The sequence below is a fragment of the Carassius auratus genome, unplaced genomic scaffold (genome assembly GCF_003368295.1).
Source record: "Carassius auratus strain Wakin unplaced genomic scaffold, ASM336829v1 scaf_tig00002576, whole genome shotgun sequence".
Taxonomy (NCBI): domain Eukaryota; kingdom Metazoa; phylum Chordata; class Actinopteri; order Cypriniformes; family Cyprinidae; genus Carassius; species Carassius auratus.
The window spans coordinates 2,232,207-2,304,295 of NW_020523459.1; the positions used below are offsets into that span (position 1 = coordinate 2,232,207).

The 72,089-nt window shown below is 36.4% G+C and overlaps 1 protein-coding gene across 1 annotated transcript; it reads left to right on the top strand.

Annotated features, from left to right (window-relative positions):
* The first annotated feature begins 372 nt into the window (after positions 1-372).
* On the top strand, positions 373-50,112 carry LOC113069949 (adherens junction-associated protein 1). The gene is made up of 6 exons (XM_026243104.1): positions 373-636; positions 24,230-24,957; positions 44,019-44,106; positions 45,677-45,919; positions 48,128-48,250; positions 48,825-50,112. The coding sequence occupies exons 1-5, from the start codon at positions 608-610 to the stop codon at positions 48,198-48,200; spliced, it is 1,161 nt and encodes a 386-aa protein (XP_026098889.1). The 5' UTR covers positions 373-607; the 3' UTR covers positions 48,201-48,250; positions 48,825-50,112.
* The last annotated feature ends 21,977 nt before the right edge of the window (positions 50,113-72,089 follow it).

Sequence of the window (72,089 nt, forward strand, 5' to 3'; positions counted from 1 at the left end):
AGCCCTGAGTTAACTGCGAGAACTATCGAAGAGCTTCTTCAGCCGATGTAGGACATGGTTTTCCGCCACGGAACTCTCAATGTTTTATCGTGCGTTTTTGCCTGCGCTCAGTCTACTAACAATGTAGAGAAAGTGCGCGGTGAGCGCGAGCGCAGCGCACGGGCGATGTTGACGCTGTCACCTTGCCGGCTGGCTCCCATAGCATTTTGACTTTTTTTTTCTTCCATTGGAGTATATTCTAAACGAACTTGTGAATGTAAAAGAAGGGGACTGTTGTGAAGCAACTGAACCGTCCAGCTGCCCACGCTGCCGCTGGGTCGCTCTGCACATCCGTGCGCGCTTCTGAGGAGAAAAACGGGGACAAGACGCGTCCTTGTTTTTTCCGTGAATATTTTGCCCAATCCTCGTTTGGTGCGCTCTGGAGAGACGTGGAGCTATTTCAAGCTGTCTGTTTCTCGGGATATATAACATTAGAATGCTAGCATCCGTCACATTTGGAGTAAAGTGTCTAACTTAAGGTGACCATTACGTTCGAGCGTCGACGTTTGCTGGAACGCGTAAATGGACGAATACCAGGACGACTGATTCGGAATTAGTATCTGGAAAAATGTGGCTGAAACGTTGTGTCACATGCAGGTAATAAATATCCCTTTCAATAGCTCTCAGCTAAGGGCTGAATGCATTAAACGCCCATTGCCAAAATCCTGTCATCTGTGAAGAGTTTTGTGGCAAGTTGACGCGCGTCATGCCGTTTTCACTTTACTTGTTTAGAATGTGATGTCTTACTTAAACATAACAGCTTTGCGTTGGTAATATTCCCGAGGAAACGCTTTAAGTGATGATGGTTTGTATGAATAACTAGACGGCTCGTAATTAACAAGATTTTGAATCGAGTTGAAGTTATTCGAGCATCGCTCGCTAGGGGTCGCCAAATAACCGCGATGCGATACCAAAGACTTGGACGCGCGCAAATTAGGTCGAGTATCAGCTAAACACACCCTCGCATATCACAGTAGTACATCATGCCAGAACAGCATTTTCTGTGCGGTCAAGACATTCATGTCATTTTATGAATCACATCTCTCACTGTTAGAGGGACATTTTGATCATAAGGTTCAAATGGTGTGATGTTTGCTAGTGGAAAGTCAGGTCGAGTCAGAATCAGAATCAGAAGAGCTGTAATGGCCAGGGATTTATTAATGGTTAAAACAGGAGCCCTTAGCACTTACTGTACATATATAGGCAAAATGGGCATGCATGCAACTAATCTTCGTTACACATGCTAAGTAATATGCTACGCTCAAGAATAACACCAGCTCACGAGTAAGAGCCATAAAAAGGAAGCAGTTTTCATTGAGATGTTCATTGCTATAGTTTCTAGTTAGGACCCCAATTCCAAAGAAGATGAAAACTGAGCAACTTCTAAATTTGCCATGTTTAAGATGGGAATGAAGATGGAGCCAGGCAAGCATTATTGTTTATTCTTTACCTGATGTAGGATGCTGCAACATCTTGCATTCACAGGTTCTTTAGAAGGTGCTATCTTACCAGAGTCACACACGTTAAAGTGCACATTTTACATATTATATTCTTGATATTCTATTTAGATGTGTTCTTTCTTTATAGAGCAATGTCATACTGTCCAGTGGCTGGTTAAGATTAATCTTAGTCAGTTTAGTCTTACAAATTAGTAATCTTTTTTTTCCCTTTACGATTGGACATATTTTATATGTCAGCTACTTAAAACATAGATTGGTCTTATTTCAATCAGAAAAGAAAGACTTATTACCACTTGACTAACTGCTAGCTGATCAGACTAGTAAGACATAGTCTTAATGTAATGACAATGCAACTGGCCTCAGACTGGTCATCCAACGAAATACAGCTTGGTTAGTTTGGATTACTCAAAAGTGTCTGGAAAATTCTTCTTTGTTTTATGTTTATGAGACAGAAATCAGAATCTTGTTTTTTTTGTGGCTTTTCTCTTTGCTGCTTTGATTTAAAGCATCAGTAAAATGGATGATGTAGAATTCACTATGGAAAGAGAATAGCAAAGAAGACAATCTTGATGATCTGTTTGTACCTAAGTTTGACCAATGCCTACTGGAGTTTAGCAATGTGTTAGATAAGGAGAAAATTAAGTATGAAACTGCTGGTAAACCAGAGGGATTTTTTTCTCATCTAGGTGATCTGCTGCTAAAAAACACAACTAAGTATTGTGAATTTTGCCTTCCTTATGCAATATAATTTTTTCGTTTTATAGTGCATGGTGGCAATAAGGCACATGCTTTATTGCACTCCAGCAAGGTTTAAGGTGGATCAGCTGCCAAGTTATAAGACAGCGGGCAATCTCCCTTTCGCAGTTTGGAAAATTCCTCACTATTCCGAGTAGGCTGAATAGCCTTGATGAAGATCGTTAGCTGCATCTCTTAATTGCTCCATCAACTACTTTAATATCTTCACATCAAGGTTATGCATCCTCTCACAGCTCCGACGTTCTCTCGAGAGCCTTGATTCTCCAGTGTACCTTACTGGGTTATGCTGATGCTCTCATATTAAGGCAAATGGGTCCTCATGTGCCACAGACTGGGCATGTATCTCAGTGTCCAGCTCACTGACCCGAAAGCCGTTAGAAGAGTAAACAGAAATATAGGAATGTGGGGAATATCAGCCTGTGTGCTGACCTGAACAGCAGCTGGTTCATTACGGGCTCTGTCACTGGAAAGAATTACCTCGTCTCTACTCGTTGGGTAATTTTTTTTTTTAAATGTTTAAATGACTTAATTTGATCATATTTTTACTTTTATTTCTTCTCCCTGTCAGATATGGTTCTCTAAGTGCACACTGTATAGCCGTCGATGTCTTAAATGGCAGCACACAACTATCTCATTACCATGTACACTGTAGCGTGTAATAGCATGACACTTCTGTCATTTTTATACCACTTTTTTTTCTTCTCGGATGTAAGCTTACTCGCTCTCTCTCTCAGTAATGCATGGCTGGTTAATGCAAAGAGTGCTTCTGCTATCCATTTGACACTCTTGACGGTCTGATATAATGGCAGGACGATTTGATTGCACCCACCCCCACTTAAACTGTTATGTAACAACGTCTTCAAGGGTTCAATAAGCCAGAAACAACTCCATACCATGGTTAATGCTGCAAATGTCAGTAAAGCTGAAGTACCTTAATTAGGAGAGTTTTTAAAGGCCAGAATTTTTTTTTTTTTATCTGAATAAAACAATTCTATGATTTCACTCAGGAATAGTAAGTCTAAGGTTTTGACTACTTCAAAGGCATAAATAAAATTGAGGTTCCATGTTTAAAATGTGGAGCTCGACAAATTCTGGTTATGTAACTTTTGCCTTTTCACAGGGGGAGTTGTCGGTATTAGCATATGTACATTCAGAGAGTTTCTTCAAAGCCTTGATCGGAGTCAAGTAAAATATTACAGTATATAGCATCCTGACAGACTGACTGATATTTAACCTACATACTCTTGAGATGCACACACTCTTAAAAAATACAAGTTCTTTATTGGCATCTATAACACAACCCTGCATTACATTTGTTGAGTGAAATCCAGTATTTTTACATATAAATTTTGGGTGGCTGATTCAATAAATGTCACAATTTCCCCCAAAACAATTTGCTTTTCATAGCATTTTTTGCTGTGCTTTTGTCAACGATTTGGAAGGTAAATAAGGCTTGTATTATTCCTTAATATTAAGAAAAACTACCAAGACATGATTCCATATGTTCCTATGCTCAATTCTCAGCTGATTTTCACACGTATGAATCATTCTGAAAACATTATTTTATGCCTAATCCCTAAGGTTAGAATTAAAGTCATTGAAAGAACAATATGCAAACATGCTTATTTATTTATAAACTTGTGTTTATGTAAAGTTCTTTGATATTAAATGGAGTAGTTAATAAAAAAATCCTTTGAAGATTGTAAGTTAAATTATACATTTTGTTTTATTGTTATTAATGTAATAATTGTTTTAATCAGTCACACATTACGTTTTAATTACTTTATTCTCACTATACTAACTATTAACTACAACTTTAGCCTCAATAAACTCATAATGTGCTGCTTATTAATAGTTATATTGATAATATTGAATTACCATTTTGTATGAAATATGCTATATAAATAAACTTGCCTTGCTCTTTTAAGGTAGATTTAAAATGTATGTATGGGGTAGGATTAAAGGCATAAAACATGGCATTGAAGAATAAGGCATTAATATGTGCTTTGTAAGTACTAAAATAAGCTAGTTAAAAGTGCGAATTGGCCCTTAAAATAAAGTGAATACCAGATAATGATTTTTATCTGTCAAAAAACAGTATCTGATGAAAGTTTTTTGAAAACGTAATCCAGTTACATAACATTAGGCATTTTTTAGCAAATCAGCAGCATTGTATTTTTCAAGATGCATGACTGTGCAATTCTCTGAAGAACCTTTCATATCCATGGAACCTTTCCATTTCACAAAATGTTCTTAGAAAAGGCTTTTCAGATTCTTAAAATGTTCTTTACACTAAGCAAAAATGCTGCTTCCTGTTCACCAAAAGGTTCGTTGTGGAAGCCAAAATGTTTGTTCTATGGAATCTCTGTGTAAACGCTTTTTTTTAACATTTATTTTTAAGAGTACAAAGTAAGTGTTAATTGTTCAAGATAAGTCACTATGGCAGCCAAGTGCCCTGTACCCTCAGCACGGTATAACTGGGCAGGAGGGGCATACCTGAACTACACACACACACACACACACGCACACACTCATGTAATGCCTTTGTTCAATCAATACCACTTCTATAAAGCCTCAAATTTATCCGTCATGGCACAAGACCAACAGTGCCTGCTAGCCCTCCAGGGCCGTGTCTTTCTCCCTCTCCCCTTTTTCTACACACATCTTGAAAATGAACAGTAAAAACTTTTATATAAGTTTAAAAGGACTCTGAGGATTTCTCCAGACACCAGGACATCTAGGTTTGGCCTGAGAGGAAGTCAATGCCTCTAACTAATGAAACTACACATTTACAGTAGTAATGAAAAAGAATATGGTTTACATTGTTTACACTTGCATGTACTGGATGCGATCAGGTTTTATTGAGCCTGTGGGTCAAGTACACAGTTGTGCTGAGGGATTTTAGTAATGGGTCTTTAAATGCCTGTGGCTGTTGAGGCTCTTTTATCTGCAAACTTTTCGTTTGGAAGATCCCTGCAGTACAGATGCAATGCAGATCTTTTCATCCACAATAACAGCTGATCTTCTCCTCCAAGCAATGTACTGAATTAGACACAGATAGAGAGTCAGTTGGTGTGTGTTTGCGCATTTTTGTTGTTGTTCACTGTGTTAAAGAGCCACTTGTCTGTACTTACTTGACCAACTATAACACATAAAGTCATCCAGTGTTGGACACAGTTTGTTATGGTCCATTACAAAAAGTAGGCAGTTTAAACCAGTTAATGTTGGCTCAGCTTAACCCTGATGAGGTATTAGATGTTTTTACTGGATTATCATGCATAAATGACTAAATGGGGGAATTAACATTCATTTTTTAACCACAACATTTGTTTGACAAACCGTAAAATTGCATCTGAAAATATTCTAGTCTGTTTACAATTTAATAAAAATGTGTTTAGATTCTGAACAAATCCACATATCTTTCACAAATCAATTTCTAAGCCTTAAATTTTTTTTTTTTTTGCACAGCTCCACATATCCTTCACTTTTATTTGAGAGGCGATCTCCATTTCAACCAATTGAATCCACTCAATGGCTTCATTCTGCCAATCAGCGTAATTATTGGATTAAAATTTGGATCATTCCTCAGGTTGCGCTTTGGTGTTCACTTTAGTATTTGTTGGATCTGATCTGAGCATTGTCTTGGTATTTTGGATTTGATGGGAGTAAACAGAATGTAGAAATATGACATTTCACAATTCAGCCAAACAGCTGTCCTGGGGGTGATGTTAGTGGCATCAGTCCATTATTCGTCCACTCGAGAGGAAAGACAACCATAAAATTTATCACAATCAAATTATGTCATCATTTTTCCACTTATCTGCTCTTGTGAATCTGCTAGCAGCAGAGGCGGCAGCTAACTGTAAAGGCTCAGAAATATATTACTTCATTACCCATCTCTGGCCCTTCCTCAAATTGTAATAAAGTTTCATCTATTCGTGTAGTACTTCAGCTTAATTTATGATTGATTGTAAATTTGAATTAAGGCGGTTAAAATAGAACAAATTATGTCCCATTATTTTTAAAGCTGTTTTACAATATTTAATGTATGTATGTACGTCATTATTTATTTATTAGGTTTAATTTGCAGGGGGATTTAATTTCTTTTTTCCTCCAAACAGCTACTGTTGCCAAATAAGTTAGAAACAACAAAATATGATATTTTTCAATCACTATTTTACACAAAATTAACACTAGAAATAATTACATTTAGTCAGTATTTTATCAGTATTTACTACATCAATATTTAACTACATTCTTTTATTTTACTAAAACATTTGAATATATGAAAATATATACCATAGTCTTCAGAGATCATTCTTTTGATTGATAATACAAATGATTGGTTTATGATTTATTGAAATAAAAAAATTAACTGTAAGTTAAAAACTGTAAAAAAGAATTTGTTGTGATTTGTTTTTCTTTTTTTGATCCAAGCGACAACAGTCTATTCAATTCAATTCAATTCAAGTTTATTTGTATAGCGCTTTTTACAATACAAATCGTTACAAAGCAACTTTACAGAAAATTATGTTTCTACAATATTTAGTAGTAGCTAGTAGTTTGTGCACATTTGACAGGATTTTAGAAAAAAAAAAAAAATAATAATAATACAAGACGTAGTCAGCTAGACGATGAACTATCAATATTATTAATTAAGTTATTATGATGCAGTCACACATTTAGCAATAATTGTTAGTTCTGTTTGTTGATTCAGGGTTAGCATAATCTGGGGTCCTCTGAGGGGTCAGCATCATCTCTTCTCAGGTGTTCTGGATCCAGACTGGAGCTTGTGTAAATCCTAGTTACCACGGGATGTAAATCCCGTAGCAAAACATAAAAACAAAATAGAGACATCATTAGCATAGCTGCTGATCCAACAAAGTAAAATTAGTTTAACCCAAGCTAATGAATAAAAATGCACCTTTGATCAGATGCAACTACACTCACAATTTAAAAGATACATTATTCGTATGCTTGGCGAAAGAGATGTGTTTTTAATCTAGATTTAAACAGAGAGAGTGTGTCTGAACCCCAACATTATCAGGAAGGCTATTCCAGAGTTTGGGAGCCAAATGTGAGAAAGCTCTACCTCCTTTAGTGGACTTTGCTATCCTAGAAACTACCAAAAGTCCAGCGTTTTGTGACCTTAGGGTGCGTCATGGGTTGTAACGTGGTAGAAGGCTAGTTACGTATGCAGGAGCTAAACCATTTAGGGCCTTTAGGTAAGTAATGATAATTTGTAACTGATACAGAACTTAATTGGTAGCCAGTGCAGAGACTGTATAATTGGGGTAATATGATCATATTTTCTTGACCTCGTAAGGACTCTAGCTGCTGCATTTTGGACTACCTGTAGCTTGTTTATTGACGAAGCAGGACAACCACCTAGAAGTGCATTACAATATACCAGTCTAGAGGTCATGAATGCATGAACTAGCTTTTCTGCATCAGAAACAGATAACATGTTTCGTAGCTTGGCAATGTTTCTAAGATGGAAGAATGCAGTTTTTGTAACATTGGAAATATGATTTTCAAAAGACAAATTGCTGTCTAATATAACACCCAGATTTCTGACTGTAGAGGAAGTAACAGTACATCCGTCTAGTTGCAGATTGTAATCTACAAGATTCTGTGTAGTGTTTTTTGGTCCAATAATTAATATCTCTGTCTTATCCGAATTTAATTGGAGAAAATTATTTGTCATCCAATCTTTTACATTTTTAACACACTCTGTTAGCTTAGATAATTGGGAAGTTTCATCTGGTCTCGTTGAGATATATAGCTGAGTATCATCAGCATAACAGTGGAAGCTTATTCCGTATTTTCTAATAATATTACCAAGGGGCAACATGTATATTGAAAATAGAAGGGGACCTAGGGCGGATCCTTGTGGCACTCCATATTCTATACTATTTAGCTTTTTTTAATTATTATTATTATTTTTCATTTTCAACTTTTGTTATCAGCCAGCCCTAGCTTGAGTAAGTGAAAACTTTGTCCCCAGACCCTCAGTCTTTGAGTTTGAGTTTCTGGTCCGTGTTTTTGCCTGTGATAATGACTTGCGCTCGAGTTCCCATAACGTCACATCAGAGCAAGCAGACAGGGGAACTTTAGTTTACATGCTAATTACAAGTCTCAGATAGTTTATAAATGTAATTGGACAGTGTAATTGCTAACTATGTGTGACAGCAATATGGACACTAGGGACACATAAACTGCCACAGAGAGTTCTGGAAGCTAACTGAATGTTTTACATACACTGTGACTTATTGAGGTCAAGCAGGGATCGTTTATTTAATGTGATGAGGCATTCATTTGTTTACATATATCATGTTAGTCCAAACATGAGCCTCTGTTTGTATAGGAACTAATAAAAGAGATAGAAATTCCAGCACTCTGTGCACCAGTGAATTCTGTAAGTCCATATCAGGTGGTGCGCAAAGAGTTATTTGCATAGTCATTCCCTCTAAGAGACTTTGCACATTAGAGGATCCGGAAACAATAAAGCCATCCTTTCACATTCAGCAAATAGCAAAGAGAGGGAAATCTGCCCTCTGTATCATGGCTTGGGTGAAATTTAACATATTGAAAGAGATCCATGATTTGTTTTTATTTTTTTAAATGATGCATAAATGAAATGTTGATGTTGGGGAAAATATATATAGTAATATAAACCGGTCATAAGAAGCTTGGAATCATTATGATTTTTTATTTGTTTTTTGTTTTTTTTTTTATATAAAAGATTGTGATGCTTACCAAGGCTGCATTTACTGATAAAAATACAGTAAAGATATTAATACTGTAAAATATTATTACAATATAACATATTTTTTTCTGTTTTAATAAATTCTTAAGTATAATTAATTTCTGTGATGCTATATTCAGTGTCACATGAACATTAAAAACAGAATTTGGTAACACGTTACATTAAGGTTCCATTAGTTAATGAATTTACTAACATGAACAAACAATGAAAAATAATTTATTACAGTATTTGTTAGTCTTTGTTAATGTTAGTCAATGAAGATATTTACTCTCATTTTTAGTCAATGCATCCTTGTTAATATTTAAAATGTTTTTATTTATTAATAGAACTTACAAACTGTTGAATTACAGTGTATCATGGTATTTTTACTACACTGTTAACCCTTGCTGTATTTTCTAGGGTAAATAACTGTAAAATAGCCAGTATTTTACTGTAAAAAAACCTGGTAAGGGCTAACAGTGTATATATATATATATATATATATATATATATATATATATATATATATATATATATATATATATATATATATATATATTAGTAAAAATAGTTTTCAGCATTGTTATTTAATTATTTTGGATTTCCCCCCCAACACCAGCATATTCAACATTTTATTCTTGCAACATCAAGCAATAAAAAAAAATTCAAGGATTAATAAGATATTGTTACAAATATTTTGAACATTATTAACGTTATGAACAGTAGTACTTTTCCAGTACAGTGAAACTAAACACTATGCCGAAACTCAATCAGAATTGGCAAGTCAAAGTGAACTGAGAGAACTTCTATTGAAGCTTCTATGGAGATTTGATTGACATCACATTTGATTGGACATGAACAGTAATGATAAAGTGGTAGGCTGATAGCATTTGGCAGAATGCAGTAGTAGAGAAATATGATGGAGAGAAAATAGACGAGTCTAACCCAGAGGCTGTCCAAGGAGCATGCCGAGTCGTCTGATGGACGCTTTTGAGGTAAAAATAGCCAGCTCAGGGGGGTCAGTAGGAGTTTGACTTTCTTTGATCCAGCGGTTACTGATTTTAACTACTCAGAACCTTCAGAAGGTCCTAAATGTTGTAAAGGATCTCACACCTTTGAAAACTGATTCCCAGTTTGAGATTTGAGTCGTGACCTTGAAACCAGACAGCATTTCAGACAAGATTCAGCTTCAGTGAAGGTTTCAACCCCCCACGGCCCTCTCAACACTGTTCCATAATTGTCTTCAATGGGGAGCTTTCTGCAGAAATATGATTCCATCAAACTGGCTTCATGGTTGGTTAACCAATTAATTTTCTACTTAAGACTTCAATATGAGGGAGATTTGTATACATCCTCACGAGGGCAAAACTGATTCTTTTCTCTCTAAGAAAAGAAGATGGTGGTATTGCTTCACAGACCTCACATTTTATTCCAAATCGGCCGTGAGTGGGTAACATTAACCACATTCCTGAGAGCTTGCTGCTAGACACAGGGGCAGAGAACATTCCAGATAGCAATCCCTCTGACTTAAATGCTTTGATATTTGAGGCAGTGTGCATGCATACAGTATGACGTTGCGTTGTGCATCAGGGTTCCTGCTGCTTTTGGATTGGAAGTCTATTGGAATTTTCTTGTATTTATGTAATACAGCATACTCAACATTAATCATTTATCTGTTGGATGACAGATTTTGGTGTGCTGCATTAAAAATGCTTTAGATCCACTAGCATGAATTCATACAATTTTAATAATATTATATATATCCTTATTTAAAAAAGATTTGTTATTACCAAAGTAATGTACCATAAGGAAGAACTATCAAGCAAATGAAAACCTTTAATTAGCGGAACTAGTTCAAATTGTTCATTATTCAGTTATTAAATTATTCATTGAAAAATAATTGTGCATAAAAGTCTTCTACATTCTTCTTCTGACCTCAATATATCATCAAATAGAATTTCCCTGCATTTTTCCATCGAAATAAAATCTCTTTGCTTTAATATTTGAAAGAAAAGCAAATATATACATTTTACTGTTGTTCAAATAATAAATATAATATAAAATAAAATATTTCATATAATATAAAGTAATAAATAATAACTGAAACTTGACAGTTCAGTAGTATTCAAGTTATATTCCTTTACTGATTAGTTTTTTAATAGATTCAATAATAATACAAATACAGTTTCATGGCCAGTAAAAAAAAATAAAAAATTAATGGACTGGATATTAATATTCACTGGCTATTGAACGGTTAATTTTGTGTGGCAAAATGTTTGTCTTAGTCTCTCAAATGATATAATAAAAAAAAAAAAAAATCTAAATTGAAAAGAATAGTGTCCACATCACAACTATAAAAATTACAGCACAGAGAAACAATACGGTTGGAAATACTTTCACAACAATTTTTAGTTGATGAGCAATAAAAACATTGATAGCCAATCAGAATCTACACTGCTTTAAATAATGCTTCTGAATGATTCTATTCAGGCGAAAAAAAAAGCTCAGGAAATGACTTGTTTTAAGATTCTATCACATTATGATATAGTGCAAGAAAGCCCACCTCTGCAGAATCAGATTAACACCTACTTCTGCATCATAGCGTCTTTGGCCCCGCCCACAGGATTGTTAGTGAGACGAGGAGAAGAGAATAGAGCATTATTTGTTTGTTCGGTACATTTCACCGAGGATTCTTTGCACTGAGGATTCAGTCGCGCATGACAGTTGTATATCTAAATATAAAGCTATAATCAACACTCTCCATGGTTAGTTAATCTCAACAGTTGTAATAGTAAAAACGTAGTAAAATATTTTGAGAGAGCTCTACATGTAATACTTATTTTCAAATAATTAAAATATGCAGTTCTTGAGCCCTTTAAAGAGGGATGCTAATATTGTTCTTTATATAGTTATCTTTCTTGGTGTGAACAGGCCTTGGTGTGGAGGTCAGAGCCGAAGAAGATTCTGAGTAACATGAGGATATGAGGGTGAATATTGTTCAGGATTTCCATTCTGAGTTGCTTGCTCTCTCATTTGTGTGTAATTGATTTATTAATGAATTTTCTAGTAGGCCGAGTTGTAAATTGCTTTGACCATCAAATCACACTGTGGCATAAGGGCACATTATACACACTTACACACACACATTCATCATCTCAACAGCGCTCTGGCTCTACACTGATCTTCCTTTGTGTTTATTGGTTTTTCTGTCACTGTTTGTTTGTTGATCTGAGGTCAGTAATGTCATTTACAGATCTGCTTAGAGAAACCCTCTCTTTCTCCTTCTCTCGCACTGTCGCTTAATTTGTGCCTTGTCTTTACTGCTCCATATGTGTGTGGTGTGAGACTCATGAAGAATAATGGCAGGATTAATCTTGGCACAGGCAGCCCTGCTGGACAGGCGTTTTTCTCAGACGATTGAGCCAGAACTGACCTTAAGGCTTTAAAGTGCAGCGGTGTTGACCTCTCTCCTCCAACCATTATTATTCTGGGCCATTCTGCCTGAAAGGTACAAACACTTATTAAAGGCAGCTAAAAGAACAAGTCAGTGTTTCTTATCTATTACGAATCCTCCTTTTTGACTGTGTCTCTTATTCTGTTTCTCAAGGCTGGCATTTGGGAGTCCTGACCAGTATTTGATTCAGAGAAACAAAAGTAGTTTTTTTTAGTGTATAAATGAAATCTTATGTACTCCAAGACTGCATTTATTCAATTAAAAATAAAGTAAAACTTAAAAAAGCTGTTATCTGTTTCAATATATTTTAAAATGTATTTTATTTGTGCAATGGCAAAGCTTTGTGGACTTTAAAGTCTAAACCCTTCCTAATCAAAATAGTGACACCCCTACTCTTAGTATTGAATGGACTTGAGTATATCTGATCAGTACACCCCCTTTTGAATTTCTCAGATTCCTCAACAGTTTCTTGTGGCATAGCTATATCTGATTTATGTTGCTTGAGATAGGAGAGGACACTATTACATTTAATTACATTGTTACATCTCAAAGAGTTTTGTGACTCCCATAAATTATCTCTTAGTTATCAATTATTAGTCATAAAGAAAGTTTCTGATTTTGAACATTGTGTTGCCACTATCAACACAGTTATACTTGTGTATAGTCTAAAAAAATAAATAATAATAATGATATATATACAGTCTCCATAAAGGATTATTAGGAACACCATACTACTACTGTGTTTGACCCCCTTTCGCATTCAGAACTGCTTTAATTCTATGTGGCATTGATTCAACAAGTTGCTGAAAGCATTCTTTTTTAAACGATGGCCCATATTGATAGGATAGCATCTTGCAGTTGATGGAGATTTGTGGGATACAGGGCACGAAGCTCACGTTCCACCACATCCCAAAGATGCTCTATTGGGTTGAGATCTGGTGACTGGGGCTATTTTAGTACAGTGAACTCATTGTCATGTTCAAGAAACTAATTTGAAATGATTCGAGCTTTCTGACATAGTGCATTATCCTGCAGGAAGTAGCCATCAGAGGATGGGTACATGGTGGTCATAAAGAGATGGACATGGTCAGAAACAATGCTCAGGTAGGCTGTGGCATTTAAATGATGCCCAATTGGCACTAAGGGGCCTAAAGTGTTCGAAGAAAACATCTCCCACACCACTACACCACCACCAGCAGCCTGCACAGTGGTAACAAGGCATGATGGATCCATGTTCTCATTCTGTTTATGCCAAATTATGACTCTACCATCTGAATGTCTCAACAGAAATTGAGATTCATCAGACCAGGCAAAATTTTTCCAGTCTTCAACTGTCCAATTTTTATGAGCTTGTTTAAATTGTAGCCTCTTTTTCCTATTTGTAGTGGAGATGAGTGGTACCCGGTGGGGTCTTTTGGTTGTGCGTGAAAATCCCAGTAACTGAGCAGATTGTGAAATACTCAGACCGGCCCGTCTGGCACCAACAACCATGCCACGCTCAAAATTGCTTAAATCACCTTTCTTTCCCATTTTGACATTCAGTTTGGAGTTCAGGAGATTGTCTTGTCCAGGACCACATCCCTAAATGCACTGAAGCAACTGCCATGTGATTGGTTGAATAGATAATTGCATTAATGAGAAATAGAACAGGTGTTTCTAATAATCCTTTAGGTGAGTGTATATGGCTGTTTATTTTTTGAAGGATGATTAATATTAATGTTTAAAAAAGTTTTGATGCTCAAAATATTTTTGGAAAATTATACATTTTTTGATGAATAAAAAAATATTTATTGATGATTGAAATCCTTTGTAATGCTTTGAAAATAATACCCCGAAACTTTTGACCGGTACAATAGGCTCTTTCTTTCTTATTTATAAACTGTCATGGATATTTTTCCCCTCTTTTGATTGTAGTTGGTGCTCTCTCACTGCTTGCTGTTGGCCACTCTCAGAAAAGCCTATGGGCATCTCAGAGAGGTTACAGGTGAGGTCCTGTGCAGGTGAGATGCGCGTTTCCTGTCTTGCTGTCATGCCCCCTTTCCTGCATACATGAGATGACCTCAAAGCAGAGCTGAGAGCATAGATCATTAATAGAGCAGATAAATCCTGTGGTTTCAGGACCAGAATCAAACAATAGTTGATGCTTGCCATATAGAATTACACTCAGCCACTGAGCATTAAAGAGGCCAGTTTTATAGACAGGTACGCAGTTATCCGGGCTAAGTGAAGACGTGTGGGCTGTTTATTCCATTTTCTGATAAATCCACAATAATTGTTTTTTTAATTATTTTTATAGGTCTTTTCACATCAACTATGTTTGGAGATGCCATTGTCAGTATTATGCCTGTAAGGCACTAAAAATCCATTCTTTTCTCTGTTTGAGTCCAGGGGAGATGCTAAAAGAAAACTTAAAAGTTTCATTCTGTAATGAAAGAAGAGAGGGATGAGGTGAATGCATTACTGGAGGTCATCAGTTTTCCATCAGACTGCTTTTGGAAAAGGTAAATATCTCAGATAAAGAGAAGAACGTCCGATAAAGAGAAGAATGGTTGATGCTCTTGCCTTTCTGTTTCTGTCTTTGTATCTATTTTTCTGCTTTGCATTTAGGCGGTTCCATCCAGTCAGATGAATAGGCATGTTTGATCACATAGAGTTTCCCCTGGAGCAAGAAATGCATGACGGAGGGAAAGAGAGAGAGAGAGAGAGAGAATGAAAGGACCCTCACGGAGCTATTCATGAGCTTCTTCTAACGTGATGCAAATGAAAGGTTTCTTGTATCTGCTGAGTTCTATTTTAGGTGTGTGAAAAGCGGTATGGAGACTTGCTCAGGGAGATACTCACTATACAACCCAGGATAAGCAGGCTGAATGGACAGGAAGTGTGTGTGTTTTGGCACACGTATGCATGTGTGTACAGTGTTGAACGTTTGGAGGATCTGATTGTTTCAGGGCTGCTCGAGCCACTCTGCTCACTAACAGTTACACTCTCTTGAGCCACAAGGCATGGTGCTTTTTAGAATTCTCTCACACTGTATAAAATACCACATGATGGCTTATGATGCTGTTTTAGAGTTTTGTTCTCTTTTACAGGTTTTGTATGACATTGCTATCAAGTAAACTCAAAAATGAACTCCTGAAAGGTTTGGGGTCTAGAAAGTAATACTTTTATACAGCGAGGACACATTAAATTGATAATTAATTGCTGCTGAAAATTCAGCCTTGTCCTCAAAGGAATAAATTACATTTTAAATATCAATCAATCAAACAAACACATAAATGGTTATTATACATTGTATGGTTTCACAATCTTACTGTACTTACTGTATCTTGTGAATAAATAAGTGCATTCTTGCTGAGCATTAGAAAATACTTTCAAAACATTAAAAACTCTTTGTGACCCCAAACATCTGAATGGTAGTGTATATTATACTATACAGTATATTGCATTACTTTATTCATTTAGCAGATGCGTTTATCTAAATAACTTAAATATAAGGAGCACCATAAGCAAGTTTATCAAAAGAGCCAACAATATTTGTAGTATCAAGTTTCAAGTGGAAGATTAGATTAGATTAGATTGATATTACAGGAAGTTCCTTTGTTTATGATTGCACTTGCATATGTAGTGTCTTCAGTTGTTTTCTAAAGGGTATGATGATCTCAACAGATCAGGTCCAAGTTTGCCACTCGTTCAGAGCTACAGAGAGACTGAAGGTTCTAGAAAGTTTTATTGTGAAGCAGCCACCGGGAACCACTCATTAACTAACAATAAAAGTCGATTTCTAGGGTGAAATCAATTTATATTTGAAGGTTTTGACTACTTTGTAGTTTAACCATAAGACCTAAACCTAACCCTGAAAATATAGGCTGATGAATGTTGTTAAAGGCCAAACCTTAGAACCCTGAACCTAAATTCTGATTGGTTGATAGGAATTGTGTTGATTAAGGAACATGTACTACTTGAGCAGAGTGTGTTAGGTAGTTTGGGTAATTTAGTAAATGTTGTCTTGTTGACGTTGAACTTTCAGGAATAGCTTGTTTCTCTTTCTGTATGCATGCTGTTGTCACTGTAAGCCAGAAGTCGTGGCACTGTCCATGGTGCTGAAGAGAGACCTTCATGCTGCTCTTTTGATTTAAGTCTCAAATTTCTAGAATGACTTTGAAACAACTAAAATATATGTTCATTGTTATCTCTTTTGGGACCTTTATGTCTTACTTCTGCAGGAACAGCACCTTTTTCGCTGATTCATAAATCTGTGTTTGGAGAAATAACATTGTTAGACTGAATAGCTCAGGCATGTCTTTGAAAAACTGTGAAGATAATCTCACTGATTTGATGTACTAACTAAGACATGTCAGCAGATTAATGTGTGAAATCTTTCCTATAGTGAGTTAATGGCAGGGCTCTGGAATGACGTCACATCTCTCCCAACGAGAGAGCAGGGATTTGTCCTTTTCCTTGGCTAAGCCTCATTACACACTCTCACATACGCAGACACCCCTGTCATGTCTCTCCAGCCTGCTTCTGATGCTTCTATATCTGGATAATTACTAGGAGATCCTTCCTCAATAGCTTCCTACTGGCCAATTTTAAGCAAGACTAGCATTGCAGTCCAGATAAATACAGTATTTTATGTTATTTTATTTCATTTATTCACATCTTTCCATTTTTTCATGGTATATTTAATGTGGCTTTTAATATTGTGTTATATTATTTTATTTTACACGTTTTTAAATTTATTTATTTATTTATTTACAACATGGCTCTATTGTCCTGCCATATTTAAAGTGTTTATTTTATTATTTTATTTTAGTCACAACTTCATTTCATTTTACTTTGTGTTGATCATAGCAACAGTAATTCATCAAATATAGGTATGGAAACATTGTTTCATTGTTTACTTAAATACTTAGTCTATATGCCATTGTTTAATGTATTATTATTATTATTATTATTATTATTATTATTTAAAGTGAACTTTTATTTATAAAGGAAGCTCTTCAATAGCTTTTAGTTTGCTGTGGTACTGAGAACTTGTATCAATAATTATGAAATTGTTCTGCAAATTTCATGAGCATCAATTGGCATACTGAAATTTTGTTATCATTACAAGCTTTCAGTCTTTTAATCGTACCTCTCTCTCTTTCTCTGAGGCATTGTATGTGTCTATGTGTGTGTGTGTGTGTATTTGTGTTGAGAGGGCGTATGTGTGAAGAGGGAGTCATGTTCTGCCATCATTGTGGCAGGGATATGAAATGTCAGTGCAAGGCTGTTGGAGATAACTCCCCCACAGTCACAACAAACACACACACACACGAACACACACACACACACACAGATCTCTCCAGTGGTTCACACTCACACACACAGGTTCTGCAGCACACAGATCAGAGTATGTGAAACAGCCATTTACATCCCAGTGATCCAGCAGGAAGCATATTCTGATGCAGTGCTCTTGTACACTCATGTGCTAATGGGCCAATGCGAGGATGACAGCTGCCTGTTCATTACTGCCAGTCTCTAAATATGAAAAGTGAAATCCTTTCAATTAATTTATGAACCACATATGAAAGACAAGTTCAATTTTGTCCAATGATGCCATGATTTTATATTGGGGTCTTATTAGTAGGTATTGACTTTTTGTCAGAGTAACATATGTAATAAGAAACTTTCTATGCCTCTATTTTATGCTTTCATGCAAAGTTAAATTATAATTACATTTAGTCAAGGAAAGAGTGCATATGAAGTTACTTCCATCCACTTTTGTCCCATTAGGATTTCATTTATATTTTGCCTGTTTAATTAAGCATTTTGTTCAATCGGATTGTTTTTGAGTAATTCAGTACTGTGATACAAAATCCATATTTTACAAACAGATATATGTGATTACTAATGTTATTACCCTTTAAGTAAGACAATATGCTGATACAGTATATTAATACGCCTATATGCATGTATTTCCTACTTTTATATAAACACAGACTATATATCTTATGGCATCTTGTATTAAATGTTAGCCCTTTTGATTTCACAATTACAAGACTCCACTAGACTAAACAGACTCCACTAGTTATCTTATAAAATAGAATATTATGAATTATTTGTAAATATAGATAATTCTACCTGTTCTATTACATTTTGATTATTTTAACTCAGCTAAGGATAAACCAGCTGACTGATCCAAGGATTCAATCGGCTGTACAAGGATAAGACTGACTCGGATATAAGTTGCCCGCTTATCCAACATGCAGGCACGGAATCCATATTTATTTGCAACACTTCTCTTTAAGTGTAATTCAGCTGAAAAATCAGTCCATGAGTCATATGTCAGTGAGCATTCGGCTTGCTGTCAGAAACCATTCCTGTCGGGTTTCTCAAGTTTCGTCTTGTGTCTAGAGAGTATGTGTGATGATTCGTAATGTGAAGACAGCTGAGTAACTAGTACTGGATGTCCCTGTATTTTCCACAGGCCATATGTTCATCTACCAAACGTATGATCTCATTAATAGTTACCTGGGACAGTGTTGACCATATTCCCTCTGGATATACTGTATACTGTGCTTGCATGTGTATTCAGACCACTATTATTTGATATTCTTTTGTAACCTACACTCCTAAGTCTAAGTCTTTTGTGAAAATATGAAATAGAAATTTTAATTTAAACCTTTAAAAAAAGTTTTAGGTTAAAAAAAAAATCAATGTTATGATGTTTTTTGGTTAACTGTTCCTTTAAGCCTCTTGGTGTTGATGCACTTGCCTGGGGAACAAGCTACTAATGTTTAATATTGGATCTGCCTACCCAGTAGAATTATGTATAATTTACACCGATCAGACATGATATTATGACCACCTTCATATAGTGTTGGTCCCCCTTTTGCTTCCAAAACAGCCCTGACCCATTGAGACATGGCCTCCTCTAGACTCACGTAGGTGTACTGTGGTCTCTGACACCAAGATTTTAGCAGCAGATACTTTCAGTCCTGTTTGTTGCGAGGTGGGGCATCCATGGATTGGACTTCATTGTTCAGCACTTCCCACAGATGCTCGATTGGATTGAGATTTTGGGAATTTGGAAGCAAAGTCAACACCTCAAACCACTCCTGAACCATTTTTGCTTTGTGGCAGACCGCATTATCCTGCTAAAAGAGACCACAGCCACCAGGGAATAACTTTCCATGAAAGGGCGCACATGGTCTGCAATAATGGTTAGGTAGTTGGTATGCATCAAAGTAACATTCACATGGATGGCAGGACCCAAGGTTTCCCAGAAGAACATTAGCCAAAGCATCACACTGCCTCCGCTGCTTGCCTTCTTCCCATAGTGCATCCTGGTGCCATGTGTTCCCCAGGTAAGCGACGGTCATGTGCCCACTGTTGGCGCTTTTGGTGTTGGAAAGGGGTCAGCATGGGCAGCCTGACTGGTCTATGGCTATGCAGATCGCAGACCCATACGTAACAAACTGTGATGCACTGTGTATTGTGACACCTTTCCATCAGAACCAGCATTAACTTGAGCTACCGCAGCTCGTCTGTTGGATTGGAACACACGGGCCAGCGTTCGCTCCCCATGTGTATCAGTGGGCCTTGGCTGCCCATGACCATGTTGCTGGTTCTCCACTGTTTCTTCCTTGCACCACTTTTAATAGATACACATACTGCAGGCAAGGAACGCCCCACAAGAGCTGCAGTTTTGGAGATGCTTTGACCCAGTCAAGTTGTCTAGCCATCACAATTTGGCCCTTGTCAGATTTGCTCAAATCCTTACACTTATCCATTTTTCCTGCTTCCAGCTCATCAACTTTGAGGACCAAATGTATTATTTGTTGCACAGTGTGGTGTGTTAGTCGTGACATCTAGTCCTGAGAGGGTCAGTAAATGACTATCTATAAAGGGGATTCATACTGTATAAGACCTGTACCACCCTGCAGCACTCATCAGAACAGACTGAGCTACATATTGAATTCAAATGTTAAAATAGAGAAGAAGAGAGAAAGAAAAAACTGAGAGGGAAAGTTCAAGTGATCAAAAGACTATGCTCTCTCTCTCTGTGTAATGGTTAATAAATCCTTTTTATTGTGTTATTTCCCATAATTTGTTGCGTCATCAAATAAAAAGTGTAACCTTTAGCTTCAGAGCTCTGTGGAAAAGTTATGGAGCCTGGCCATTTACTCAAATTGGAGAAATTGCAATTATTAACAAAATGTTAGGAACGAAAAGCAATAAGGTTTCTCAAACTAATCAGGCAGATTTCATTGGTGATTTGAAATATGTTTTTGAAATGTAAGCTTGGGACACAGTTCTGGATTTCTAAGTCTTTCCACAGAGCTCAGCTAGAAGTAGCATTTGACTCAAAGTAGTTGCCTGGGGGTGTTATGAAAATGGCTTAAAAGAACTTTGGTGAAACACGTTATCAATCCATTCAGTGTTTATAATGTTATTGCCTTTACTTTTAACAGAGCGGATAAGAGTGAGATGGAAAAAGGAGATGGTGTTATCATTTTCTTTCTGGCTTTTTCAGATAGCATATTTTCCATTTAACTTTTTAGGAACTCCAGGGGTGCTTCTTTTAACTTCATTGTGTCAGGAAATGTGTTCTTTAAGTGTTTTCATTTAAACAAAATATATATTTTCTCCATTATTATGAATATGGATGAGAAAAAAAATTACATTTTCCCACTTAGTCTATATTTGTTCTGCTGTTAAATCTAAGCAACTAAGAACAAATCTTATGCAAGTTTGCAAACATAAACATTTAAAGAGGTTTGCCTGTCATCTTAATTGGCTTGTGTGGCAAACAGCTAATTTTGAACTGTGTGCCTGTTGGTAGTCTGTGAATTCAAACTGGTAACTAAAACCATCTAAATAGAAACAAGACTTTTGCTTTGTGGGCGATGTGTGGAATTACAATGCAGAATCTAAATGAGTTGCACCATGCTGAAAGGACCCGAATCGTAGCTGATGCGTTATAAGTACAGAGCAGGGAGGGGTTGTTCATGCAAAGCTGTCCTCTATGTTTTTCTCTCTCATTCACACCCTGTCTTATGCGACCCTTAATTTAGTCCTCATTAATATCACAGCAGCCTCCTTGAATTCACAATGTAGCCACCTATTTTCATCAAAAACCAGCAGACGGGTGATCATTAATAGCACAACATCGGTTCCAATACATCTTCTTAAGTAAATACAATGATTTTGCTGACAGGAATTACATTCTAATGGAACACATTTGCACAGGGAGTGTGAGTCAGGCCCCCCAGGGCCCAGGCCAATGGGACTGAAGGACCTTATTAGTGAGGTAAAATCTCTCAGATGAGTGGCCAACCCAAGGTCCTGACCCAGTTCAGTCAGACCAGATCTCTATATAATATATATATATATTTTTTTTTTCTGAATGGAAAATAAGAGAGAAATGTAAAGAGAGACTAGAAGAGGCAAACATGGAGAGCAAAAGACCCTATCTTTGTGTGCCTGGGGAATCCATCTTATTGATGAACAGATGAAGCAGCTTCCCGAACTGGCTCTTGAGTATGGAAGCACATGGGTAGCAAAATTAATTTTGAAATGTAATATGCAAAATGACTATGCAATATGTAAAATGGCAATGTATTTCTGTATTTACACATTTAGATTTTCCCATACATATGTACAACATTTAGTGCAGAATGAAATTAAAAGTTCAGTTATCCTATACATATGTGCAACATTTAGTGCAAAATGAAAATTCAGTTATATAATTTACATGGGCCATTTTCTACACCCATTATAATATGTAAATTAAAAACATATTTTAATGCTTTATAAGTTGCTTTATAAAAATTAAAATGAAATTGTATTACCCAAATTGATTTGATATGTTTAACATGTCCAAGCAAAAACTGTAGAAAAATTATCATTTAAATGCCATTATCCTTAATGCATTTAGACTTATGGATAGGACACTTGAGATTGCAACTTGCAATTGCAAATTGGAGCAAAATGCACTGTGAATTTCAAAAAGCATTTAATGATTCCTTTGTCAAAGGTCTCCTCTGTGTCACTCCATGTCTTGTGCTGAGTGTGCTCTTCTGTGTCTTCCAAGCCACAAGAATGCACTGTTTTATTACAAACCAAAGCTAAATACACGTAAAAACAGCACATCCTTGTGGCGCCAATACAATTTCACTTTAATTTTGCAACTTATAAAGTTTAATAAACATATTAAATATTACATTTCAAAATGAATTTTGCTACCCATATGCTTCAATACTTGAGTATAGGTAAATTAAAGTGCAATTTAGATGAAAAAATAATTTATATTGCTTTCAATTTGTGGTTTTATAAACTGTTGTAGTATATTTCAAATATATGATTTTTAAGTATGACTCATATTTTACTTTGTGTTGGACTTGCTGGTTCAGACATGGCAGTTCACCAATGGGTCAGATAATGGAATAAAATCCATCTCAGAACTCAAAGCAACGCAAGGGCCATTAATAGTATGTGTGGCCATGTGTGGGCTCTTTAACCCTTTAAAATTAGCCTTTGACCATGACCAACGTTATTGAAGGACAGAAAAGTTTACAGATATGTCTCGATGAACTCTCTTTCTGTCTGGATAAATAGAGATTCTTAGATTAGATATGGGTATGATAGCCCATTTCAATGTGTTTGTGATTCTGGAATTGAAGAAAAAAAAAAACAGCACCCCTTAAAGAGCTAAAACAAGTTCAGCTGAAACAGACCAGAGAGGTACTGTAGACTCACAGTGGAAGAAAATTGGACATTTTGTGGTTTGAGGAGTTTATTTCATTAGAGGTCTTCAAAGTGGTTTCAGGGACCCTCAAGGGACCACAAGGGGGTGCTAGGGTGTCTGTGAAACAATGAGGAAAACAAAAGAGAGAAATTGTACAAAATGCTTTTTTAGGGATTTCATAAAATGTGTTATTATTATTATTATTATTTATACCACCAAATTTGACCATACATTACTATTTAATTATGCTTTCAAAAGACAATATGTAGGGTAAAATTAAGGAACTATCCGAAGGAAATATCTGGATATAGTTTGTAGGTAGTATTAAATATTAAACATATAATTATATATTACATTTTATATATTACATATTACATTTTTTTTAATGTTTTAGTTGTGCTTGTATTTTATCTGTAACCCAACATTATTAGTTTACTGGCAGAATTTTCAGACTCTAATTTTATGAGATTCCAATAAAAATCAGACATTTGGCACACTTTTATCCAAAGCAATATTTGATGGATTCAAGCAATGCATTTTATTAGTATGTGTAAACCTAATCTTTATGTTATTATATATTTAGATAATCTTAATAATCTTTATGTTGCCACCATGAGACCAATTCGGCTAAAGGAACGTTTGTTTACAAAGCAAAGTAATTGAAGCGTGTCTTTGAAAGTAAATGTCTTTGAAAACAACACTGAAGTGTGCTTTTAGCATCTAGCTGTTAAAGGGGAATCACACGTCTAATTAATATTGGGGTTCAATTTATGAGAACTTAGTGAGTCACAGAGCAGAACAAAGCCTAGAGCGAAAATCGCTAGACTGGAAAATGGTGCTGGAAATAAGGACATTACAAAGAGTGCAGTAAAACCCAATCTACTGTAGTCTTTCAAATATCTAATAAGACAGTGTTTAAGGTAAAGAAGTTGTGTACATTTTGCAGAGTCTTCATACTCTCTCTGTGATGTATAAAACATGCACTGATTAAGATTCTCCAATGCGTCTGATTTCCCTCTCTCTCTTTCTCTGCTCTTCAGTTCCATGGTTGCTTTGAGACCTGGAGGAATTCTGGGATGTAGAATGTGGATCCTCTTCATCCTTGTCCATCTCATAATGGATCTGTCTCTATGTGCACCAGCAGGCCAAGGGCTCACACTGAAACTACTGCCCAGATCAGTGTCCCGCCGGCAACCACACCCTCTGCCTAGTCGGGACACGCTCACCGGCCAGCACTCGAGGACTCGTGTCTTGCATCGTGGTGTTCCACCTCCCTTGCCATCACTAGGCAATCATGGGGAGCTGGGGGGCACCAAACTGTGGTGGCGGAGAAACCGCAGGTCACTCCAAAAACGACAACTTTGTGCAGATTGCCAATTGACCCCCTCTGACAAAGGGAAGTCGGCTGCATTACCAGAGGGGAGTAAATCTGATTCAAATCTGCATTTATCTCGCTCACGGAGGCAGCTGAAAGGGGACGGCTATGACTCCCTGGAGGGGAGGACCACTACAGTGGCAGGATTTATTGACTGGGGCCCTACAGGGGCCGATGAGGTGCTTGAGGAGGAGGCGAAGACGACCCTGAATGCCACCGTCACCTCTTTAGCCCCATCCACCACCACAGTTACCATAACTAGCACTACCACACGCAGCCCCCAAAGGACGTATGCAGAGATTACAACTGCACATCCTAAGAGGCACAGCACCACACAGCCAAGCAACTCCAGAGTGACTGCCAAACCACCGAAACCTTTTGAGGGGACACCAGGTAGGGCGTAAATCTGAATGGCGACTGTTTCTTCATGTGGCTTTTGTTTTCTAATCTGTGTAAGGTACTTAAACAGTTTATGTTTGATCATGTATTTAAAATTCAGAGAAGCTGAAACATGCAAAGATATTTTTAGGGGCCGTCAGGTGGTTTAAGGTCATTCATGAGGCCTTTGGGTCTCAAACCACAATGCAGTGCATCAAGAACTGTGCGGGTTCTTTGAAAAACTGAGGGTGGAAAATACTCACGAAGCTGTGATTGGCACACAACTGCTCGGCAATCTACAGCAGACAAAGTGGTTGGATTGTCGAAGAGCCAGCAGCGTGCATAATTATGGAAAATAAGCAAATATGGAGAAAATAAAAAAATGTACTAGTGTTGAAAGTTTTTCATATTAGTTAATAGGCTATTTTGAAAGTTTTGTGCAAAAGTGGAAATGTGTCACTTTTGCTTTTTGTGGCTTAAAGCCTGAAAATTTGTTTTTATATGCAAAATGTTGCTTGTTTAGTCATTGACTGGGCACAGAGGCAGCGAGATGGTTTTGATGCTCTTCTGCTGTTACATTTCTCATCTTTGGCTCCTTTGGATAATCTAGGCCTTGATACTGCATGGCAAAGTAGCCTAAATATGGCAACCTCAGCCAGTCTGTAGTTTTTATGAATCCTGGGGAGATTATTCTCTGTCCTAGAAGGATGATGATGATTGGCATAAGCTCTCATGTTTGCCATTAGGCTGCAATCTGTCCTCTGTGTTTGGTATTGCACAGCATTAGGCTAGTCATCCATTCAGTGTGAAGTCCTCTGGGTAGATCAACTATTGTGCTCCATAAATCTGTGCAAAAGGGGAAGTGTCTTGACACTTTCTACAAATTAGCTTGACACTATCTGTGTACGCCATGCACAGAGATCTGTTTAAGTTTACACAAAATCATGGTTCAGCACGAGACACAATAAAAGACACATAGCATGACCCCCTAAAACTGACACGCTGCCAATTTGCCGAAAAATATGTTTTAATCCCCTAATTCTACACTACAGATCCGCAGTACTGCAAAGTTATTAATCTTCACTAGTTTTGCATATTAGCATGCCATATATTACATTAGCTGCGAAAGATATTAACAATGAAGACTCCCATAAAATTTAATTTGTGGTGAGTAATATACAAGCGAGAACAATTTTACGACTCCCCTGAATGGAGACTTACATACATCCATGCATGTCGAATTGTATTTCAGCACAAAGGTCAACCTCCAATCAAATGTCACGGCCTCATTAACCACAGGATTGATTAGCCAAATGAAGTCAATCTGTAGTGTGGACAGCAGTGTCATCACATCTAAAGGCCAGCATCAGGAATGCCTTAATCTCTAAAGTGCTGTTCCAATAATCCTCTTCGCCTTTCTTCCACTTCTTCATTTCTTCTGATCTTTATAAAGGCTTACCCAGGTGAAGGCAAAACATCAATCGCACCAAACTGACAGTTCACAACCACATAGTCTAACACTATATATATATATATATGTATATATATATATATATATATATATATATATATATATATATATATATATATATATATATATATATATATATATATATACTGAAAAAAATAATGACTTGTGGTGAAAACATTTGCATGGCAAGTTAAAATCTCAACTACAACACAGAGAAAAAAATATATAGTTTTAAAAACAGTTTTCTCTCAGAAATTAAAAAAAATATTAGAAAGAAATGGCAAGTAACACACTGAATTAAACTAGAAATTTTGAAGTCGAAAAACTGAAATAGAATTTTCTTGTAAAATATACTCCAATAATCTTTAATCTCAAATATTGAGCTCTGATCCAATTGAATTTCGGTTGTTCTAAAAGATGTTCACATTAAGCAGCGTTACTTTAAGTTAATAGTTTGCTTAAAACAAAAAATGTTTGTAAAAAGAGAATGTCAAATAGTTATTTGCGTATTGTGGGAACTCTGAGGTAGTGGCTCACATTCGTAGAGTGATGTCACGGTATGTGGAATAAGCAGTTTAATCTAATATTTGCAGCTAAATTAATTTGACTGGTTTGTGTTTTTTGCTCCTGTTTATGAAAGCAAGTGTAATGGGCTAATACAGACAATGCTGCAGTGTTTTTGCATGTTTTAATTATCTGGTGAATAGAAAGAATACCGGTGTTAATTGCAGTTTTAATAGAACTGAGGCGTGAAAATTGAATAATTTGTTTGCTGCACACAGTCCGTAGCTATCTTTTAAGTGCTATTTTGTCATAAGGGGGGTAAAAAATTGGCTAGTCACTCGTCAGTGACTCTAACAAATAACAAGCGACCTGAGAATATTAAAACTTGATGGAACTGCAGCGGGAAAAAACAGCAAGTTGATATGTAAATCCCTGAAGAATATAATCCTTCACTCTGTTCTACGCTGTCCACATGGAAAGAGTAGTAAACCACAAATGTTGCATGTTGTCTCTTGATTGGGCTAGATCTACAGTATCTGAAATATTAATGCATTATGTAGTATGTTGCCTTGCCATATTTTTCATATACAGTATGAAAATGAGTCCTATGTAGTGCCCTTATGGCATGCCATAATTATCCATCTCTGTCAAGCTAAAGCTGAACCGGTCTGATGAAACGAAATACCTATCAAGGTGAAATCCTCTGCTTCCTCGTTCAGTGAGCAGCATGGGTAAATTTAGCCCCTCGCAAACCTGCACCAGTACTAAACTGCTTCTGACATGCAAAGTTATGGGGGAAAATAAGCAATGGGCTGTGAATACAAAACTGGAGCATTAGACATGCATATGAATGGGTGTTCAGCCAGGGAGTTCATTTCAAAGCATAGAAAGTGCATGGAGGTCAATGTAACTGTTCACATGCCTGATTAAAATCCAGGACACCAACAGCATGAACTCCTTTCATTATGGTATTGGAGATGCTGTATTATCGCAGAATTTTTTGTATAGGGATATTTACCCCAAAGTTAAAATTATGTCAACATTTTCTCCTTTCATATTGTTTCAAACCAGTAGGACTTTCTTTCTTCTGTGGAACACAAAATAATTAATGTAAAATAATGTTTTAAGCATTCAGTTGAGAAACTGAAAACTGCTTCATATTTTTTTTTTTTTTGGAAACTATGATACATTTTTCGGGATTCTCTGATGAACAGAAAGCACAATTTATTTAAAATAGAAATATTTTGTCAAATTGTAAATGTCTGTAATGTTTGATCAATTTTAATGCATCCTTGTTGAATAAAAGTATTAATTTCTTTCCTTGTTTCTTTCTTTTTAAATCTGCTTATACCAAACTTTTCAATGGAAGTCTATCTTGGTTTCCACAAAAATATGAAGCAGCACAACATTCATATTGATATTCAAAGAAAATAGTTATTTAAAATTTTACAAATATTTAACAAAATGCAGTTTTATGCTGTATTCTGGTCCATTAAATGCAGACGTGGTGAATATAACTGTTTGACTTTTATACTATGTGCACTTTATGAGAACCATGTGACAACAGCTTTAATCTCTACCCACTTTCATTATATAGAAAAAAAGCAGCTTGGACATTCTGTGTCCAATTACGCTCTTTCTTTTTCACCCATGAAAAAAAGTCATCAAGTATATGATGAGAGAAATTATTTTTTGGATGAAATATCTCTTTATTTTCCTTTAATAGCGAACATTCAAGACCTTTCACTCATTTTAATGAAGAACTATATCAGGCTTTTCCCCAAGGACCATTGCATTGCAACTGAGTGCAATGCATCAACTTCCCTCCATCAGCTCAGTGCTGACTAGACTATATTTTAGAGTTACGTATTATTCCTGGTGACAGCCTTGACTTTGCGGGTCTGTTGGCACAGCAAAAGGAAGATTTTATTGCAGCAGATCAAACATGATTCAGCTGTTTACCCATCCATTTGTTTGTGTATGTGTTATGTCTTTGTGTCTGTGTGCATTCAGAGGGGTCAAGGTTTGGTCCAGTTTGCCCCTACTGGTAGGAACTGTAATTGCACAGTATGGTTCTACAAATGGCTCTTTTTTTTTTTTTTTTTTTTGCATGAATGGCCAACCGCAGGAAGTCTTGTATTTTATAATATATATATATATATATATATATATATATATATATATATATATATATATATATATATATATATATATATATATATATATATATAATATGTAAGCAACATATGCACAAATATTAAATTATTTTATACTTTGTATTTATTACTACAATTTTTTTTTTAAGGTTAGTACTTGTTTCAGAAGGTACAGATAAGTAACATTCCCAAAAAGGTTGGCAAATTTATAAAAATGGAATCGTCCTCAGTCCATACCTGTGTAATCATGTGTGTCGTTTGTGTCCATTTAAGATGCTAGCATTACCATGAAGATCACAGATGGAGCCATCAGGTTAAAGCTGTGCGCGAGTTGATTAAAATGCAATACAGTCCTGCTGCTCAGCACTCCAAGCTTGTTATCACCTCCCCAGGCTCAAAGGTTAATTGAACATTTAATAAGGAAAAGACAAAATTATGCATCTTTCCAAGCCGGACTGTGCTTAAAAGTTAATGGTTGGAAAATATTTTTTTAGTTTACTTATTTTGTGAAATTATGTTGTGGCATCCTGATTACTCATAATAACGCTCTGCTCAATGAAGGGTGATCAGTAGTAAAATAAGAATTATAGGAATCACTGGAGGGCTGAAAATATTGCTTCCACATTCCACTCAAATGCAAATTGTTATATATTCCATATCTAATCCTTCTCCTACTTCACTGAGGGACAACTTATTGGAATTATTTCCAATTCCAATTATTTGGAAATGTTGGGTAATGTGAATAATAATTAGTTATTAATATTTTTATGAAAAGTTATTAATTCACATTACCTTTTTTTTAACTAAACATATGATATGTCATATGATCAAACATGATTATTTAATGTAAATATAATTGTTTACAAATGTCAGTAAACTTTCAGCACATTATCTCACGTTTCTAACTCTTTGAATATATATTAATTAATGATAAATTAAGCATTATATAATGTCTGTTAATGATTAATTAATTAAATTTATTATAAACATTTACTTTTTAATTTTATTTCTACAAACTTTTACTTTTGTACAATGTAGTTTGATGATATGATATTCTGTATAGGCTATGCTTAAAAGGTATGCTTTAGTTTTGACATGACATTTAAAAAATACATATTAATATACATATTATTATTATTATTATTATTATTATTATTACAAGGTATTATTTTGTAGTCTGACTAAAATCAAACCTTTAAACTGATAAGCGTGACACACACTCACCAGAATTACAATACCCATAATTCTCACATACTACAACATACAATAAAACATTTTTTGCACATCAGATATATACCTCAGTTTTTCCCACCATGGTGCATGGAGATGTTTTCAATTGTATTTGTCAAATACAATAAAAAATAAGATAAATAAATAAATAAAAAAGAAAAATAGACTGAAGTATTGAAAAAGACACATTATTAAAATACAGTTTACCTTTATTATGTCAGTCCACCGTGTATGATTGTTTTGCGGTAACTGAAAGACATTATGTTAGGTCCCAAAGCATGACCCACTGGATGACCTTGTGTTGTAGCAGCAGTACAGCGTTTGTGAGATGTCTTCAGGTGCACTTACTTTTTTAAGTTATTGCCTCCAATTTTGATGTGCTCCAGTTTTATTAAAAGGCGACATTTTTCCTGTCAAAGGTGTGCTAAATTCCCTCACAGGCCCCTTAGGGATGTGTCTTGCCAGAATTTTAATACATGAACTATATTATGTTACAAGTGCTATCTTTCTTAAAACTGTTCAACCAGTAGGTCCGTGTGGTTTCACCGAGGTAAACCTTTTAAAGACGTGATGATAAGCTCACAGGGCTGCTCTGACAGACATCCGTGAAGTAGTTCCATCCAGGACAACTTCATTATCTGTTAAGTAATACAATCATAGAGTCTACTTTGACCACCTCTCCCTCCCACACTGTACAGAGCGATCGAATTATGCAGGGAAGCCTTTGACACTGGGAAAAGGCATTTAGAATAATTGCCTTTGATCCTCCTTGTCTTTCTCTTTCTCCTCTCCATTTCACCCTGCTCCTGCAGTAAGGGTTTGGGAATGCTGTAGCTCAGTGAAAAGTCAAGTGAGATTGACATTTTGACATCTTCGTTAATTGGCAATCGTGAACCATCAGCAGGAGCCATGAGAGTTTGCCCGCAATCAGGTGGGGCGTGTGGGAGGACAACAAATGGAGCAAAGGGGGGGAGAAGGTTGACACCCGGAGGAGGAGGAAAGACTTCAAACCCTTCACTACAGATCCAATGCATTCAAAATTAGAGCTGGATATCTGAAGTATGTGGTTGTCGCTTGGTTGGCAAGATTTTCATCAAGCCCGTTTCCACAAATGAATGGGAGAGGGGCACTCAGCAGGAGTCAACAGCTCTGTGCACAGAAAGCTGATGCAATCAAACGTAAATTTAGCTAGATTCACAAAGAGCACAAGGATGTAACTGATGGAGATATAGTCATTCTCACTGGTCTGCGAGAGGAGAACTGGTGCAGAAAGAACAGTTTTTTAACTAATGTACTGAGCAAATAGGGTTTACACATGAGAAAGCCTGCGTTTGAATTGCTGTTCCTATTTTCGCCCATGAATAAGTTAAGATTCCATTCATAAGTGGAACCCTCTCATTCACATACATTTTTCGGTGTACATGCTTTTAAACTTTTAAAATTCAGTGGCCATGAAGCACAAATTGTGAAACTCAACACGTTCTTGTGCTGAATTATAAAGCATCATAAAGTGTAGTGCTGTGGGCTTTCTGTTCTATCTCACTTGTTTTGGAACATATGGGTACAACACAAAAGAAGAGATTTTGAAGAAAGTTTCAACTGTTTTTGACTATACAGTGAAAGTCAGTGGGGTTCAAAACAACAGACCAAAAACAGAAAAAACACACTGGGACATTTTTCAAAATATACTAAAATACTAAATGGAATGTAGAAACTTTAATTTTCTGTAAAGCAGCTTTGCAACGATTTGCATTCTGGAAAGCGATATAAAAAAATTCTTGAATTGAAAATTTATTTTTATGTTCCACAGAAGAAAGAAAGACCAATGATAAAAGAAAAGTTTTTTTATACAAAAATATTAAGCAGGTCAACTATTTTCAACATTGATCTTATAAATAAGTGTTTATTGAGCACCAAATTAGCATATTAGAATGATTTTTCAATGAAAATGAAATAACATTAAAATTTAAAATATATTAAAATACAAAAGTAATTTTAAATTGCAATAATGTGTCACAATATTAAAATGATACAGTTTTATAATAAATGCAGCATAGTGAGCATAAGAGACTTCTTTAACATTAAAATGCTATGTGTGTAGAAATTCTTATAGAGCAATACAAAATGTGCAAAAGGAAATGTTTAGATGAAGAAGATGTTCTGATTTGAAATCATGATAATATAATCATGATCATAATATAAAAGCAGCTAAAGGTACTAAAAAGCCCCTTTTAAAAGATTCTGAATTTGGCTTTACATGACAAATCTCCATGTTACAGAAAATGGATAATTGCTTTTGGAAAATGATTTAAAAAATAGATTCATAAACCCCAGAGAATCTCCATGCTCAGATAATATATGCATATACTAATCATTTTTAACTCACAGGGAAAAAGAAAATGTTTAATAGTGCTCAGACATCATGGGAAAAAAGATTTTCTTTCTCCTAATACTCTTGCTTTCTTTCTCTCTTTCTCTATGAGATTTCACTCATAATGAAATTACAGCATTCCCAATAAAACTAAATTGACTTATTAGATTACTGTGAAAAATATCTGGTATTAGTGCTGGGAATTGCAGCAAAAAATTGTACCAAGGTATGATTTTGGCGGGATTGGTGCTCCTGTAAAGTCAATTTAAACTTGCCAGACGCACAGCAGTTCATTTGAAGTTTGAAGTATCTGGATACTCCTGCATACACATTCTGAAAGTCCTTTTTTTTCACTTTCATTATCTTAACCACAGCATGATTGAAAACACTCAGTGAAGGCATCTCCTTTCCACTCCATCTCACTAGCCCTTTACAGCCATCTGTAGCTGCAGATGCCAGGCTTGGGCTGCATTAATAGAGCATTTAGCTGACAGATCCACACAATGTCCAGCTCTAAACCACTAAATGTCCTTTAGGTGCATAGAGGAGTGTCTGTGTCTGTGGTCTCTGCTCTATGGGGTCCCAGCAGCACAAACTCATAACCATCAGTTAAAATACTTCCCCCATGTGTCTCCTTTGCATATTTTTCTTCAAGGTCCTATACGTATAAATGGTGCTATTTGGGTTTTATATTTGTCCTAGTTTTTCAACTCTAAAAAAAAAAATATTTCCACTACTGTCCTATTTTAAAGGCAGTCTCATGACATTTCACTTTGTTAAGCCTAACTTTTATCTGGACCAGTTTACTCTGCTATATATCACTGACCACTAGTGGATCTTTGTTCATGTGTTTTGTACATCCTGGTTCTACATATTGTAACGGAAAAAGGTCAATTTAGCTCAAAGGGAATCATTTAAGATTTTAAAGGGAATTTGAACAGAATCACTGTTTCACGGCTGGTCACTGAGACGCCCTGCGATTCAGTGAACGAGCCGTTTAACATCAAATCTGCGCTGGATACTAATATCCAAACTATAGTGAAACACTATCAATTAGCACAGTAACAAGATCGGCAGTTTAAGACATTAACTTGTAAGCACAAAACACAAGATACTTCTCTTTTCAATATGAATAAGGCTTTATTTGATAAATCTAAGACATGTAAACTAATCTAACACATAAACGCACGCACTCACACATTCACACAAGTTGCAGGAAGATATAAAGTTAGGGAAAGATGAGTTTAAGAGAATGGAAATATGGAATCCCAAGTTTACAGCAATACGTTAAATTGCATAGACATGAGCAACCATCAATCACTTAATTAAGGCTCGCATTGAGTTCCTCAATGGGGTTAAAATTATATTAGATACACCAGCACAACAAATATCTGGGGATACATTGCCTTCGTTTCCTGTGAAAGGGACTCCCGTTGAAAGGGGTATCCCGGTGTCGCTGATTGGCTGGAAGTTCAGTAGTGATTGAAGTGATGTCTTGGGAAGCCCGTGGTTGTTGGGCGTTGTTGAGTCGTGTGCGCTGGTTGAAGTTGAACGGGCACCCGAGGTCAGGCATCGGAGACTTAACGTTACAAAACTTAACTCAGAACACGAAACTCTCAAATGGAAAAGAAAAGAAATAAAGTTTGACGAGACTAGGTTGTGTTCCTTCTCATCGTGGCTAAGTAGCAGCAGGCGTGCAGGCTGAAGCACGCTGCAACCGCGCTCAAACAGTGATGACTAAACAGCATGGCTAGAAGCTACAAGCTAGCAGAAGCATAGCTAGAGACTGGAAACTGGTATGACTGATAGCAGCAGCATAGCTAGAGACTAAAAGCCGCAGCATAGCTAGAGACTAAAAGCTAAAGCTAGGTAGCAAAGCTACAAGCTAAAAGCTAAGAGCAGGCATGACTAATGGCAGAGACTAAAGGCAAAGATTTTATGGTGTCCCAAGGTATTTAAACTGGCCTGTTGGCCACACCTCAAATGTTGTCTTGACCAATCAGATATTGTCTTGGCTCGGGGGTATCATAAATCATTTGTTTATCTTACCAAGCATGTGGTCCGAATTTTCCTGCCTTGCAGGGTTTAATTTTGGACATGATTCCAATTACACAAATATGATACATGGGACAAATAAATTATTGTCTGGACAATATCAAGCAAGCAGATTCGATTATATCAATACTAGACATGACTATGTATCTTATAGTTATCAAAAGACATACACAATAAGTGATTATACATGATAGTCTAATGTCCGGGTTACACATAAATTAATATGGAGTGAAGCGATGGAATGATTCATTTATAAGTCTTTTTGAGTTCATTCTGGTCCATATATATGTACAAAAAGCAGTTTCTTTGCCATTCTCATGACATAGGGATGTTCTGTAGAGACAGAGGTTTAAAGCCCTTCCCCCTTAGGAATTTCAGTCTGGTTCTGCTGGGTGGGGGAAGTCAATGGGACTTGTGCAGTACTCTCATGGCTTTTTATGTGATGTCCAGCGTTGCATTTCAATTACGCTTTGATAGACTCTTTAATTTGTCTGGTTCTACTCATTTCTGTTACAATATTTTTTTTTTTACTGTAAAGGCAACACTACACAGCATATACAAATATATTATTCAATGTATTTCCATGAAAAACTATATTCAGAACAGGACAAGGACAAGAAAAATGTCTTATAGTATTATTGATCGCAAGGATATAGTGGAGGATAAACAAAGCTCTACATTCCTTTTGTAGTATACAAAAGTATTACTTTTTTTTTTGCTAAATTATTTTTACACATATATTCATATTATCACTTTTTTAAACAATTTTAAAGTATTCAGACATTATTGACTGACTAGTGTGATATTTTGTGAGTAGCTCAACAATATATTTTATTAAACTATAAACCTCTCCCATTTAGAATCACATATTTTTTTCATATACATAAAGTCAGCTATCACTGTGATATTTTAATAATTAAAAAAAAAAAACTTTAACATACAGTAAAATTATTTTTATAAACCTATACCTTGATTACAAATGAACGCAAATTTACATTTAAACTTCCTTTTGCTATTTCTTTTGCTTGAGGGATGCAATTCTTACACTTTAATATAAATTCCGATTGAGGTTTTTTTCATCCCTGACTGATTAATATTTTTTATCATCTGTCCATGCAACCTTGAAAATGTCATAATAAAAGGAATGTTATGACCAAAAAAGTTACTGCATTTTGATTAAAGATAATGAAAACAAAAACATTTTCACTTTGAGGTTTTTTCACATTAATTTGAGTTCCCCTAGCCTGTATATGGTTCCCCCACTGGCTAGAAATTGCAATAGGTGTAAACCAAGCCCTGGGTGTCCTGTTCTGCCTTTTAGAAAATGAGAGCTCAGACGGGCTGATCTGGAAAGATTACATCACATTTCTCTGCTTTGCCCGTCCAAAGAATTTGGATAAAATGTATTCAATTTATTATTATTATTTTTTTTTACATTAAATTCAGTCGCAATGTCAACACAAGCTTTACCAACAGAATTTTAAGAAATGGATTCGACGGCACCGCCACAAACAGTGAGTAACAGTGTTCATTAATGCCTAATCTGTGATCAGTGATTTCTGATGTGTAGCTAATTATTCAAGTTCACACAGACTTTCTTTCTCAATCGTTTAATACTGTTTATACATCAGTAATCAAGCAGTGACTAAACGATCAACTTTACATTGTTTCTCTTAGTAACATGAAACAAATATGTTATTTAAATTGTGATTTAACTACATAGAGCGATTAAAGAAGACCTCTTTATATTGTTCACAGCTGTCAGTCACACATCGCGAGTATATCTGCACATTTGCCCAAACTGCCGTTATAATGAATGACGCTGTTATGCTGCACAACCAAGCTCTTACTGTATTCATGTCGATATTGTGTTTGCAGTTAGTTGTGGTAAAAATCATTTTGTGAGAGAAAATGCATTGCAATGATGAGATCACTGCATTCACATGATAAACATACTTTACTCAGTGCTGCCAGATTGTACGGACGATTTCCAGCCCAATAGCTCACAAAAACCCGCCCACTCCAACAAAAAAAAACGCCCAAAAATTTAAGTGTCAAAATAGTGTGATAGAATATGTCAGTCTAGGCTGTTAAGAGCCATTTCAACTCATTAAAACGAAATTATGACGACAAAATAATATATAATAACTAGGGGTGTAACGGTTCACAAAATTCACGGTTCGGTTCGATACGATACACTGATGTCACGGTTCGGTTCGGTTCGGTTCGATACGTTTTAGATACAGCAAAATGTAAAAACATCTCAACTTTTCAGAATGCCGCAAGCGCACCGCGGGTCATGTGACAAGAACCAACCAATCAGCTTCATCCTTTCCCGTAACAACGTTGAGAGCTCAGCCAAGATGAAGGATCAGCTGATCATAGTTGTATATGGATTGCAATTTTGAAATAAATTTAGTAGCAGCGCTACTGCAAGCGATTTTTAGAGCTGCAAATCCATTTATCCTTCGCTGAAATTTCCGCGTCTCATGGAGAGAGCACGTCATTGTTGCTTAGCAAAGACAGACGCCTCATGAGCGCTTCTGACCGAGTGTTTTTTTTTTTTTTTTTTGTATTCCCGCTGGTGTACCCTGTCATGTTGCAGATGCGACATACCGTTGTTTTTTTATCCACCACTCTCTTGCCATCACCATTATAGCTTAAAGGGAATCCAAAGTGCACCCAAACACCAGACCTGTTGGTTATTGGAGGATCTTCTCATTTCTAGTCTGTTAAACGCATTGGCTATTTTGCAACGAGCCTTCAGCGTGTACTGAGTGAGCGAGCGCCTGCTGAGTAGCCTAACATAAACATATAAGATGGTGTTTTTTTCTTCTTCGGGAGTGTCAGGGGCGTTGCCTGTTACGTTGTTTGGGTTATTGGGCTACCTTGTTGAACGCATATCATTATATTTCTCTCTCTCTCTCTCTTTTTTTTTTTTTTTTCAAATATAATTAAATACTCCAACGAACCGTTCGGTATACATAATGCGTACCGCGTACCGAACCGAAAGCGTCGTACCGAACGGTTCAATACGAATACGCGTATCGTTACACCCCTAATAATAACGTTAGATACATTTCCCATGGATAAAATCGGGGGAAATATATTAAAGACAATTACCAAATATGCTTTGCCTAAAATATGCACAGTCAAAACGTCAATCAAGTAATTTACCGATACCCTCGAAAAAACACATCCATCATTTTCCGTGTCAACATTCAGAATTTAAATGCAAAAAAGTGCCCAATATAAGTTGCAGTGATATTAGAGCCTTTGTGTCATCTCTCCCTCAACAGATGTAATTCAAGTTTTGAGAGTGAAAACACTTATATTTAGGCATTACGATTACTCATATGGTTCATACATTTAAATAAGATCCGTGATAGTGCTACAAAACCCATCACTCATGAATCATCAGGTCTGTCTGCAGATCCCTAGTGATTGGCTGAAAGTAGCCTACGGCTGCGTGTTTATAATATCGTGATGACTGTTTGGGTGCAGTATATGCACACTTGGGTTTGTTTGTTAGCCATTTAGCCTATACAATTTATATGTTTGAAAACTGACCCCAAACCAGCCCAAATTTTGTCCACCCGCCAAAGCCAATTTTTCATCCGCACAATCAATTTCAAAACCGCCTAATCTGGCAACACTGAGTCTACTCTCTACTCAATGCTCATCACTGCAGCCTTTCTTGTGATCGGAAAAGATTTTTAAAAAAATAACGCTATAATCTGAATTTACACGATTCGTTAATTTCGACAGCTGTATTAGTAAAAAAAAAAAAATTGTAAAAGTAAAATTTCCACATATAATATGAATTTCAAATGCAAAGATGTCAGCCAATCACAACAGTTGGACTCTCACAGCAGACACGCCCCTTCAAACAGAGCATTCAAGCCAGAGGCTAAAATCAGGATATAAAAATGCCTTTTATTTCTAAATTGTATTATGTGAAAATCATACTAACAATAAAGTACATCTCCGGAAACATAAAAAAAAAAAAAAATAAAACAAACAAAAAAAAAAAAATAATCCACATCATGGGACCTTTAATAAAATACCAATTTTGAATGGCTGTTAATTGAGGCTACAGGGGGGTCATGTAAATCAGCCAGCCTTGAACTCTTTGAAACAATTAAATCAAACAACACCCCAAAATAGTTAAAAAGTTCAGCGTGTTCTAACAGGAACACTTAGCAATATCTCTGGGCGTGAGGATTCTGCATCTTTGTGGTTTGGAGAGTTTGGGATGTAGAGTATAGTGCCTATGAGGGTTGGGCTCTTTTGTCCTGATTATTGGCAAGGCGCCCAGGGAAACAAAGGCTCACCCTGAGCACCTGAAGCAAGGTGACTCCATGTCTGTCCCATACCACAGGGATGTTTCCTCTTTTGACACTTTCCCTGACTGGAATTGGTGTGCCTATCTCTCTCATTATAGGTCCAGGTGCGACAAGATGATGTACGCCCTGTTCTCTTTGCCTGGGTGGCAGTAATAAGAATATAATGGGGGTACATTTGCATTCGTCTACTCTGGTATTATAATGCTCTACATTGCACAAATGTGGTGGGTTCGGTGTGACAGAACGGGGAGAATAAAAAATTCGAGCCAAAATCAATACATAAAACAAAAGCCCAAGAAGCCAACAAGAGTTCTGACTCAGAGAAAGGCTGAGGACGAAGAGCTCGTCTCATAAAGTTTCAGAGATGCATAAACACCTGAATATATCATCTGACACACTCTCTCAATTCAATCTGCTGCCTTCCATCTCAGAGTTAGAGGGACGGAGCAAGAGAGAGAGGGAAATTTAAATGCTGTCTGATATGTTTATGTGTTTGTGTTGCTGGGGGACTACATGCCAAGGAGCAGTGTTCAGGCCAGGGACTGAGATAAAATTAACCCAGCTCTGACCCAGACACAGAACACAGGCAGGGAAAGTGAAGGAGAGCTTTCCCAGATGCATCTGCATGCTTCCATCAGTTACAGTGCCAGGTAAGCAATCAGGAAGAGTCAGAATGCCAGTATGATGTAAACGAGTGTCTGAACTCCTCCGAACCTTAACCAGTTCTCCTCCAGGTCAAACAAACAACCTGTAAGGCATGCACTGCCTACAGTGAATCAAAACTGCATTCGAACAAACTGATTTCTTTTCTGGATCAATACTTCACACCCCCTTGTTAAGACTGATTGATTAGAAATAATCAAGAACAAATTTCATTATCAATTAGTTGGTCTGCACACCATGCAGCATCTCCTAGTGACATCGTTTTACAGTACTGAAAAATGCATTTCTATGGACAACACACAACTAAATAATAGAGTGCATAACACTAGATGTTCAAAAACATGAGAATGCTTTAAATTAAGTGGTTCAAAAAAATTTTCCATAAGGAGTACTACTCAGCAGAGCTTGTTGGCCCTCAAGGCTAATGTAATCTGTCAGAACTGGCCCAGATGTTTACGCCACATACACACAGCATGTACAGGTTTGGAAACATGCACACATGTGCACAAAACTGAAGTGTTTAACTCTCTCTCTCTCTCTCGCTCTCTCTATCCTCTGTTTATATCCCATTTCTTTTCGCTCTCTCTCTAGTATTGATTATTCAGCCAGAACCTGAGGGGCACAGCACCCCAGAGGTCGGTAGGGTTAAGTAAACCATTCCAGGGTTTTCTGTACAGCAACACAGTATGACATACCTTGGCCGTTTCTGCCAGCACTGAGACATTCCTTTAATTGACTCTAAAATGAAAAACGCCTAACACAAGGGGCACTAAAGGAAAATGATGTGTATAAACTGACTGAAGCACACACATATACAGTATTACATCAAGCAGTTATATTTGCTGCCGTGTTAGCTGAACAAAACAAATGCAATAGGAAGACGATGCTGGTTTTGAAATGGTTAAATCTTATATATATTTTTTTTTTTTTACTACATACTGAATAATGCAAACAGTCTGACGGTGTGATGGTTGCAAACTGGGTACTGCGGTGAAGTGGATTATTTTGTTATATTTTCTCCAAAGAAAAAGAAAAAAGAAAAACAAAAAGACTTTGTTTTTGATTACTGCCAAACAGTGTCAACATTGAAAATCTTTAATCTTTATATTGTAAATCAATTAATGTAAATCTTTCAGCCTCAAATGTTAATGAGTTGCGGAAGCAACACATATGGGTAGTTGATGCATAAAATGTTCCTTTAACCTAAAATAAGGATGTACTGCATAAGTGGCCACATTTCTGTTTTGTTTTTCACATCTTAATTCATTTAAAGGGTCTTGTCATGTAATCAATAAATTATAGAAATATATGCATATAAGTACATATTGTTGACTCATTGACATTGCTTTTGTTTGGTATGCTGCTTCTGTTAATGTGTCTGCTAAGTTCATATATGTAAATATTGCACTTAGTCTCCCAATTAATATATCATAGCACCTGAATAAATAATAATTGTAAAAGAATCAGCAAAATATTTGCACAAATTATTTTACATTTTCGCTGTCCTAAAAGTATTTTATGCCAACCACCCATATCTTACAAGAAACACTTTCACAGACTTAATGTGGTACTTGTAATTTGTAATGTACAAAGGCGGCATAAATGTATTTATAGATAAATCACTTTTGTGGGACACAGTTTAATAAACTCTGATGTCTTTTAATAATATATATATATATTAGGGGTGTAACGGTTCACAAAATTCACGGTTCGGTTCGATACGATACACTGATGTCACGGTTCGGTTCGGTGCGTTTTTAGGCACGATATGTGAACGGCCCCTAAGGCGCTCGCTCACTCAGCACGCGCTGAAGGCTCGTTGCAAAATGTCTAATGCATTTAACAGACCAGAAATATAAGATCCTAAAATAACCAACAGGTCTGGTGTTTGGGTTGGATTCCCTGTAAGCTATAGTGTCTAAATGCTGCAGGGATAGTTTGCTGCGTGCATGTTTCTCCTTTTTTTCGTCTTTTCCCAGATAGTACTGACGCATATATCCCAGATATTCCCGCTGTTTTTTTTTGTTTTTTTTTTTGTAATCCCGCTGGTGTACCCTGTCATGTTGCAGATGCGACATACCGTTGTTTTTTTATCCACCACTCTCTTGCCATCACCATTATAGCTTAAAGGGAATCCAAAGTGCACCCAAACACCAGACCTGTTGGTTATTGGAGGATCTTCTCATTTCTAGTCTGTTAAACGCATTGGCTATTTTGCAACGAGCCTTCAGCATGTACTGAGTGAGCGAGCGCCTGCTGAGTAGCCTAACATAAACATTAGGGGTGTAACGATACGCGTATTCGTATTGAACCGTTCGGTACGACGCTTTCGGTTCGGTACGCGGTACGCATTATGAATACCGAACGGTTCGTTGGAGTATTTAATTATATTTGAAAAAAAAAAAAAAAAGAGAGAGAGAGAGAGAAATATAATGATATGCGTTCAACAAGGTAGCCCAATAACCCAAACAACGTAACAGGCAACGCCCCTGACACTCCCGAAGAAGAAAAAAACACCATCTTATATGTTTATGTTAGGCTACTCAGCAGGCGCTCGCTCACTCAGTACACGCTGAAGGCTCGTTGCAAAATAGCCAATGCGTTTAACAGACTAGAAATGAGAAGATCCTCCAATAACCAACAGGTCTGGTGTTTGGGTGCACTTTGGATTCCCTTTAAGCTATAATGGTGATGGCAAGAGAGTGGTGGATAAAAAAACAACGGTATGTCGCATCTGCAACATGACAGGGTACACCAGCGGGAATACAAAAAAAAAAAAAAAAAACACTCGGTCAGAAGCGCTCATGAGGCGTCTGTCTTTGCTAAGCAACAATGACGTGCTCTCTCCATGAGACGCGGAAATTTCAGCGAAGGATAAATGGATTTGCAGCTCTAAAAATCGCTTGCAGTAGCGCTGCTACTAAATTTATTTCAAAATTGCAATCCATATACAACTATGATCAGCTGATCCTTCATCTTGGCTGAGCTCTCAACGTTGTCACGGGAAAGGATGAAGCTGATTGGTTGGTTCTTGTCACATGACCCGCGGTGCGCTTGCGGCATTCTGAAAAGTTGAGATGTTTTTACATTTTGCTGTATCTAAAACGTATCGAACCGAACCGAACCGAACCGTGACATCAGTGTATCGTATCGAACCGAACCGTGAATTTTGTGAACCGTTACACCCCTAATAAACATATAAGATGGTGTTTTTTTCTTCTTCGGGAGTGTCAGGGGCGTTGCCTGTTACGTTGTTTGGGTTATTGGGCTACCTTGTTGAACGCATATCATTATATTTCTTTCTCTCTCTTTTTTTTTTTTTTCAAAATATAATTAATTACTCCAACGAACCGTTCGGTATACATAATGCGTACCGCGTACCGCGTAAATTTCCGTTAACCCTAAAAAACTAATCCAATAAATGCAATATTCAAAATAGAGGCAAAACACATGGAAAAAAAAATTCCTTCATTATTAATAGATTATATTGTTTATATATATTTTTTTTATCCCCATTCAAGATTACATTATAACTTACACACAGCCCACATTCAAATGCTGTGTCTCATACTGAGCTTGACACTTAACCCCATGTGAAGCTAATGCGCGAGGTGAGGTAAGGTTAACTCTGAAATGGTTATGTGAATAAATTAATGCTAAACTTTGAAACTCCATTAAATCCTGCACACTAAACACTCGCATAAATGTGCTAAGCTGTACCACATTCTCATATTCCACATACTTTAATATGGATGCTGCTCTTCCTTCCAGACCCGCACACAAACACTTTAATATTGATGGGCAAATCCATAAAATTGCTTTCTTCACTCTTATCAGCTCCAGCAAGAAATGGAAGTCGTGGTACTCTTTATATCTAAACGTCTGTAACTGTGGCTCCCCGCGGGGTTTCATTCCTATCCATTCGGGAGTGACGGAGTGAGAAAGACTGCATAGCTCATACTGTAGTTCTTGCGACACTCTTTATTCTGGAACAAAGTGTTCTTGTTCTGCTTTAATTGTTGTTTGCTGAACTTTAGCCAGCTGGTATGCTTGCCATCTTCTCCCAGTCAAGCTGTTTCATGCTCCAGACTTTGTGAAATGGTGTAACGGTGGCAGACGGGGCTTAGAAGACGCTATTCTGGCATAGATAGAGCAGTACATGTTAAGATGCAGTATCAGTGTTATTGCAATCAAATACCTTGCAAGAGGCACTGGAGCTCACATTAGTTGCCATAGAGACATTGATAACTATGCTTTGTCTTTGGTTTTTCTCTTCTTAGGTCTGGCTGTTCACCAGATCATCACCATCACTGTGTCCCTCATCATGATCGTTGCAGCCTTGATCACGACTCTAGTACTTAAAAACTGGTAGGAAACATTCTTTTCTTTCAGTACTGTGTCAGTGACCTCTGTCTGTGTTCCTCCTGTTTGTCTCTCCCTATTCCTGTCCCTCTGTCTGTTTATTATTTGTCCTTTTCTATCACTCTGTCTGTCAATGTGGACAGTGACCCCTTATTGCACCAAGCAATCTGGATACTCGTACACAATAGCTCTTTCCCAAACCTTTTGAGCTTCTTTTGTAGGCAGCATTTTAAGGCACCCAAGATAACTTCTTTTGATCTCTATGAATCTTCTATGAGACAGCATTATCAGAGTGCATTGCAACATGAATGTGGGAGATATATGTGTGTGTGTGTGTGTGTGTGTCACAAAGTGTTCATTAAATTATACAATTATTTAAAAAAATGGTTAATAATGTAAATAATGCTAATAAAAATGGAAATAACAAACAATTGTAAAAATAATATTTAGAAACTAAAATGTTCATTAAACAAGAATAAACAAATACTGAAAATTACTTATGAAAAATCGTAGTAATAATAATAAAAATATATTTGTAAATGATTAGAAACATACCTTTTTTTACATTATTAAAATACTTGAAAAAATATTTTTAAAAATTGTCAAAATTATATGAATAAAAGTTAATTAAAATAATGAAAATAATTATGTTTACTATTCAAGGCAAAAAAAAAGGTAGTTATAATAGTTCAATTCAAGTTTATTTGAATAGCACTTTTTATGATACAAATTAATGATTTGTATCATAAAGAAATTTTAATTTGTAAAATATTTAGTAGTCGCTTATCAGTGGTGACTGTCAGTTTATGTGCATATGGCAGATATTTTTGGATTACATTAATATAAGAAGTAGTCAACCAGATGATGAACAATATTAACAGCAATTATTATATGATATTATCACACTAATCACACAGCAATATTTGGTAGTTCTGTATGTTGTTTCAGGGTTAGCATCATCTGAGGTCCTCTGAGGGTCAGCTTCATCTCTTCTCAGGTGTTCTGGATCCAAACTGGAGCTTGTGTGAATCCTAGTTACCACATGATGTAAATCTCGTGGCAAAACAGAGAAACAAATAGAGACATCATTAGCATTGCTGCTGTTCCAACCAAATAAAATTAATTAGTATAACCCAAGCCAAAGAATAATAATGCACATCTGATCAGATACAACTGCAGTCACAAATTATGAGATGCATGCTTGGTGAAAGAGATGTGTTTTTAATCTAGATTTAAACAGAGAGAGTGTGTCTAAACCCCGAACATTATCAGGAAAGCTATTCCAGAGTTCGGGAGCCAAATTCGAAAAAGCTCTAACTCCTTTAGTGGACTTTGCTTGAAATCTTTTGTTGAGTCATTTTGCTGCACTTTGCTGGCTATGTAGAGCATTTCAGATCAGTCATTTTCAATCAGAATGCCTATTTAGGAAATACACAGCGAGGAGGCTCACTAGGTTTCGAACAGAGCTAAATTTGTCTGTGTCTGCCTCCCCAGTCCATGTTAAGTGTAGGACAGACACAGCGGTTCAAGGTATGATTTTATGTTGGCTTTGTGAATTTGGTGCGTGTTTTTGTAGTTGTGCGCAGTCCGGGAATGGCCGACACAGCAGCCATCAGAGAAAGATCAACCAGCAAGAGGAGAGCTGTCAAAACCTGACCGACTTCACGCCCGCCCGCGTGCCCAGTAAGATGGACATCTTCACCGCCTACAATGACAGTTTACAGTGCTCACACGAGTGCGTGCGGGCCGGCATACCGGTGTACACAGATGAGATGATCCAGCACACACCCATCTACAAGACCTCCTACAATGGAAACAGGCAAGAGTCCAAGATTAATATATGTTCTGTAGAAAATACTGGGCTGGATGTTGCTGTTGCTGACAGTGAAGATACTGCACTGGCAGCCCTGTCCGTACATTCTGACAGGGTTTGGCTTCCTCATAGCTTAGAGTAGGTTCAGTGCTGTCAGAAATAATGTTCATTCTAAAAAGCTTGAACACTGGACCAAAGCAGAGCAGAAGAAACTTTATCCACAAATGTATAACATGCTGTTTAAAGTGCACATCACATTTAACCCTGGCTGTTAGCCATTTTCTCTCTCTCGTTTTTATTTTTTACTAAGGGGCCATTTACACAACACCGTTTTCACCTAAAAACAGAAAAGCACACATTTTACAGTGCAGTCTCAGAAAAAATGGTACAAAACTGTCACTGGACTGGCATCCAAAAAACGTTCAAAAAAAAAAAAAAAAATGTAAAAAAGTTAAACGTTACATAATTTGTACCATTCTTACCCCTAAATGGTAAATAAAGTACCTTAGATCTAAGAGGTAGTTTCTTAACCCTTTCACGCGTGTGTTTGAAATATTCACACTGACCCCCCACAGTGAGTTTTTTTTTACGGCGACTGTTATTTTAGAACGTATCGCCTTATTATTTCCATGGCGACGTGACACGCTGCAGCCACAATAGCACTGTATGAAAGATAGATCGCTTTTCCTTAATTTTTTCAATGTAATAAAACAATCACAAACTTGTTAACTGTGTCATAAAATGATATTCCGATTCTCAAATACATGGAAGTGAATGTGTTTTGTGGTTTACAAACCTTCATTATGATCTTGTTAGTTGATCTATACTGAGTGATGGGCACAGCAATCCAGAGAAACATACTTTATCTGCCAGATTTACAACACATTCTCGTGAAATACATGAAAGTAAGTGATTGGTGAATTAGAAGAATAGAGAGAAGTTTATAGTTACCTACACACAGGGCCGTCCCAAGCTGGACCCATCGTCAAATTATAATTGACTGGATTTTTATTACTGCTGTAAAATCAGTGTGTATTACTTATTGTTTTTCTAGTAGTTATGTGTTTTTAATGTCTGAAACTTAAAATAAACATTATGTGGTTGAAAACAGTACATAATTGTGATACATGACAAGCGCAGATTGAGTCCATCATTGGCTCGGCTCCAGTCAAAGCGCAAAAGCACATTTGAATCTGGCTGTACTTTCTAAATCCCATGTGTGACCGTACTCCCGGGGGCACAGAAATAACGATCCCACATGTGGGACTGTAGTACTCAAGTGATTCAAATGACATATTTGTGCCTGCAGTGTAAGTGCAGAGTTTTGTACCTTTTTCTGAATTGTTCTTTAGCTGAGAGATAAAGAACATGTTTCCATGTTAAAACGTTCTTAGAGAAGTTGCGTGTTTAAATACATCCACTGTAATGCAACACCACTATAGCCATTCACACACACACAGACAGACTCTCTTGCTGTTGCATCGTGCCTCATGCTGTTTTTCATGTAGTCATGAGTTACATTTGAGATATTTATGACAGCTTTTCAAGTTAATAATAGTTAAACTTTAAATATCAGAGGTCTTAAAACCCCTGCATTTTGTTTCATTTAAACTGTGTTTGAATGCAAGAATGTCGTCATTTAAAAAAAAAACAATAGGCTGTATATAAATATATATATATATATATATATATATATATATATATATATATATATATATATATATATATATATATATATAATTTTTTTTTTTTTTACCATTCTTAAAGTGCTGCTTTTAACATGTTTCTCTGCTATGATCTTTAATAATAGAATAATTTAGCCATTAATGTGCATTTTGGAAATAACCAGTTTAATCTGCCAGAGAGTCATTATTCTTCAGACAAGTATGTTGTGACAGTTGTTTAGTCTTGTTTTTTTTCCATTCTTCCATCCATTCTTCCATTGCCCTGGTCTTAACAAAAGAGTATGAGTATGAGCTTTAAATTGTATGAATAGTATCAATGTAGTTTCATTTAATAGTGTATGCTTCAGAACGCAATAGCCTAGATGAGAGGGTTTAGAGGAAATGTAACTGTGGATGCTTTGTTTGTGGAATAATGTAGTCGCCACATTAAAAAAAATATATATATAAAAAAATATATATATCAGGGAATAGGACAGAAGTGCTTATATCTGCAGCAGGACTGAAGAGCTGATCTGTCTGTCTATTCCAGACCGTCGCCCACTGAAAGGCAGCTAATCCCTGTGGCCTTTGTGTCGGAGAAATGGTTTGAGATCTCCTGTTGAGGCCCCTTTACTACCTTTGGGTTGAGCCCACGTCTTCAGTTTGTGCCCTGGTATGTACTGTATTTCATATGACTCTGAAGTCCACATGGTGTAATTCTGACACGTGCTTGTGTACTTACTAGAAAGTCACAGTTACTTGTGGTTTGTGGATCATATCTTTTAAAAATTGTGCTGAAACAGAATTTACACCAACAGCAGAGATATAGTGTGACATGAAAATACTAATATAATGTAACACTTGTATCATAAACTAACAATGAACACCTTTTATGGAAATAATTGGTAACAATTTCACATATTGAGCAATGCATTTGCTTCAGTATTTATTATTCAAACAATACATTTGTTACAGTATTTATTCATCTTTGTTAACAAAAGTAAAAAAAAAAATAATAATAATTATATATATATATATATATATATATATATATATATATATATATATATATATATATATATATATATATATATATATTATGTTCTTTAAAGTAACATGTAAGTTAAATCTTACATTTTTTCTTACATACTTTTACAGTAGTTTATTTATTATCAGTTCTTATTCTATTTAAAAAAGTCAATTTAATATTTAAATACTTAATTGAATCTTTTCAATGTATCTTTCAGGATCTCATTGGAAAACCTGTGAGTCAAACACAAAAGACTAAAACACAATAAAGCAAAACAAAACCGCAAGAACAACAACGACAAGCAATTACAGAGACGGGAAGTGAGATGATCAGGCAGTTTGTACAAATGTTTGATCTCTCTAGAAATGGACTGAAGATGTTTATTTTTCTAGACTGATGCAGTGCTATGGATACCACTCCCAAATTATTTTCCATAGACACGCGATCATTTTAGAGATGCTATACCTAGAGCTGATATATTGAATACGTGTATTACTGCACATGTGGGTGTGCTGGAGTGGAGAGGCCATGGGACGCTCTCTGACACGATGATACGTCTGCTTGTGTGGAGAAAAGACTCTCCTGAACTTTGTGCCAATAATGCCATTATGTGCCACTACATATATAGATGGGACGCATTCAGTTTTGTGGAAAATTACAGACACATCATGTAATTTCAGTGACTGTCTCCCAATATCAATGTGTCATCCGTTTTTGTATAAAAAGTATGAATATGTATTTGAAATATGTTTTGAAATAGCTGAGGAAATGTGTTACAAATGTCTAAAAAAATATTTATATGGAGCACTATTCATTTAAAGAGAGAGAGAGAAAAAAGAACCCATTGAGAAATATAGTAGTATACCCAGGTTTTAATTTCACTACATTGTTACTAGGCCCCGTTTTAAAGGAATAGTCTCTATTTTTATACAAACAATGTTACTTATGAGTCAAACAGACCCAATTCAACCGGACTCTTGGGACTGTTAATCTGTGAGCAGAGGTTTAATGAAGTCGTTTTTTAAAGCTATCAAACAATGTGGAAGCCAGATTCAGTATTCATTTAAAGCTTATTTGATTTGCCAAAGCCATGCATCAGACGCTTGTTGTTTCCTTTTTTTATCACTGATGAGAAATTACCTGTATGGGTTAATCATGTTTACAGACTCACAGACCCTCAGAGAGGTGTATTATACCTACCAGACAACTGTTAGTTTGTGGGTCAAGCCTAAATATCACAATCAGTTATCTATTAAAACATTACCAGATAGCTAATAAACCTCCTCTACATTTGAATAACAAAGCTTAATTTGAATAAATCACCAGTCAGTTATCAGCCCTGTGCATAGACTCATAAAGGACAAAATATAGTTTATTTCCGTGCCTAGTCATTTGTGCCATTTGTTTACTTCTATATTTAAATCTAAAACAAAACCATGAATGTCCCTGTCATTGTGTGGTACGATTTAATTTAAGCTAACAGTTTATAATTTATACTAAATTTGACTAAAGGTTAATATTCCATTATTAGAAACCGAATCGTATAGTGCCAATCATTTTAATAAATTCAGAAATGTAGTAATGTGCAAACAGCATGAAATGTGCCAATCAGTTTCATTTATTGATTAAGTCAGCAGGAACAAATAACACTTTTATTAGTGTGTGCATGTGTGTGTGTGAGAGAGAGAGAATGTGTGTGTGATAGTTGAGCATCACTAGACCAAAGAGCTTCACTGTGGGTAGCAGTATGTAAACAGACCAGGACAGTTATTCATGATGAGTTAAGAAAATAAGAGGGAGGATACTATTATTTTATCCCAGGACAGATGTTTAATGATTACAATTACATATTGTACAAAGGCAAACACTGTGAATGAGGAAAAGCGTTGTTTCCGAACATCTTGGAGTAAATTTAAACATAGGTTTTAAGATGTTACTTAAACGTTTAGAACCAGTAGAGAATTGTGATTCCTGTATTCATCCTTGGAAGACAGCAATACATATGAAGTTTTGAAAACCCCCTTTTTTCACAATCTATAATTGACCAATTTAAGAGATCATGTGAACCACACTTGCCAATCATGTTGGGTATTTTGAAAGCGTACTAATTATATACTGGAACACTAAAGCTCTGTATTATGTACATGTGTAAATGTGTTTTCTATATATTTACCTCTGTTCTATCTGTGTGATTTTTTAAAAATAGTTTTTATCACAATATCAGTGGATAAGTTTGAAAAAGATTTTTGTTTCCATTGCATAAGCCACTGCAGACATTACAGACAGACAAATGTACACTGATGTTGTGCCAAGCCTCAAAAACACTGTTGTTTCTGCTGTAGCTGTAGTTTTCCTAATAATTAGGGAATTCCAGGAATCACTAGGAAACTGCATGGGATAAGATGCACTAAAGACATTTTGGAGGTTTCAAGAGTAAGTTTTTATTTTAATTTTTAAGTCCAAATAAGTGCTAAACGGGACACTTTGAGAAAAGAAAATGTTCTCTTAAGCAGAAGATTTGTGCTGTGAGTCTGATAAACATGTCTGGAGTTGGACTTGAGTTTGAAATGTTGATTTGTTTTTCAGTCTTGACACAAAGCTTAGAATCAGTTGAATGAAAATCTGCTGGAAAAAAGGTTAATTGACTTTGTGCTAAGCCCCGCCTTAAAAAAACCCAATGACCAATCCTTCTGGACCTTGCCAACTGTTTGCCATATCACAAGACAAGCTTATGTTTTACATTCTGTAATGGTGTGTGTACACCAAAACCGAAGCGAAGTCATAAATTTCAGGGTGCCTGGAGACGGCTACAGGAATGCCCTCCTCCATTTTCTGATACAACCAGATGTGTCAAACCAAACATTCCAATAAGCTCTTTGCTGATTGGACTGCGCCACAACATGTCATGCGTATTTACCGCTCGAGCTGAAATTTTTCAACTTGTGCGGAAGACACGATTAAGGCGAACATCGCACATTTGCAGCAATTGCAAATTAAAGTCTATTTGCCCCTTTAGGTTGATTTTGTATATAGGCTAATCTACTCACAAATAATTACATTTGCTTTTGGTGTGCACACTCCATAAGGCTTGTCTAAATGAACAACAGTAACCATTGGGGCGGAGCTAAGGGAAACGGACAACTGACCATTTTCATCGTCTGTGCATTACACCTGAATGTGCTTTCTCATTCATTTCGAGTCTATCAGAACTTTCTCTGAATGAAACCTGCTGAATCCAGTGCAATATGTTTTTTTATATGACAAATGCATCTAAATCAGAACGTCCTCGTTATTGACATGTAAATTACATACTGCTTATTGTAAAGGCTTATTTTGTTGTCGTGTTGTACTTTTTGTTTTCATGTGGTAATATACTCAGGCATCATCTATCTATGAACGTTATTGTATAAAAGTCAATTGTCTAATGTTTACAGACAAAAATCTTTGTTGGCTTCAGTTCTGTTCTTCTTCTTTTTTTACTTTATTTATTAAGTGACGCACATTTCCAGAGTCACATTTCATGATGACAGGTTTCATATGGTGCAGAGAGTACTCCTAAACATACCCCCCAAAAGCCCAGGGCTGTCAGGAGGGATTACGCCAAATTCCTCCTTGTCCGTTTAAACTTATAGAAACCAGAAACTCTTTACTAAGGCTTAGTCAGGGAGGATCTGAGATGGTCTTTGGCTTTTGATTTGCTGCAGGTACACTTTATTACATTGCTCCATATTCCATACGAAAACAACCTGACACATGTCCTGTTGTTGCCATAGAAATAAAAACTTTGTACTTTGTGTACCTTAACTTTTTTATATTTATGTCTAATATATCAATGAGTACCTCTTTTTTTTCTTCTTTTATATAAGATCTATGAATATAGTACACAACACAATATATGAGAAAGAAAAAAAAACACATGAAAACATACACGGATGCTGTATGAACTAACAGTCTCTGTGTGGAAATAGTGCTGTGTACTTTTATTTTGTGTCTTTGAGTCTCTCTCTCTTTCTCTTTTTGTAGGTATTGGTAAAGTTACATTTCCAGGTGACAATGATTTTGATTCTTGTTCTAAAGCTCTCTGTGTTTTGGCCACTGTAAATGCAGCTGTCATCAGAATGAATCTGTACATTTAGTACTCTCTCAAGTTGCTATGAATAAGATGTTACAATGAAATGGGCTGTCTTTCTATAAACACCATCAAACGTTTGTAAAATGATTATGGGGTGTTATTTGGACTGGGACAATGATATTGAAATAAAAGTCATTCAAAAAAGAAAAGCACTGCATGCTGGCATATTACTGCTGATTGTTTCTTGAAAATATTTCTTTAATGTTCCATTCATTCAGCTCTATTTGCAAAAAATGCATTTTGTGAACAGGATTGTTGGTAGCCTCTAAGATTTAATGTAATATTTTTTCCTATTGATTGAACCAGACAGGAATGTTTAACAGACCTCTTTGTATCTTTTGTTGTACGGCTAAACCATCAGGTCTAGCTCTACACCGGCCGTAAGACATGAAAGCGTCCAATCGGATTTTTACCAGATGAAACACTGTATGATTTCCCATAAAATATGATTTTGTGTTCCCATTTATCAATAGACTAGGCTAAACCAAGCCTAATGAGCAGCATTTCTCTGATGATGATCGAGATGAAAAATGAAAACACTCCATCATGCTCCAAGGAACAACAGGAGGCAGAGAGACTGAGAGAGATTGTGAAAAGGATTGTGCTGTGAAATCAACACAACAAAGTCCCAAAACATTGTCTATATTGATGGATACCCCAATAAGCAGGAGATTACAAAAAGTTGCTCATTAAAGTGCTACAGTTCAATGAAAGTGTGAGGCGATGTGAGATTTGATAACATTCGATAAGATACGAATCAAAGTGAATGTAATTTATTTTCTTTTATTTATTTTATGATCATTCTGGGAACTAAAAATCCACTTCCTAGTTTCAGTTGCGAGCAAAAAAACAAAAAAGAAAACAACGTTTTCATATTTAGACAAAATTCAAACAAAACTCCACACTGTAGATAGGACACAGTTAAAACAAAATGTTCAGAAATTGTGTTGCTTTAAGTCATCTGAAGCCATAATCTATTTCTCTCCTATCATTTCTAGTTATTTGATAAATGTCTGTCAGACAGAACACTCTCGTATCTGATGTCCCTATCTGAATGGGACGCTTTAATCTGATTGGCTCTGTTGACAGTACGCTTCCTCTCTGGGGCGTTGAGAGTGAGGACAGGAGATGAACACCTGCTGTCAGAGCCGCTTACATATCCTCTTGAAACTTCAGACAGCAGATGATCTCACAGCCCCAAAAACCATCAACCCGACACCAAACCGACTCAAATCCACAACCCTCACTTACTTATCGATCAGTTTGTGGGCTGTATGTGCAGGTGAATGGCACACAAAGTAACTGATGATGAGATCTGAATTGCATAAATTGCATCTTTATGCCAGCATTCCCATCAGCCCGCTGCTCAGATCTTCATTAGCGGTGCTGCAGTGGTTCTGCGCTCTCTCCAATCGCTCCTGTGACCAGGGTACAAAACACGCCTACATTTGCATTAGCTTCGCCTTTCTATTTCTCTGTCATACTCGCCAAAATTAAGTATTGAAAGGCTCTGTAATCTTGACAATTGTATTTGTGTTGCTAAAGCAATTATGTGTGATAGAATTAAATATTACAAAACATAAAAGCAAATTGTGTTTCTCTCTCACGCTGCCTCCTGTTGCTCCTAAGGAAACCACACTGCATATATATGAGGCTGTTCTGATCCCTAGCCTGCCTGACACACACACAAGCACTTTCTGGATTCTCTATTCACACACAAACAAACAGATACACATGGATAGCGACTGACAGCCCCACTTGCATCCGTTCCATCCCTTGAACAGCAGCATACACACTCCAGACTAGCTAAACAAAAGGCCATCATCAAACACAAACACACACACACACACTCACTCACTCAGTCACTCAGTCACTCAGTCACTCACACTCACTCACTCACTCTCACACTCACTCACTCACTCTCTCACTCTCACTCACACTCACTCACTCACTCACTCACTCACTCTATCACACTCACTCAATCTCACTCATTCACTCACTCACACTCACTCACTCACTCTCACACTCACTCTCTCACTCTCACTCACACTCACTCACTCACTCACTCACTCACTCTATCACACTCACTCACTCAATCTCACTCATTCACTCTCACACTCACTCACTCACTCACTCACTCACTCACTCACCTCACTCACACACTCAATCACTCACTCACTCTCACTCACTCTCACTCTCACTCAGTCACTCCCTCTCACTCACTCACTCACTCACTCACTCCCTCTCACTCACTCACTTCACTCACTTCACTCACGCACTCACTCACTCACCTCACTCACGCACTCAGTCACTCACTCACTCACTCACTCACTCACTCACTCACTCACTCACTCACTCACTCACTCACTCACTCTCACTTACTCACTCACTCACACTCACTCACTCACTCACTCACTCACTCACCTCACTCACGCACTCAGTCACTCACTCACTCACTCACTCACACTCACTCACTCACTCACTCACTCACTCACTCTCACTTACTCACTCACTCACACTCACTCACTCACTCACTCACTCACTCTCAGTCACACACTCAATCACTCACTCACTCCCTCTCACTCACTCACTCACTCACTCACTCACTCACTCACTCACTCTTAGTCACACACTCAATCACTCACTCACTCTCACTCACTCACTCACTCTCAGTCACACACTCAATCACTCACTCACTCACTCTCACTCACTCACTCACTCACTCACTCACTCACTCACTCACTCACTCACTCACAGAATATGACAGACATCTGCAGAAATGTGTACTTCATACACAGTGCTCACTGACTTCATCACACACACTCTGTTCCAGCTGTTAGTCTATTAATTGTGATTATGCAGGCAGTGCCCACGTCCGCATCACAGCGACGACAGCAGCTGTAAGAGGGAGCTGGAATACCTTCAGCTCAGTGGAGCTGCTGTCACTCTAGCTGTCTTCCTGACAGTCACGCACCGCTGCTTCACAGACCGTCCTTCACACATACATACTCTAGCATCTACAATTCTACATTTCCATCCACCGTTCTCCATCACTAATATAGAATCATTGCAACTGTCCCAGAATCTCCATTTTTGATACAGAATCTCCTCCGTCATTTCTGTACACTATTCTATAGTTCTAATTTAAAATATACTATAGAAATTATACATCTACTCAAAAATAAAATAGACTATAAACTTTTTGAAAGATCCCCAGATATGATACCCTTAGTGTCATGTATGCAGCTAAATATTTCATGCATACATGTTTCTTTCTGTGTAAGAGAGAATGTGACAGTTTAGACAGGTTTTGATTGTAATGTTAAATGATTTTAATATGGGCTTTGCAGAACAGATTTTATATTGTTACTATAATACTATAATGAAGCCTGAACAAAATAATATTATCTTAAAAAAAGAAAAAAAAAAAGAAAAATACAGAATAACAGTTAGATAGCACATATTTTTCTACCTATAAAGTCAATATAAACCCGAAGATCTTTTCTTCCATATAATTATACATCTGAGTGAAGCAGATATCAAAGAAAAAGAAAAAAAAAGTCTTGTTTCTATCCGTAGATTACAGATTGCATGCATGATGGTCAAAATTTTTATTAAAGTTCTGAGTTCTGAGAGTAGTCTGTTGTTAAACCTAAAGATTGATGTACGCTTGTAAAAAATATATGATGTTATAAATTTAATGCATCAATTGTTTACTATAAGATCAATAAGATGCATTTAAAAAATAGATTAATTTTTATTTAAGATTTTATTTAACTTTGAATAGCTGTTTTCACCATAAATATCAAAACAGTTTCACAAGACATTTCACCTTGCAGCCACCCATTTGCAGTACAATGGCTACAAAGGTAATGATGAAAACCACCAGAAAAATTAACACATTTTATTGAACTTATGTTTGCAGGTACTATGTGGAGATTTGCTTTTCATTCATGGGCTCTAAATAAGTCTTTATTTATTTACTTAAAAAAATGTTTTTTTGTTGTTGTTGTTGTTGTTGCCTCATGTCCATCAAATAAGGCATTCTATAAAATGAAACAAACAGACAGCAGTGAATTAGAAGTAGGCCTAACAAACATCATGCTGACACAGTCTAGTAGAGGTCATGCCACTACCAAAATATTTGTCCAAAACTGGCATGATAACCCTGGACTCCATCCTTTCCCTACAGAAATACAGGACAAATGATTCAAGCCACTCATTCTGACCCAGATACATCAGCCTGTGGCAAACTTCATCACATTTCTAAACAAAAGATCAGCTTTCTCTGCAGCAGGCTTGGTAAACAAGTGCTGATCTGCAGCTCTGCATGACAGTAAAGGGCCAGAGATCCAGTTTTCACCAACAATTGTTTAGTTAAACCAGCTGATATACAACTACTGCAAGGGAAGGACTCTCCAAAACAATAAATATTCATTTATATATCCCTCCAACTGGCATCTCGCATACACAGAGAACACAATGAGCCTGATGGGTGGCTCTCATTCCTACATTAGGTTTGATTTTGTAATCAGACAAGTGATTGCTGCTTCCTATAGTGATCCTCTTCTTAGAGTGGAAGGAGGAATGTTGTGTGATTGCAATTACAAGTGAGATATATTCATGTTTCCCAGACATGACTCCGCCAGTGTGACCTTTCCCCTGTTTTCCTGGGACTGGGCGGATCTCTGAGCAGCACGAGGATGGACCTGTGGGGACGTGGCATCTCTCCATGCATATATTAGATTAATAAATGTAATACAAGGCTCCAGTACAACTAATCCAAGCACTTTGGGGAAGCATGACCTCTCTCATGTAACACACACACGTTTGCATTGTCTGCTTGTTATTATGTTGTCTATCAAAATGTGTTTTGTTTTAATGCCAATAATTGAGCAAGGCTTGTAATTTCACAAGTCCTATTTTGCATTTGAGAGATCAGTAAACATGTCGGCTGATAGCACCCAATAACAAGAAATCAATCAATCAATCAATCAATCAATCAATCAATCAATCAATTTTTATTCATTTTTTTATTAATTTAAATTTAGAATTTCATACTTTTATAATTGAATATTTCAGATTTCAAATTCTTTAATTTTAGCATGCATTATTTTACAAATATTTTTCAATCAAATTTTATTTTAGCATGTATTTTTTGTATATTAAAAAAATATTATGAAACAATAAATGTTAAAAAAAATTGCACGCATACAGTAATTGCATTCTATCATCAAAAGTTTGCGATAATACCTGGAAGTTATACAGTTATTATAATAATGAAGACAAATTCAAGACTTTAACACAAAAATTCATAACTCATTCATAACATTCTGGAAAATCATGGCATACATGCCATATAGTTGTGTGTTTGGCATTTTATATAGACAATTTTGTGAAAGTTAAAAGAAACTGACAAGCATTTATTTTCATTTTTGACCTATAGGGTGGACTGTGAAGAAATCAACAATCAACAATGATCTCTACAGTCTCCATCCCTTACAGATGTATCTGAGAAAAAGTGTGTGTGTGTGTGTGTGTGTGTGTGTGTGTGTGTGTGTGTGTGTGTGTGTGTGTGTGTGATAGCCTTTGATGTTGTTTGTAAGCATTCTGCTCTGAGTTACGGGTGAAATCCAAAGTCTCTTTTCAAACCATCTCCTGCCTCAGCTAACAGAAGATTAATCTTGATCCACACCAAATTCCCAGAGTGTGATTTATTTCAGTGTGGGCACATGCTGATGAAGAATATTACACGCACCACGCTGTGTTTACTAATGTCTGAATAACTGTGAGTATCAGCTCTCTCCATCTCTGACCTGAATAAACAGCACCATCCCACCCCTACACTAGCTTAATCTTTCCAAAATGTTTCGTTTGGAAGTGTTAAGATGACGAGGAATTGCCAAGTACGAGAACCAACTCCTGGGGTGTAAAAGTCATTTCCTGTGTTTGTCTCTGACAGCCGGATGAGTTGCATCTCAGAGCTGCAATAGATTTGATGGGTGTGGATGATAGATCATCGCCTGTGTAGCATGCTGAAATGTGTCTGCTTGAAACTGTCGCCATGATTACACCATGCACAACGGCACGCTACAGTCACAGGCTGATGTTAGCAATGTCTGCATGCACGCACCACCAGGGATTTATCCGAGTTTTGCAGGCTTCACCTCGACCAAATATTAATGAAATTCTGTCGTGGGGGAAATGCCTGTCATGCACAGTAAGCAGACATCAAATATAAAAATGCAATCCTTAGGAGATGTCAACAATGAAAGAGCAAATGTTTGGTAGGCATATTAGTCTTGGAACATTGTATGTGTCATTGTTCTACTCTGAAATTTCAAAGAAGGAAAACCCTTTCCAATATTGGAAACTTGCAGGATTCACAACCTGAAGACAAAAAGAGTCCTTGAATTCAATGCTAATGTCAATGACAATGTTCTTTGATAATTTAAATTATATTTTGCTCTCTTTCTGTACAATAAAAGTTTTCTAATTTACTTATATTTGTCTAAACTGAATGAATCAACTGAGGGAGGCCTTTAATCAATCCGTGCCCGAATAAACCCACCGATTCCATCAGAGTGGCTAAGGAAACTGATAAGCAGCCCTACTACAGTATATACAATCAAATTATTGTATTTGAACAAAAATAAGTTAACTACAAGAAAGCAGATTTTTTCTCATATTTCACAAGTTTTTTAGGAATTCTAAGTGATTTAATGGGTCTTGGCTGATTCTACCCAACACACTATCATGGCAAAATGCAACTGTGTTTTGGCAAATTTATGGCTAATTTGCATGAACTGGTGGCTAAATTGTAATTCAAATGTAGACATTTTTGTACAAATTGATTATGCCTCAATGCCAGTTAGGTTTAGGGGTGGACCTTCTTTCTTAATTTTTGTTCTAAAAAAAAAAAAAGAATTATTATATATTATATATTATATAATTTATAATAATTATAAATATTATATAATTATTATATATATATATAAACCATGATTATATATATATATATATATATATATATATATATATATATATATATATATATATATATATATATATATATATATATATATATATATATATATATATATATATATATATATATATATATAATCATGGTTTCCACATAAGTATTAAGCAGCACATCTAACATTAATAACATTAAAGCAACCAGCAGAATAATTTCTGAAGGATCATGTGACATTGAAGACTGGAGATAAGGCTGCTGAAAAGCTTTGAGATCACATGAATAAATGCAATTTTAAATATATTAAAATAGAAAACAATTAAACAGTTATTTAAAATAGTAATAATATTTCTCAATATTACTGTTTTTACTGTATGTTTATATCAAATAATTTTTAAAAAAATATTTTCCCCATGTCATCTTTTGAGCAGAAGGAGATAGACGTTCTGTGTTTTGTTGAGTTCTGTAAAAATTGAGGGCACAGCAGTTTTCTGGCCAAAATGGATCAGCTCCAGACAACCGGATGTATAATTCACAAAAACACCCTCTCACACACACACACATACACACAAATTTTTCCCATAACTCTCTCACACACTGACATTTTTAGAGTTCCGCAAGGAAATGAATGTCAACTAATGATTAAAACTTTAAACAGCCATTAAAGACCTAATGGAATAACTTCTGAGCGTGTTTTTATATATTTTTCACACACCCCTATAATATATAAAAGGTATGTACGTATAAGACTGTGTGATTTGCAGTAAATCAAAGTTTGCTATACAAGGCTCAATCTAGTTCCACACTGAATTAGCCAATGTATTGTGTGCACATGCACTTTTTCAAAAAAAAAAATATATAAAAAAAAATAAAATAAATAATAATAATAATAATAATAATAATAATATATATATATATATATATATATATATATATATATATATATATATATATATATAAACGTCTTCATATTGCATCATAGAGAAGTCCGATCGGATCAGGCCCTGTTATTGCTATATTTCAGAATCCATCATCCCTCCGATGGGACAGAAACACAAGGACAGATTGGCTCGCTGGAGGGCACCTTTCCTCATACATCAAGCAAAACAATACACACCTGCTCCATCACCATGGCAACACCACACTGAGAATGCCATTTTGGTGCACCTGTCTAACTTCACCTAAAATACCAGCGAGTCACTGCACTCTGCTCTGACAAACTGCATGTATGTATCATTTAAAGGAACAGTTCATCCAAAAATTAAAATGGTCATCATTTGCTCAGCCTCATATCATTTCAAATCTGCAAGGATTCCAAGCTTCCGTAGAAAATCTGAAGAATTGAACTTATCATTCTACTCCATACAATTACAGGGAAAGGAGATTGAGGCTTTCAAGCTTTAGAAAGGATCTGAAATGGTCCACACAACTTGTGTGAGGAATGTAGTATAACGTGAAAGTGAGTAAATGATGTGATCTATTCCTTAAATTGCAGTTATTGACAAACTTTGAATTGATCCTCCTGGTCCACAAGATTTCTAGAGACACTGCACCAGAATGATATCAATTATCTTCAACATCTTATCTTGCAGACGATGAGTTTGCTCATTCAATATATATATATATATATATATACGTGTGTGTGTGTGTGTGTGTGTGTGTGTGTGTGTGTGTATTCTTAGTTTATTTGTTTGTTGCTTGAATTGTCTATTTACACTAACAAAAAAAGCCCTTCTTGTTAGTTGATATGGACAAGTAGGATCTCAATAAGGCAGCAGAATCATAAATTGCATAATGTTTAATAATGTATGGTACATTAAGGTACAAATACTGTAGTATCTGCTTTTATTTTCACTCAATATTGAATACTATCTACACTTGCAAATAGCATCTGACTACTAATTACACTTAGTGCAAAGAAAGTACTTTTTAAATATATATTTACAGTTTAATGTAAATACCATCGATGACTAAATTCACTTAGTGTAATTGGCATCTAAAACCACTTAATTTAAATCATATAAATAGGTATTTATGCTATAAAATAAATAAATCCCTTTATATTTTAGCAAACAGTCTGTCATAAATGGGGGTTTGTGACATAAAAATGTACAAAAATCCCTGCTAGACCACCTACTGATGGGTCTGAAGTGGAACAAATGAGCTACAATATTCCAAAAAGAAAAATAGATAGATTTGGCTCTTCCATCAAGCTGTTCAGGTTGTAATAAGCTGAAATGCTCCATACTTCAGCTCTGGCAGGACAGCAACAAAAAGAGGGAGACAGCCAGCAAATATAGGCATTCATAAATCATGCACACACACACACACACACACATCTGACTCCACGTTGTGCTTACACAGACTCAGCAAAAAAAAAAAAAAGAACAGCTAGTGATACAACACAGATCCAATAAAGACCCTATTGACAAACCCTGTTGAATATCTCCTTCAATGGCTCATAAATTTGTTTTACCAACACAATTTTCTTTCACATGCTGATGAAACATGCATTCTTTCTTCTGGATAACATCTGGCCGGCAACAATATCAAACTTACAAATCAACAATCACAAAGCCATTGATTTCAGCCCGCCACAAAAGGAGATGCATTATATTATGTCTGCAGGTGTGAGCATACGGTAGCAGCATGTTTAGTTTGACACTTAATCTTTTCAGATTGCTCCCTCGCAACTGCTAAAACACAATGCATGTGATTTGTGAATGACGCTATAGGGTTTGGCCTCCGTGGCATCGTGCAGAGAATGCAATGTCAGGTTAATAGGCCAAAACGGATGGATATTTAACACTGGATGAAAATCATACACGACGGTGAGTGATCACAGAGAGCTGTATGTGTCCCCAGGGCAGCGTGATACATTTAAAGCATCAAAGGCGATACAGATGAAGATTCATCATGCATTCTCTGACCAACTTTTATTACACTGTGGGCACAGCCTGTGAGGAGGAGGGCAAGAGCTCATTTGAATATCCCCTCAGCAAGGGAATGTAATAATGCTACATGGAGATGGAAAGCAGAGCTGTGACTTTTTGTTTTGATTGTCTAACTTGTATCATAACAACTGTAATGTGACCTTTCTGCGATATCAAATTCCTCTATTCCTGAGCCCGACTAGCTGGGGGGAAAAATTCATACTGTGACACTGAGTCAAATAAGTTTTAATGGTACTTCTATGGAAGCTGTGTTGCTACAGATTGCCTTGTTTATTTCATTAAAACGGACAAATATTCAAACAAGCAGATGTGGATTTCAATCCAAAAACAGTTCACATTTCCCACCACTCTTTCACTCAGAGGCCTGATTATTCATCTTTTAAACATAGTGTCTCTCTTTTCTTGCTTTGCATCAGTGTACAATAGATTGTGAAAAGTGGAGCATGTTTTGAGCAGCTGTGCTGAGCCTTGGCTGCATCTCAGCTGAGGTTTTCCTAATTACCTCCCAAAGGAATGAGAGAAGAGAGCGAAAGAGAGAGATGGGGGTAGTAGTACAGGACAAGTGAGAAAGAGGCTTATGTGGTGTATATATTCTCTATCTCTCACCTGATCAGAATTGGTAGGTCGCCACACAAAAATGGGCTGCAGGTCTGTTCTGTTGGGGCAAATGCAAATGATAAACTGCAGCTAGCCATATAATCATGCAGAGTCAGGAGAGCAAAACTAATTAAATTTCTTCGTGCATTTTATCATACTGGCTATGTAAAATCTGGGTCTTGAAGAAAAAACACTGCTCTTGATAGCACTCTTCCGTAAAGTGCTCTTAAAAAATGCATGGACACATTGCTTTTATAGAAGCCGAGAACCTAATGCATGATAGTGTGAACCAAAGATCAGCCTTTCAACAATACCAGGGCCTGTTAGCTCTTAATAGTGACAGCTTTGAGAAGACAGACACTGAAACTACATTAGTTACTATACTGTATGTTCCAGTCTCATAACATGTTCTAGTTTCTGCATACCTCAGTTTTATGACATGATTAGAGAGTTGCACAAACGGAAATGTGCAAAGTTGCACTAGTACTTTATGTGTATTAAAAGCCAGTCTAATGGCATCCCTTCAAGACCACAACTCTAACCTTCATTTTTATTTTTTCCCCTTTTATGTAAACTTGATTTGCTGGATACTGGATTTATTTTTAATTCATTAATTTATTAAAAAAAATATACCAATTCAATAATCCAGGGAGGAACTCAAAGCTTGAGTCAGATCTTGCATTGGGCTTTCAGGGCTCTTTCAGTGGAAGACACACAGCAAAAGTAACACGGGGGGAAAAAACATACAGAAAATGTTACACATAATATATTGAGTAGAACTAAAAATAAACAAGTGGACAATGTGTCTGAAAACAATATGCAGAGAACGTTGCTGCCTTAGGCGTTCACCTCTGCCAGTCATGATCTGCCACTGAACACAATGAATGATAATGTCATATTTTATTTTGCAGACTCATATCAATTAATTTTTATAGGCAAGCATTTACAAAAAAATAAAATCTCAATTACAATAAATAATTATATAAAGTCACAATTTATACACAACTGTGTAACATAAAATCACAAAAGGAATCATAGGATGATTATCCTCCTAACTCCTCATTCTTTTCCATATTTTTTTACTCCTGTCAATGTCTTTTTTTTTTCTTCTTTTTTTTTTCTGAGGAACCTCCAAGTGGTTGGTGCCCTAGGGCTGTGTAGCAGCATAATCAATCCTTGGAAGGACCTAAATCTGTCATATTTGGTAATACACAATAACGTTTAGATTATCTGTATCGGATACATGCTTCTGACCTATAAGTACAGTCAATGATTATGCCATTGAATTATGCACAAATTATGCATTATGAAATTATTTATTCTGACAAATCGGAACCCCAAATTATCTCTGAAAACAGAACAACAGTCACTGTTTCCTTCTGCATAACCTGCTGTTCACCAGAACCTGTTCATCTATCAACAGAATGCACAATGTTGGAAAAGGTAATGATAATTATGATGGTAATGATAATGAAAATTATAATGTCAATGATAATAATAATGTCAATGACGGTATGAGCAATTTTGATGATGATGACCAAAACAGAAGTGGAGCTTCTGACATAAGCGCACGAGAAAGTAAATGAGACAGAAGACCAATGCCCTGACAGGAGCCATTGTTGATCACACGTGGCCTCTCACATGTGATTGCATTTATGAGTCTGAACTGTATGTCAAGCATGTGCGCACTGTTATGGAAAATCTTTTGGCATTCATTAACATGTTTAACCGTGTTTAACCATGCATGCAGGCACTCTGCATCCCTCCTCTCTCACACACACCAGGAGTTTTCCACACTCCTGTCACAGCAGAGTTCAGCACACAAAGAGTGCAAGCATATGCGATTCAGTTAGATACTAAGGTTTTTTTTTTGACTCTGCACACAATAACACTACCAATAACACCATAAATGTGAGAAATATCACTTTTTAATGTGATAATCCCACATGTCCGGTGCAAATGCTCTTCCTCAAATTGAATTCAATAAAACATACGCTTCAATATTTTACTCTTTTGACAATTTTGCCTTATTTGCTTGATCTCAAAATATTACAACTGAAAAAAAGAAAGAAATCTGAGCAAGGTCCTGGGGTAACACTATAGTTTTAGTAATTTGACATATGAAAATTAATTTATTTCATGTATTAGGCTTTACCTCAATGGCATATTATTTATGAAAAGTGCTGGGAGCCAACATTAGTAAATGCATAGTGACAGTAGAGGTTACCTTGAATGGGCAGGCAGACCCGGTGGCTGTATGTCTTCATTTAACCAAGTATCTGCAGATGCCAAGGGAAAAAAAAGAAACATAAAGTGAGAGAGGAAGAGTGAGAGGATAGTTATTCTCTGTGTCCAGCCCGTAGGGAAAAAGAGGAGCTAATGATCTCGGCCTTCGTGATTGTTGCCCCATTCTCAGAATAGTGTGTGTAAAATGTGTGCATGTGTGTGTGTTGAGTGTGTTTGCATTCTTATATAGCACGGGGTGGTCCTTTGAACCCAGATGTTTCATTACTAGTGAGATTAAGCTCAGGTTGAGCGGTTGTGATGAATGGACCCTACAACTCTCTATATAGCACAACTGAAGCAAAGTGGGCCAGTCAGTCATCAAAGTGTGCGCACAAAGAATCTTTTGGAAAATAAATTAAATGGTAAAGATTTGTTTGTTTCATTCATTCAGGGAAAAAATATCCTTGCAATGTTAAGAATAGCTGTGCACAATACCAAATGTGATGTGTTGTGTTTTCAGGGGATAAAGCAACACAGCAATGCAGGACAGCTGCCTGACCTGATGCTTATTCTACACAAAAATGGCAAAGGTGCATTACCTTGTTGAGAGCAAGCGAATAAGCCAAAATTGCCAAAAAGTGCATATTTTTCTATTAACTTTTTAACTGTCCATTGCACTAGTGTAAATGATGTTCATAGTTTCTGCTTATATTGTACATACACTTATTACATAATCCATCTGTATAGTATGTTCATAGTACACCTATCTGTATATCATGCTAATAGTATTTAAAAATCTGTAAATTATGTCCATATTACTGCCTTATCTGTATATTTATTGTAGATTTGTAACATATTGTAGACTCTGGATATCCTGTAATTACGGCTTATTGCAATTCTGGTTAGATGCTAACTGATTTCATTGCCTTGTACCTTATATGTGCAATGACAATACAGTTGAATCTAAGATAATCTAAATGCTGGCTTAAATTGCTGGAAAACCCTACACACACACACACACACACACACACACACACACACACACACACACACACACACACACACACACACATTTCCACAGCCATTTCTGTGGGGACTTGCCACTTACCTCTAAACAGACCCCTTAAAATTGGATTCTTACATTTTCAGATAAACATAATTTAGCATTTTTTAGTATTTATTTCTTTTATGGGGAAAGGTCAAATATGTCAGGTTTTAATATCCTTGTGGGGAAATGCATGTAGTGTATATGAAACAAATTAAATGATCAAAGACCTGTTGTTTTTCATATATTTGCAAATATGATTAAAAGATGAATATGCGACAAAACTACAGAATGTCATATTTTTTTGTTAGGTCTTTCGACACATACATGTTTTACCAAATAAAGAGGACAGCACTTTGAGAGTTCATCCCACTATTTGATTTATGTGAGCATAGGTATTGGAACGGTTGAATTTAAGCGAATAGTTGCAGATCCCTTGCATGCCATCATAGCAGTGAGTCTGCAACCCTTTAGCTGGTGAAATTAATGTTCAGTCAGATTTAAATCTGGAGATTGATTTGGGCAATCTAAGACTTTGCAATTCTTTGCCCTAATAAAGTCCTTAACTGAACTGGCAGGGTGTTTTGGGTCACTGTCCTGATTTAATATGAAGTGCTTTCTAATGAGTTTGGTGGCATTTTCTTGAATATTGGGAGCCAAGATGATTTTGTACCCATCCAAATTCATTCTGCTACTGCCATCAAACATAAAGTCATCATTAAAATGAAGAGGTCCCGCTCTAGAGACAGCCATGCATGACCATGCCATGACACCACCTCCATCACGCTTTACAGATGAGGTTGTATGCTTAGGATCATTTGCAGTTCCCTTTTTTTCTCCACACTTTTGCTTTCCAATCACCTAGATAAAGGTTAATCTTTGTCTCATCGGCCCATCAACTCAGTTCCAGAACTCTACTGGCTCACATTTGTGAAGAACCTTGCCTTTCTATTTTTGGTGCTGGTGAGGTTTGCATCTTGTGGTATAGCTTTTGTAATTCTGTGTCAAATTCTCCTGCGGACTGTAGATTTCACAGAGCATCACCTCAGCTTTCTGGAGGTTGCTGGTGATTTTACAGACATGTATTTTAGGGTTTATTCTCAAAGCTTTTATGATTTGTCTGTCATCAACTACTGTTGTTTTTCTCAGATTGATCAGGTTGCCGTTGGTTGCTGATGTCAATGGAATTTCCCAAACTTTTGATTTCTCCATGTCCTTTGTTTTTCCTGTAGTTCTAATTGACTTCCTCTTTCGGCTTTCTCATCTTCATCATGGTTTGTATGTGTCATCGTTGAATGCAAAAGCAATAGATATAACTGATAAGACACATTCCCTGCTTTTAATATCTGAAGAATTAATGCAACACCCAATAATAAAATGTGACATTCACATATATATATATTTGCTAATGAAAAGAAATGCATTTTGCTACCAGATGGTGTAGTTATGGCATCTACCAGCAGGGGCTGAATGGGCCATGCTAACCTGACATACTTTGAGCCATTGGCGGTTGTAAGCCAAAATAAACTACAAACCGGTCCAGACATTATGCCATGAGACAAAAGTCTGGCTATGTGATAATACTTTTTTATATACATGTTTTGCTGTGATTGTATGGGTAATATAGTGGCCTCCTCACCTGAATCTATACTACAGTGTGTCAGAAGAGGTAACAGCTTCCTGTCACAGATGGAGACACACTGCCATCACTCATCAGTCATCCTATCAGAGCACAGGAAGTGTCCAGCTGCAGGACTGTCTCGGCAAGCCTCATCTACTCAGCTTGTCTTTAATCTCTGGAAGAGAGAGAGAGTGAGTGAGTGATTGAAAGAGCGCTTTATGGATCCTTTCAATGGCCTCGCTGTCCTGACCAAACATACCCAATGCCCCTGCCATTCCTATTATGATGTACAGCTGTCAGGCACAGTGGTCCACACACACAAAATCACTTCTGCTTGGAGGCACAGTTACAGAACACAGCAGCACATCCAAGCACAATAATAAGGGGATAATGAGGTCGACTGCTTTCATTACAGAAACTGACATCTGGCAAAAGTGGTAGAGCAGCAGTCCGAATGAAAGAGAAGTTTTCTGTGGCCATAGCAACAGCTACTGGCAAAGTGAAACGCATTTAAGGACAAAACATTAAGGATATTCACGCACATTCACAAACAGGAGGCGATCGTTTTGGCCCCATTCAAAGCATCCAGTACCCAGCTTCTTAAATGGACAGCAGATCTGCAATGGAGAGGAAAGGACAAAGGGACAATTTGGGTTTTTAGTTTGAGCAATGACACAGGAGGCATGCAAAAGAGATATTGAGCAAGCAAATCACCTCTCATTAATAACCGCGGACAGGGTCTTATGACTTTGACTCTCTGGTGTTAATCAGTTAAATGCACTGTTACCCTCTGGGCCCTGATGATGGACCTCATCAGCTCACTCAAACACCCTGGCATGGCTCAGGTCCATTTGGATCCATCTCAGACCTAGGACAAAATCATTCAATAGACTTTTGGACATCTGAGAGTCAGGCCAGAGGAGCTGAGACATCAATCAATGACCAAGCGAAACCTTGGCAGAAAACAACTATTCATTTATTTTCTCACCCAGATCTACACTGTTTTTACGGTTGGTAAAGAAAAAGCTTTTCAGTAAAGCATTTTCTTTAGTTTTGCTAGTGTTATTTATAGGGAAATGTGAGAGAAATTATAGAAAATATTGGAAAATAGAGAAGGAAAAGAAGATTCAAATCAAGTTTAACAAACATGAATGGCCCCACAATGTTGTACTTAAATTGACACATGTTTCTTTAAGCCCTGAATCTCAAAGTTCGAGGCATGTAAGTGAGAAAACAAGGCTGATGCAATAGATTGATGGTAAATATGTTCAAATGAAATTACTATTATTATTTACAGTAAAACTAGCTAAGCTGCATGTACAAAATATGACAGTAATATACAATTACGATAGCCCAATTTCTTTCTTCTGCAGAGAACAAAAGGAAACATTTTTAATGCTCAGGAATCAAATCTTCCAAGTTCCCAAAAAAAGTATCATGAAACAGATCAATATAACTCATGCACCGAAAACTGTTCACTGAACATTTTGACATCTGCACAAGCTTTCCTTGGAATTATTGTGAGAAATTATAAATTTTTCAATACAACAGTAGGTACATAACAAAAATGGTCTGAATGGCCAATGATTTGTTCACTGATCTATTTCAAATTCATATCATATTCAAACTTAAAGATTCAAATTTCTGAATAATCTCAAGTGTTCACTGTTCAGTTATGGTACTGCAGATACCACTACTGACAAAAGTACAGTGCATAAGCTCAAAATCATATAAAATATTACAAACACAAAGCTGCTAATTTGAAAATACACACTTTGCACTTTGCAGTAGCTGATGCTAAAGGACAAAACTGGGATCTTTGTTTCTTTCCAGGATGCAGATTCAATAACATTAGCACTCTTGTCATCTCCCCAGCCAAACCTGTTGTCACAGGTGATTGATCTGCTGTCAAATATCCACCTATGCATGCGTGAGCTGTAGTGTATGCATTAAACAGTACCTTGTATGCCAATGCAATATTTTGAAAGCATTGTTTGCACATGTCATATGCATATGTGATTATAAGACAGGAGAAAAACACTACAAAATGAATGGCTTCCACACAGAGACACACATACACAGATGATAAGAACAGAAAGAATAGTTCTTCAGCAAAAGGGCACAGAGTCTGTAGAAATGAGGGTAAATTGCTTGTGAGGAGGATCGAGCTCTTGAGAGGAAATCTTCTGTAATATTATGAGCCTTTGGGAAAGGGCACTGCATTCTATCCATTGACTGGGTGCTCTTGGATATCTGTGATAAACTACTGTAACCTCTACAAGCTGTTTCCAAAAGCACTGCTAAACTGCTACTACATGACCTTTTCCTGAAGGCCAAACATCATGTCTGTAGATACAAAGAAGCCATTACGACACTAACACTGTGCCTCGGAAACAGACGAGTCAAAGAAAGCTGACCCTCGATTTACCGCCTCCCCTCTGGGAGGAAATAAATGATGTCTGTTTATCTATCAGTTTGTCAGACACTTGTGAGGAACAATGCTCAGTTAGAACCCAGTGAATTATCTGAGAGATTTTCAAGTAGGTTTAACACCATTAAAACCATCTTTTCACCAGCGGACTTGTGGGGTTAATTTTCGGGTCATACATTTCTTGGCCCTTCTACTAATGCAACCTCCGCTTCCATCTGGACTGGTGCATTTTCTGCTGATAATGCAAAACAATCACACGGATCTTCCTCCAACATCCCCCACCCTCAAACACACTCCTCCTGCCAGAAAGCCCATTCTGCTTATTAAACTTCTAAGCCAGCAGGACGCCCATTCAATGTTTAAGAATATGTCGCCATTAAAAAAAAAAAGAATAAATAACTGCTGGTAGATCACTTACCTCTGTTGTTTTTAATGGTGTTAGATGGAGATACCAAAGCACAGAGGCATGACTGGGTCAGTGTGCAATTTAGAGGAAGGGCTCTAAAGTTAATTTAAGCATGCTCTTTGAATGCTCTTTTATTAAGACATTTTATTAAAATATTTACACACATTTCTTCAAATTTCAAGTAAAGAATCAGGTGTCTGGATGGCAAAGATGAAAGTAGTGGGTGGATTTAAATAAATAATACTGGATACCAGTTCACTTGTCATAAGTCATCAGTACCATTGAGTGGCTCCAATAACATACTGTACACTTTTGGATACATAAAAAATGTCTGGTGTCAAGATGATTTTGTCAAATTAGTAGAACAATGTGAAGAATGCAATAAATGTACATAAAAGTTTTTTTTAAGATAGCATAGTTCATCAGCTTGCCACTAAAGTTTGACAACCAGAAAATATGTTGTTTTTCAACGAACGTCTTTTTACAAAATGTCTTGAGTGCTTGTGCTATTTTTCTTTAAAAAATAAATGTCACTAGATTTAGGATTTTCTTGTTTAATACAAAGACATTTTAAAGTGCACCCATACTGTGAAAATATGTTTTTGTGACCACTGTAAATTCAACACTATTTATAAATATATATATAACCGAACAATAACTTCTGAATAACCTGCTAGGAATAGGAATATATATATATATATATATTCACTAAAGCAGGGAGTAAAAAGTGGCTTAAAAGAACAAAATGGATTTCCAGACAAATGTCATCAGTACAGCTACCTAGAGACCACTTTCCTTTACTTATGAAACATTTTCGGCTTCCTCAGCTTGAAGGCAATTTTTCTCCAACTGAGTGTTTATTTTTTAAAGTGTCTATTCAGTACACTTCATCGTTTACAGACTTTCAGTTGCTCATTTCCAAATGTTACCGACTGCTGCTCCTCATGTTCAAACTTCTATTCTGAATGAATCTGTTTGGCTGACAAATGCCCAGATCATTTTTGGCTAACAACTGTTTAATAATAATTAAAAAAAAAAAATTCAATCTGTTACATAAACCCAAGGTGATATTTTTTAAAATGCATTGGATC

Bases quoted from the DNA above. Each gene is read 5' to 3' on its own strand.
- LOC113069949 (XM_026243104.1), top strand. From the start codon at position 608: ATGTGGCTGAAACGTTGTGTCACATGCAG. The intron at 637-24,229 runs GTAATAAATATC...TCTGCTCTTCAG, and splicing joins AAACGTTGTGTCACATGCAG to TTCCATGGTTGCTTTGAGAC. The intron at 44,107-45,676 runs GTAGGAAACATT...GTGTTTTTGTAG, and splicing joins ACTCTAGTACTTAAAAACTG to TTGTGCGCAGTCCGGGAATG.